Source organism: Boleophthalmus pectinirostris, unplaced genomic scaffold (genome assembly GCF_026225935.1).
Source record: "Boleophthalmus pectinirostris isolate CB_2022bp ecotype Guang Dong unplaced genomic scaffold, ASM2622593v1 HiC_scaffold_6, whole genome shotgun sequence".
In the NCBI taxonomy this organism is placed as follows: Eukaryota; Metazoa; Chordata; class Actinopteri; order Gobiiformes; family Gobiidae; genus Boleophthalmus; species Boleophthalmus pectinirostris.
The window spans coordinates 18,596,938-18,668,546 of NW_026571447.1; the positions used below are offsets into that span (position 1 = coordinate 18,596,938).

Genomic DNA, 71,609 nt, shown 5'->3' on the forward strand with positions numbered 1-71,609 from the left:
ATATACCTGTCATTAAAAGGCCTGAGCTGCAACAAATAATTAGCAGATTGAAACTATAATTGGCCATAAAAGTTAATTATTCAAACCTCTACAACTCATTACAACAAAAATCTCCCCATTATTGCAAAGAAAAAGTCCCTGCGATAAATACTGAAACCCAAAATATTATATAGTTCCAGCTTTCACATATTGAACCATAAGTCAATATAGTTAAAAATTATTATCATGACAGGTCTAACCAAGACATTTCTGGACAATTGTGGAATGGGAAAGAGCTAGAGTAACTGTACTGGTATCTTAGCTCTTAATACACTCTCCATTTATTTCTCATCTTTACTGTACAGTCCATTCTTCTCTGAGTCATTAGAAAATCTAGTGTCTTTTACACAATAGTGCAAATCCAGTCTAACTCGATCATAAAAATACATAATACGTAAAAATTAGCGGCTACAGTTGCTCCCCAGTTGGACTAAAATCACTGACAGTTATCAGAGGAAATCTTTCCATTAGTTTTGGCTCCGCTCTGAGAGATACAATGTTATACCAACATGCCTATAATGATTGGTCCATTTATGAAAACTGAACTCATACTTATGGCCGGAGATGGCGTGAACTGCAATCTACCCTGGGTTTTAGACAGTCTTTGGACTGTCTGAAAAGTCCTCTTCATCATCAGCCTCTTCATACTCATCTCTGAAGCTATACTCCTGCTTTTGCTGCTCTTCCTGAAAAAAAATACAAAAAAAGTTTACTTAATTCCACTACTCTAATAATAGTTTTATAATAATAAAATAACTTTTAGCCAGGACAGTATTTTCAATGTTACTTCACGTGTCAGAAATCCAAAATTCATAGATTCATGAGAAGCGGTCTGGATCAGATCAAACTTTCATGAAATGACTGTGCATCTTAGTTTTACGCTGAACAACTCCCATAAGTGAGTGGAAATATAATGTTTTTTCTATACAGAAGAAATACTGTTGTACTCTTAAGAACACATAAAAGAGTAGGAGAGATTCCATACATACGAGCCTCAAATAAAAAATAATCAACAAAAGTTTACTTTATCTACAGTATTTTAAAGAAAAGATTTAAGAAGGTGATTTAACACTGGACTCAGAAGACAATAGGTCCTTATGTTTGTCCTCCTGCTTTTCCTCCTCCTCCCCCCTGCCCTAACCTGTACCCTCCTCCTTCGTCTTCCTCCTCACCTGTCGCCTCCTCTCCTCCTTTTCCTCCTCTCTGCATTTCGGTCATCTCACTCTGGCTCTGTACTTCAGTCTTTACTTCTCAAGCAGTTGCAGCAGCTGTTCTTCTCGAAAACTGCTCCTGAGATTCTCAAACTTGGCGCCAAAACCTCAATAGCTCACTAAACACTGACATCTGCAGACAAAAAAAAACATCCATCAAAACCTGGCCCATTATTATTAAAGAAAAACTTGAAGGGGTATTTAGTGCATCTAAAGAAATTACTTTCTCTTTGCATAATATGACCATAACCAAATCACAGACACATGTGTTTAGTTAATACTTGCTCTCTACAGCTTTGCTGATGAATTGGTGGTTTTTGGTGGTTAAGAATTTATGCTCTTATCAGTGCCCTACTCTCCTCTCTTCCCTCAGCAGTGTCCTCCTCTCCTCTTTCTCCTCTTTCAGGTGAAGTACCACCTAATATCATGTTTGGCTTTAATAGTACTATCAGATAGGCCCAGTCTGTATCAGGCCTAAGTTAGGGCAAAACCAAGTTTAGAATTAGACTAAATCATGCTTTGAACCTGAACAAGGACTAAATAATAATTAACCTAAGGGAGGACAAAACATGAATAAATTAAACCAGGTTAAAGCAATACGGTTACATGTTATGGCACAATCCAAGCAGAATTTTAAAAAAAAATAAAAATTTTACTTCATTTTCAATCTGCAGAAGTCCTTACATACCACCAAAGTCAGCCCATACTGGTTCAGGACCTGCAATTTTGGGCATTTTTTAAAATTCATAACAGAGTGAATTTGAAGTGTGACCTGAGCCTCTCTAAAGATGTATGGTCCCAACTTGTGGCGGTTCTCCAGGAGAGTCTGAGCCTGGTCAGGTGGGATGTCGATCTGCAGAGCTGGAAAAACAGAGGAGTTGATAAAGACATGGATAATGGTGGAGATCTTCTTGATGGTGGCCTCATCACTGTGAGAGTGACACAAGTCCTGGACACAGACACAGAGGGCAGACAGAGGATCAGACTTTTCAGTGAACAATATGATGAAAAATTACAAATTATAACACAACAACGCACACTCAAAATCTGGTTATTATCACTTCTGGTGTTAAAAAATAAAAAAAATTAAGTATGTCATGATAAATACTGTGTCAACTTATTCAGTATATGATAGATGAGACAGTATTTTGTCAGTATTTGTCGTGGTACTTTTTTCTGTGTACTAGTCTTTTTATTACATTTTTGTACTGAGGTAAGTTTTCAGCTGTACACAGTTGAATACATAACTTTTATGACTCATAAAAGATACAAACTAAAGTGCCTCATTTTGCTATTTATTTATTGCAATCTGTGTTTAACTTTTTGTACATTTAGAATAATTTTTGGGGGATAATTCTACATTTTTGTGTCAGTGGCATTTCGATATTATGTACTTAATTATTTTTCTGTCATGACAAACATGACAGCAAAATCATGTAATTTCTTTCTGATAATGGTCCCACTGAGTGCTCTTCAGATTTTGCAATTCTCAAGTCATTCAAATCATCAAAAAAGCCCAAATGAGATTATAACCATGTAACATCAGCCAGTGTGCCTTTAAAATGAATAAATCTTATGTTACAAAGAAGTGTTTTTCAAAAGGTGTTTGTAAGTTAAATGTAAAAGTTATAACTCAAAACTTTAAAAAAGATCTTTATTTAGTCTTTTTACATATGGCTTTCACATTTCTTTTATTATAAACAGGTTGTAAAAAAGATTGACTTTTTGAACCAACCAGTGGATGACAATGGGACAATTACTGTACTGTAGGATCACTAGGTCTTCCCAGGCCATGAAACAGTCACCAATTAACAAAAAGAAGGTAATACAACCAAACTGGACAAATATTCTCCAGTACACTTACTCACAGATAAAGATGTCAAGACGTAATCAATTGCAGTTATGTTTCAATATAGTATGATTTCTAAAAGTTTTGTTTTAACATTAGACAGCATGGGGAAAAAAAGCAAATTATAGACTTCACAACTTTTATTCATGTTTGATCGTTAAAGCATGATGTTTCTTCTCACAACAGTAACATTAAAATTTTAAATTGTGTTGTGACATTCCTAATTCCAAATCTCCCGTTCCCTTTACAGTGTACAGCTTGTGTGTTCAGTGCATTAACATAAATGTTAATTTGTGATATCACCAGAAAAGCCCCTGGTAACCTTTGTACCATTCAGTTAACAAAAATAAAACTGCCAATAAGTTGTGCCCAAATGGATTCATCCTGATAGCAAACATTGTGAGTTACCATTTGACACCGCAACATAATCTAGACAAGATCATACATACTACTACAATACAACTCCTTCAATCAGCACTTTTTGATTAGATGGTGGAATCAAGAGTATCAAAGTCATATTTAAAAATCAGCAACACAGCATTAAGTTAGATTGCACTGCATCTAGGTTCAGTTTAGGAACATCCGGTGGCTGATTGATCAATCAACAAGTCGAAAAAAAAAAAATAATCCAGACAAATGTCAAGTCTGTAAGTTCAAAATTTGTCACAAAAGGAGTTGCATAAACAGGATATTGAGTCTGTTGTAGAGTGTGTCCTGTCTCATGTCTCCCGTCTGGCCTTCTTCTTCTTAGCTGGTTTGGGCGCTTGGCTCTCCTCAGGTTTTTCTGTGGCAAAGAAAAATATAACAGAATAATATATAATACTTGCAGCAATCCAAAGTTATTCCTCACTTTCCTAAAGCATTCTTGGCATCTAATTATTCAACACAATGAATTTATAAGTGTTTTGCACAACTTTCAAAGACCAGAGCAGCCAGACGCTAGCAGCACTTATTTTAGCCCTATGACAGATTTCCATTCTCAGACATTTTCCTGGTGCATTTTCACTCTATAAATAGCTAAATTAACCTGAAATATGAGTCCCTGATTGCCCCTCTCCTCCTCAGCTCTCTCCATCTCTCTTGCCTGTTCTTTGCAGCACAGAGGATGAGTCAGTCTCCTATCAGCAACTGGTGCTTTATGAAAAAAAAAAACACTGCGGTAAAGAAGAAGAAGAGGAAGGCTGTGCCACTCCTCTGCTGTGCTTTCGTATGAAGAGATTAACCCCTTACTGACGCTGGGGGATTGTGTGATGACTAACGCCCCCTCTGTCATGTCTCTGGACTCCCACAAAGAAGCCCTGAAATGTATGGTAAAATAGAGCCTACTTTGGAATGTGTGATACATCCCATAATCTCTTTGTTGGTCAATATGTAAATATTTTACTTACTTTGTTGTGTTGAAGCAGGGTTGCTCTTGGCAGTGGGCTCCATGTCTGCTGGCTTTTGTGGCACTTGTGTGACTGGAGGTTTCTGAACTACATTCTCCTTCAAATTTTGCTCAGCTTTCACCTGAATAAAAGACAAGGTTTAAGAGCTCAAATAAAGTTAACATGACAAATTTCTTCACAACAATCAAAGACAAAACAGAATGCATAAAAATGACATTTTGGCTGTTGTCCGTATATCTGTTGGCCGTTTAGTTGGAAATGGAAAATCCAAAATTGGAAAACAAACCATAAGTCCCAATCTAAAAATGTTGATTTTTTTTTTTTATCTATTACAAAGGCCAGGGGACAGTGTAGCAAGAGTTGTATTTTTGCTTCATTATGGACATAAACCAATTTTTTATTTATTTATTTTTTTTACACATTTAATGTAAATACTAAAGCAGTTATGACTTAACTGATTTAACTAACTAGAGCTTGAAAAAACACTCAAGCATTTGGTCTCAGTCTGGAGCTAATTTTGTTGAAAACTTTCAGAACCTTCATATTTTCAGTCAATATAGTTTGCTAAAATTATTCATATGAATACGTTCACACTCACCTCAGTAGCAGTAACTTTAACCGTCTGGACTGAGGCTTGAATCTCCTGAACCAGAGGTGGCTGTTTCATTGAGGACACAGGGGCATCCTTTTCAGGCTCTTCACTCTTCACAAACATTTGACAGACAAATTATTGAGACAAATTATCGGAGAATAATGTGCAAATGTCCCTTTGACAATATATTTTATGACATAATGCATCTAATGCATGTTTATAATACCTGTCCAGAGGTGGCACCCTCTTCAGCTGCCTTCTTCTTCTTTTTCTTCTTCCTTTTACTTTTAGCTGCTCCATCGCCAGTAATGTCTTCTTTTTCCTTCTCATTATCATCATTCTAACAGAAAATAAATGTATTTAAAGGCAGCTAACACACAAACAATATATCTAGTAAATTCTACTAGCAGCTGGTATAAGCAAAACAATTGTATTGCTGCCATTAAAGGCAATCGTCATGGAAAAACATTTAAACTCATGAGGGGCACTGTGTTTGTATTGTTGACACGGACCATGCCATAAAAGTTATTTTGTGTCAAACTGATGTGAGTGGTCATTAATAACTATGGGGTTAAAATGTTAGGCCAAATATTCCTGCTGCCTGTTGTATCTGTATGTGTGTACTGCTGCTGCAAAGTGCCCCTTGGGGGTAATAGAGTCCCTGAACTATTCATTTCAGAGAATTGGAAGAGTTAGTGTGAACTTACAGCTGCTTCGATGAGTAAGTTGTTCTTGTCTGGTTCTGGGACTGGGGGCTCCTGCACTGGGACAGGATCAGGGGAAGCAGGCTCTTCATAGTTACCCCAAACCTCAGAGGGAGCATTCCAGTCAGAGTTATAATCAATACCGCCACCATCTGATAAAGATGATTGAGTAAGAATTAGGGACAATCTGAAAATAGAGAAAATAAACTATACAAAATTTCAATCTCCTACTTACTGATGCCAGACCACTCATCATCCACAGCTGGTTGATTCAACCATGGCAGCTGACTCATGGGCTTGGACTCTACAAAAACAAAAATGCATGTTTAAGTAGATAACTTCATCAATAATATATATATATTTTTTAATCCAAAATGCAATCTTGCCAGTAGAGGGCACCCCAAGTGCAGTGAAGGTCCCAAGACTGCTGCGATCAATAACAGTCCACGATCCTAAAGAAAAAAGGAGATCATTAATAAAAAAATAAATAAAAATTTAAACCAAGTATGTGCATGTGTCACATGTTTCATAATATACAGGACATGCAAGTGGAATGGTGTGAATATTCATCAATCCCAAGAAAACAGTTATTTTTTATTCATTTTATGCATTTATTTTGGGCAAGTAAAGATTAAAAAGTTAACAGTTAAAAAAATTATTTCACAGCTAAGTTAAAAGCTAATAACAATGAAAACCTTTCGATTAGCTCTTGTGCCCACTAAACAGTCACAGTTTAAACTTTAAAACAAAAAACCTACCATCAATTTCCGAGCTCCACAATGAAGCAGGCTCCCGATTAGTCGTCCAGTTTACAGTCTTTGGAGCCACAGTCTGAGGAGGGACTTTTGTCATCACTGCTATGGGGACATGGGCAGCAGTTGGGTCAGCCTTCACAGGAGCTGAGAAAAGGAAACAGGATACATATTATATAAAATATTTATTTATTTTTTAATATTTTTAGTAATTTTAAATACCTTTGGGCACTTCAGCCTCAATCTTCTCTGATTTAACTTCTCCTGCAAAGAAACAAGGAAAAAGTCAATGAATCAACAACAGAATTATTTGCCAATTTTGCACTTAACAACTGGCTTCCAGGGCCTATACCTCCTTTCTTCTTCTTTTGGTTTGCAGGTAACACAGCAGGAGAGGTCTTCGGCTGCTCTGTGGCAATGCTAACTCGAGAATCAACCCCTCCTGGACTAGAGGAGCCATCACTGGAGCCTTTGTCCTTTTTACGCTGCTCACGCTTTTCCTTGTTACTAACCTTAGTCTCCCATGTGCCTGAAAAGTACGTTAATAAGTATGTGTAGCATTAGTGCTTAATTCTACAAAGTGTTTTATAATGAGATTAGTCTTAGGTGCAGAATGGGAAACAAGAATGAAAAACATGAAGTGAGCAACACTGCTATAGAGGAAAACTTCAATCAGCCTCACAATATGTCAGTTAAAATCTAGACCTGTCCCAAACTCTGGTCAGATTCAAGTAAAAAAAACAAAAACAAAAACACACACACAAAAGAACTTCCACAAGACATTTAGCATAACAAATAATTTATAGTTCATTTAATAAAAGGTTTACAAATCACACTCACCTTCTTCTGGTTCTTTACTATCTGTGACAATTGTAGCTGGCTCCTTGACTGCTTGTTTGGCCTTCTTCTTAGATTTCTTTACCTACAAGTAAAACAACTCAGTTAGTCGTTGGGGAAAGGGGGAGTGATAGGAATACCAGTCCAAAAAAGCAACCGTGGAAGGGAATACTGCACCTTTTCAATCATGGACACCTAATTAAATCATCATACAAAAAACTGCGACTATTTATAAATGCAACTACATGCATTTTTGTCACTAATTTTGTGTCATGACATTTTTTTTCCCCCAATTAGAAATAATAAAAATTATATCCAATTCATAAGTATAACCACTGCGTGGCCTTCACAAGGGTGCCTCGTTGAGGACACTGCAGCTTGTGCATGTTTTAAACTGATACATTACACGGGTTAGACATTACAGTGGTTGCGTCACGGTTATGTGACAGTGAGGAAGTAGGAAATTTTCATTCATACCACTAGATTCTAAACTACATGAACGTAAAATGTCCGATAGGATGTTTTCGTGGCTTTTTACAGTAGTAATGACACAACAAATATCTGGTGCTGTTTAACATTGTGTGTTATAAAACGTGGTCATAGATTGACTTGCCTCTGCTGCCTTCTCGGTCTTGCCTTGTGAAGGGGGCGGCTCATGGTGATGTGGCACTATCTCCTCTGGCACTAATGCTTCTTCCTCCTGAGGTTCAACCGCAGCTCTCCCGTTGGGCTGAGATTTCTGGAAAGAACAAACAAAAACATATTCTCAATCAAGTTATTCATACTCTTAGACAAATACATAGGACGCCATAAACTGTTATAATCAGAGAAGTCCTCTAAAGTTGTGTACTATAGCATAGCAGCAGATGTAGCTGTCACTTAGCCTGAGTGCTAGTTAGCTTCGACCTGATCGCACTTTTACCTTCTCTGATTTCTTCTTCTTTTTCTTCGGCTCATCTTTGACTGGTTTTGCCGTTCGCTTTACGCCAGTGACATAATCCTCCGCGGCTTTGCTGACGGGTTGTTTCTTGAACGCAGCACGACACAGTGAGGCCCACAGAATCACCATCAGTACCAACCCGGTGCATGCGGCTAAGAGAATCACCCATGGCGGAATGAGCTCGGGATTCAGCCCTAGATCCACACCGAGCTCGGTCTTTATCCAAAGCTGACCCCGGGACAGTAGCTCAGTGAGTCGGGTAGTGATTAGCTCGAGCTGATGGGAGACCACATCCTGCCACTGCTCCATTTGAATACTTTGCTGGCGATAACAGACCGATTAGACACGCGTTGCTGACTGCTGTTAGCGGGCTAGCCTAGCCTCTCTGTGCTAGCTAGAAATAACGGTGCGGCTTCGACGACATCGTGCATAACAAAAAACTCCGTCCGCCACTCCACAAGCAACATCGATTTACTGCCGCCCTCAGCCACCCGGCTAAATCTAGCACCGCAGATGGGATAAAATAACCCAGCTAAAAGGCAACCAGGCTATCGGTTAGCTGATATTTTGGTCCGATGACAAGGCCCCGTTAGCTGTTCCACAATGCACAGACTGCACTGGTGTAAAGCAGCAGGTTCACCTCATATGGCTCCATTTGACTGGAGGAACTGCAGCGCTTTCACGACTCCTCGAAAAATCTGGCGCACAATACATCAAGACTTCCCACTTTTCTCTTTGCAAATCTTAGCGTTTATAAACGTCCATACATGAATATATGTTCCTAATTCTACAAGGATACATTATGACATATTTTACATGTCGAACTTTAAAAGCGTTAGATGAATTTGAATTTATAGTAAATGAATGTGATGTTCCTTTTCACTACTTTATTGCTACACGTGAAGGTATCATTGTATTTTAAAAATCAATAAGATGTATTCGAACAAAACGCTTCATTTGGAGTTTTTTTTTTCTTAAATAGTTATGAGAAATTGAGAATTTTCTGCCGTTTTACCGAGCCACCCTTATATTTTGGGGTGATTTCCCTGTTGTGACAAATTGAGAATATATTAAAGATAGACCTGCGCTAGAAGAGTAGATCTAGGTCAGGTTTAATATTCTACAGTAACAATTAATTTGAAGAAATCCAATCACAAGTTAAAATAACTAATTGAGTCTAAACACAGGTATTTGCATCCAAGTTTATTTTGAAATTCCCTACTCCCCCTGTACAAGAAAAAAGGACTTTTCCACAAAGGCAGCAGTGATCTGTCAGTCAGTGATAGTACTTCTCTAGGGAAGGAGAAAAAGAAAAACTCATAATTATCACAGTGTGTCTTTCTATTCTTTTAAATAATTTGTCAACTGCTGTCATCTTTGGCTGGGTTTTTGGTATGACAAATTTACTGTCAAACCAAATTCCTGGGAAGCAAAAGTTTAAGCTGATAGCAGAGCGGGGGTCTTTTTACAGTGCCAATACAGGAATGTTCTGGACCTCTTCTTTATGAACACACACAAAAAAACAATAAAAATAGAAATAAAAATAATATTACCGCTCCGGGAGAAAGCGACAGTATATTGAATTTCATAAAACTGTATAGACAAAAAATAAATCTACAAAATGGAGCTAATTTTACACAACAGTAAACATGTTATTCTTTTTTCCTTTTTTAAACTCTTCAGTCTACACAAAACCAAAGTTCTTGGTCTTAATGGCTAGGAGCAGTTTTTGTTTGAGGATCTGCTTTGAGGAGTAGAGTGGCACGTAGAGACGGGAGATACAGGTGTTGGCTGTGGGCAGGTGCTGGTCGTCCGGGGGTCGTATCGTGATGGAGGGCATCGGTTGGAAACCCTCCTCACTCGCCGGTAGAGATGGACTGGAGGTCCAAAAATACACCTAAGGCAAGAGAATAACTTAACTAAATCAAAGATTCTACAATATATAAAGGTGGAGCATGATAGCACAGACACAACACTAACCAAATCTTGTCTCTCTGTCATGCTCATCTTCTCAACTATGGACCAGAACCAGCGTTTGAACTGCAGTAGTTTGTCTGCATTTTCCCCTGCAGAATGGAATACAGTCATTAGTTCTCCCCAGTACCCAAAAGTACTTACATTTATTTAAGAAAATGTTAAATTATAAACCTTTAAGGTATTTCATACCAGACTCATCATTGAAGGAGGTAAAGCTGATGAGCATTTGGACATTGACTTCTCCACAGCCATTCACCAGGAGCCTGAAGTCCTCAGCAGTCAAATCTTCAAGAGCATTTTTGGGGATCACATCAAGCAAACCTTTTCTCATTGCCTAAAAAAATACAGTTTTATAAATTACATTCAACTTTCAACAAGGTATGTGAAAATGAAAAATTCAAGCAATATAGTTTCAAGACCTTATGACAAAAGTTTTTTTGTTTTTTTTTCTCAAAAAGTCATAATACCACAAACCTAAAAATATCACAATACCGTAACAGGTAATTACCATGGAAATACTATGCCATTATTAAAAAAAATAAAAGTAATTGTACATAAACATTTTCTGTCACCCAAATATTTTGATGGAAATGGATCTTACATGAAGAGGTTGCTCGGCAACCACCAACATTCTGTGCTCTGCATACTTCCTCACATATTCATAAACGTTTAGGGGAGTTACTGGCATGTTCACTCCTCCAGACAAGAGCTCCACCTAAAGGATGGACAAGGTATTAGTTGGAAGAAAAATGACAATGGGCTCTATTCACGCTTATATCACAAACTAGGAAGACGTTTGGAAAGATGCAGTTACTGTATTTTCTGGACTATTTAGCGCACCCGAATATAAGCCACATCAACAAAATTTTAACAAAATTTAAAAACTGTACATATATAGGCTGCACCTGAAGATAAGCCACAGGTGTCCACGTCTTCAAGAACATTTTCAAGTTCGGGCCAACTGTTTTTAATCGCCTCTGAAACCTTTTGTCGTCTTTTTGCATTGAGTCAGTCATGCTGCCATCGCCAAAACCTCACCATCGACACACTGATGCCGAGCTCACATGCAGTAGCTCTCCGTTTCCTTCTTCCACAGCCACATCAATTGCTGTTAACTTAAAAGCTGCATCATCTGCATTTCTTTATGTATTTTCCCTAAGGAGAGTGTGTATGAAGCGCAAACTGTTCAAAACACAATCAAACGAGCATCAATCCTCAGCACATCACCCCTGTCTCTCCCTGCACTCTACGGCGCCTGTCTCCTGCGAGAGCCACTGTCCTGTCTGTATCATGTCAGTGTCTTGTTGGATTTCAGCAGATTTCAGGCTCTCCCGGGAACAGGGCTAGTTCAATCAGGTACAAGTGGATGTACGGCTACTGAAGTTTGAGACATTTCTTCCCATCATTTGCACATACGGGTAAGACGTATCCCCTTCACTAATGTTAATTTAGCGTCATAACTTTATTTTATCTCACAGTGATAAACCAACTAACAATATCACTAGCTAGTGTAGCAACTTCACATTAACCCTAGTTCCATGTGTTTTTCACACTCAGGCTGTGCTGATCCGCTGTGTTGCCAAACCATAGACCGTATATATGAATGGAGAATGTGCAAAACATATAATCAGTCTATATATTAGCCGCATCTTTTTATTAGCCGCAGGGCTCAAGGTGTGAGAAAAAAGTAGCGACTTATTGTCCAGAAATTATGGAACAACCTCCGGTGTAGCTACAGACAATGGGCTGATCTAACATGGATCTATTAAAACAGACAGTGATAAAATGTGTGATCAGCAGTAAAATGAAAACTGCATGCAGGTGCAGGTTTGGAATAATCTTGAATTTGGCGCCCTAAACTCTTCTAACTGCATGTAACCAGTGCGCTCGAAGTTGTGCGTCAATGGGGAAATGATGAAAACTGAGGTATGGTTGGTTAAACGTCTTCCTGGTTTGTGACGCAAGTGTGAATAGAGCCTATTGGGCCTTATTAATTTAGAACGATCTGTGCCAGGTTTAAGCAACTTTAAACTATGAGGTCATGCCAGCTTTATAAAACATTACCTGTCCAGCCCCCTCTTCTTTGCAGAGATCTATGGCAAAAGCCAGGTCCATCGCAGCAAACACAGCCTCTGCTTCACCAGTGAGAATGGCGAATAAGCTGCCTTAGGCTCTCATACATTACAGGGTCAAAGAAAGCAAAGTCGTGCCAGTTCACCTACAGTATGAGAAAGACTGTCAGGGTAAAAGCATCCTTTTCATCAGATAAACGTACAATAATTTAAAGTATATTACCTTTCTTCCCAGCAGCACTTTGATGACATGTCTATTTAACGTGATTGGACAGAGTTCATTCTGTAGTAGACATAACCCCAGTATTCTGCAAAGAAAAATATATTAAAATTAAAATGATTGCTCAATTCAAATAACAACAGAGTGGTTGGCTGCTTTTGTGGCTACCTGGCTCTCACAGTGAGCCGTTTCTGACAGCATATCATGGAATTTTAACCCCCTAAAAAGTGCAGCATGTGCAGCTCAAAGGACACAATTAAGAGACTGTTGGATTTTGTGAAATTAGCTTTTTTGTTTTTGTTTTGTTCGTTTTTCTCGTATCCATGGAGACTGTACAAGAGGCTAGCTAAGGAGCTAGCTGTGGACATTTGTGACGGTCTTTTTACACCATATGTGGCAGCAAATGACAAGATCATTTAATCAACAGAAAATCCAACAGTGTAACAGACACTGGTCAATAACAGACAGATTAACATTCGTGAAAAACTAATATATGGATAACTCTCCCAGAAAAAATTAACATTCTAAAAAAAAAACTTCTCACCTCCCAATGTTTCTGAAACAGTTGAGCCTGGCCTCTGTGTTTTTGCCTGGTCTTGGAGAGTAAAATCCACGTTTTCCCGGCTGATAGAAGAGAGGAGCATTATCGTCGCCATCGTCTGGATCATCGAGCTCCATGTCAACAACACTGCGTGTTGAGCCATGGCGCTTTCGGTTCTCTTGCTGCTGAAGTCACACACAAACAAAGAGCAAAATTATCCCAGGTTCTCAAACCTTAGACCCACGCATTTCTGGGTGCCTGTGTAAGGCGCTCTGACCTCCATGACCAGGTAAAATTCCAATCCTTTAGCCCTTATTCATGAAAATATCCAAATTCCTAAATCACTTTCTCTTTTTAGTGCTTCTATCTGACTGCGAGCCCGGCACCGCTTCACTCTCGCAACACACTGAGCATTCTCGTGCGCCCTAGTCTTTGGCGACAGGTAATGAATGTCTACTGCTCCTGTCCATTCACAAAAATGTCCAAATTGTAACACAATCCAGTTTTTCGTAGTTTCTGTTTGGTCATATCATTACGCCTTGAGCCAAGTGCGCGTCACTGCGTGCCTCCATCTGCAGTGACAGGTAACGCACTGTAATCTTCATTCATAAAAATTCCAAATTCTTACGCATCTGTCCCTTGTAGCCAAGCTGCTCGGCACAAGGTGTAATGATACGGCCAAGCAGAGAAACTACAAAAAAACTGGATTGTGAGACAATTTGGACATTTTTGTGAATGGACGGGAGCAGTAGACATGTTGCCAAAGACGAGAGCGCACGAGAATGCACTGTGAAGCTCAGCGTGTTGCGAGAGTGAAGCGCAGTCAGATAGCGGCACTAAAAGGATCTATGATTTAGGAATTTGGGTATTTTCATGAATATGGGCTAAAGGACTGGAATTTTACCTGGTCATGGAGGACCGAGCGCCTTACACAAGGACCCAGAAATGTGTGGGCCTCTTATAAACTCATAAAAGTTTATAAAAAGGCGGCTGCAGAGCCCCTTCTCCTCATGCGCGCACTTAAAGATGCAGACTTTTACACACTCTTTAACCTGGCATCTCCACCACGCTCTCACCTGCAGGGAGGTCAGGCGTATGCTGCCCCTCTCGTGACAACAGAGCAGCGTGCATAAAGCTCTAATGGTGAGAGGCGGCCGCAGAGGGAGCCAATGACAATTATGATTTACTGTGAATACGCCAACAATTTAGCGGTCTCAGACAGTATTTTTTTTTTTACGTGTTACAATTGAACAAAGTTGAGACTTATTGTGAACGCGTTAAATAAACTTTGACTGACTTATCTAACTGTTGTGTTTCATTTAATGCGCCTTATAGTCCAGTGCGTTTTAAATGCGAAAAAGCTTTGAAAACAGACCATTCAATGACGGTGCGCCTTATAATCCAGAGCGCCTTAAAGTGCGGAAAAAATATATTTGTCCTGTAGGTTAGACCTGGTTTAGTTCTAGTTTATAGACACTTACTAAGTGGTTCCAAGTTGTCATCATCAATCATGCTAAAGCAGAACTTACTTGTGCTTTTTCTGGGGTTTCCAAAAGACCAAGGTCCAGTATACTGTCAGCCCCATTTTCCCTGAGGATCACACAGTTTTGCATGTTATATATATACACATTATAAAGCGCATCACAGTAATAATTGTGTTTGTACAATTAAAGATATTATGTACCTTCCATGTGCTATAAGGAGTTCCATGGCCTCCTCTACTCTGGCTCTGAGGGAGTCCTCGCTGGCAAGAAGCAACAGCAGTTGAGCCGGAGACAGTTCCAGCAGCATCCCTGTGATTTTACTGGCAAAGGCCTATAGACAGCAACCATTAACATTATACATTGGTTCAGATGCACAGTCGAAAATAACATAAGCAAAGAGAAGCCCTTACTGGCTGCATTGCATGAACCCGTGGATACAGCCTCTCCCCTAGAGCCTGTCTGTGCGCCGGCAGTGGGTCGGGCTCGTCACTGGGGTTGCCCTCAGATGAAGGCCTGAAAGGTCTGGTGTCAATAGACAGCTGTCTCCTGGAGTCTCTGCAAAATGGGGACAATGGTTGGTCCAATGTCACAATTAATAAAGAGGGCAGATAAAATACTGAACAGGGTGAACTCAAAACATAAGGAAAAAGAAAAACATTTTAGTCATCTGAAACCAAGCAAAAAAATATAAAGTTTACCTGTCTCTGTCTCTCCTGGATCCTGCTCTCAGGCCTCCACTTCTCCGTTCTCTTTCTCGGTCTCTATTTCTCAGGCGCTGCATTAGATCTACAGGCACACACAAAACACACACAGCATATTTTCATTTAATTTCACTGCAAATAACTTATTTCTTGTATTCAGAATATTAATATTGATTTAAGATTCTTGTTCCTCAAGAGTAAGGGTATCTATTAGTGTTTCAAACATTAGTATAATCTAATAGCGGTGCCCCAAGAGGAGGTTGGGAGCTCAGAGCCAATTGTATATTATAGAAAATAAAATCAATCAAATCAATACAATGAACCTAAATGTTCTGAAACATAAAATTAAGAAATTTTATTAAGCAATGGGGTCCCAGATGTTTGCATTAAGGTTTTGGAGGTCCTGGCCCCTTGGGAGCCCATCATATTTCAATTGCAATTTTCTTACCTCACAAATACAGTTGATAGTGCTAAAATATCCAGCATTAATATTCTGAAATGCAATTTCAACGTATAAAAAGACATTCCATTTCAGCAGTGTTTGTATTTTCTATGTATAGGGCATACTTGAATTGTAATCGTGATGACACGTACTGCTGGCCTGCATGCCCTTGCTGACACTCTGTACACAGTCCAAGTTGGGCAGCTTGTCGTTCGACAGGAGGGCAAGGGCGATGGCAGTGTAGAAGCTCCGGGCCACTCCACTACCCTCTCCAGGTTCATCCTTAAAGGTCACTTTGACTCTGTGCACGGCCATGGGGGTGGTGGTACAGCGGCGGCCAAAGTGCGTGTTGAGCTGCCGCATGGTCTGTTGAATGAGCTGGTCCCGATCTCGGTCCACCTCCAGTGCCAGGTCCCGAGACTGAAGGTTTCTGAGCTTCTCCATTTCTCTGCGAAACTTTGACTCCTTTACCTCAAATCCACCCAGCTCAGTAAGAATCTGGAATAGAAAAAAAAATTCTGAATATGGACATTTTTATAATTGTAATTTTACTGCCATGTATCAGATTTTATTTTCCACATACCGATCCAGGCTCAGCTCCCACATCCTCCATAAAGACACGACCGAACAGTTCAAGTGAGAGACGCCAACGACCCAGCAGCATGTCATGTGAAATCATCATCCCCATGAAACTGCAGTGGGGCCTAAAACCATGAGAACAGTTTTGAAAACAAACTGGATATATTAACGTAATAATATTAGGCATTCACAATGTGTCTCTAATACATGTTGAGTTTAATTAATAAACTATAGAGCCACTAATAAACACATGTATGTACATGTACCTGAAGGATGGTAGTGGTGGTCCGTCACTCTCCGTTAGTCCGATTTCAGCCAGCAGGCTGCTCTTGAGCTGCGCTGCCAGGTCATGTGGTGAAGGTCCTGGTTTGGATGGTTCCAGCTCCTGATCCCCGAGTGTCTGGGCTTCAGGGCCTCTTTGACTTGTTTCCATACTCATCACATTCTTCAAGTTGGCCGAATAAGACATCTTGGTTGGCAGAATCTGACAAGGCAATGCAAACAAGTATTAAAAAGAGAAAACAACAATAACAGGATAAATGATGTTAGTGTATATAATACAAATAACTGAAATATTGTCCTGTCATATTAATGAAGTAAATCTAAAATATTATCTGAAGGGCATTGTACATTACACAAAACATGTACTTAAACTTACAACAAATGTATATTCTGTGTGGCAGATGTGTGCATATGAGCAGCATGTTTGTCAAGTGTAGACTGCAGAGGGGGAGAAGTACCTGAGAGGGGTTTACCTCCAGGCAGTTCCGGTCCACACTCGCCTCGGTCAGCCCTTTAGTTGCCATGTATGACGAGGAGGAGGAAGAGGAGTACAAGCCCTGTGAGGGGCGGCCAAACAGATCCTCCTTCCTGGCATTAGGCTGAAAGACAAGAGGGCAAAATGGTGATTTTTTTTTTTTTTTAAGTTATGGTTCTAGGCAATAGAAAAGTAGATACTAATAGATTTATATCATACAAAACTAAACTAATAATGATGTAAATATACAACTTCAAGATTAAATGCGGACATCAGTTGACAATTCACTTCATTCAGTCCATGGACATTTCTGTTGCTCTAACCTGCAGAAGATGGGGCTGGTCTGCGAGTGGTATGGCCTCAGCCAGTGGGACATCGAAGGGGTTTGGTGGGATACAGCCAAGAAACGTCATGGAGTCAGAGCGACGGAAAAAAGGGTGGTTTTGACCTGTTTCAGCAGGGACTGGGTCCTCATCTTTGTCTTGGAGAGTTGACCCTGCCATACCTTCAAAAGATGGAATATTTTAATAAAGGAGGAACCACAGCAGAACGTACTATGTTCATAAACTCACTTTGATTTGTGTCTTCATCGTTCTCGTGCTCCGAGTCCTCATTGTCCAAACCCAGCTCTAAAATTTCACGATTTCTATAAACAAAAAACACTCAGTGTTTAACTAGAAACAGTGCTTTGTCATGCTTTGCCCTGTTTCAGTAGAGTAACCTCGGGCCCATTTAGACAACCATTCCATCGTTTCCATTGCCATCATAGTGGCACTAGCAGCCCTAAATTGGCCCTTACTTTATGATTAACACTATTAAAGCATTTATACCTTTTTCTATCTAGCTGAGGGGTATCCAATGTGGTTTGCTGGTTCATTGCCTTGATCCAGTAAATGAGGGCTTGAAAAACATAGGCCACATGTTTCAAGGAGCAGACATCCAGCACAGGAAGTACGTCTGAATGCTCATCGTTATGGGACCGCATCAGGGACAAGGCGTAGTTTAGGAAGTCTCCTCGAGCCGACATCATTCCCTGCCGAGCGGTCAGCAGAGTGGCTGCCCTCCTAAAATTGAACCAGAAACTTTGTATAAAATGCACTTAAACAAAAATATTCAAAACACAACCCCACCACCAACACACGGGGAACCTTGCTTCAAATTTTGAGAGCACAAGTGCAGCAAATCACCTGCGTCCTTCCAGGGTGCGCAAGCTGGCCTCCTCCCTCGCCGTCATGCGCTCCCGGCGGGCTGAGTGCTGAGAAGCATGGAGTGGATGACTGGGGTGCCCTGGGTCTCCAGCAGAGGACAGCGCAGAGCCATACCTCAGCTGGGCCTCAGTCGAATCCATTATAGACACCATCCAGTTCCATGTGGGAATCAGCTTCTCCTCAACATAGTTCTGATCCAACATAAAAACAAAAGATTGTGATGAATGTGTGCATTCTTTGGTGAACAAACAGATAAACAACCGAAGCATTAATGACAAAAATGCAACAGCTGTCAGGATCTCACCTGTAGACTGACTGCATCTTGGTAGGTGAGCTTCACAGCAGCAGGGTACTGGGAGTAGACAAGGTGATTGTATTTGGGGATTAGGCTCATAAGGTCTGAGATCTGCCTGATGACGATGCTGTAAGCACGGGCCAAGCTACTGGCTGATGTCAGGTAACTGCTGGAGTTTGTGGCCTCCAGAGCGGCTGCTGCCGCTGCCGCACTGGAGCTGATGGCGCTGGAGCGGCGTAGGTTTGTGGGGTCAATGTAGATCAGGCCTGTGGAGCTCGCTGTAACACATAAAACATAAAAAAAAATTTTTATTAAACTTCCTAAAAGGCTAGATATAAAACCAGTACTGTAATCAGAAATGCTGTGATATCTCCAAGTAAAAAAAAAAACTGTTCTAAATTCACACATCCCAACTACATCAAAGTTTCACTTCATTCTGACCTGCGGGTGTGGAAGAGCTAGAAGGCGCGCTGCCTGTAGTCCGTTGGCTTGGAGCGTTCCTCACAGCCCACTGCATGGAGCGTGGGGCCTGGGCTGCACTGTTCGCATGAGAAGCACTGCTGGTTCTCTCCAGAGGCTCATCAAACAGGAAGGTCTCCTGATCCACATCATCACTCTGACTGCTGCTGCTGTCCGAGTCACTGGAGTCATTGGACTGAGAGTCATCCTCTGAGAAGAAAGCTGGAACACTGCTGGCACCTACAGGTGAAAATAAATAAATACAAGATTTATTGTATTTAATAAAACACTTTTATTCACCGTTTTGAACAATAGATCTAAACAGGCAAGGTGAGTGTTAGTTAGTTAACCACACCACTGCAACATCAACCACAAAATACACTGAGCCACCAAGTCTAAACTCTTCCTAAAGTGCAAACAGCCCTTGTCAACTCCTTGCCGATGAGAAACAAGAATACAATTGAAAAGCAATGAGATGCTGCAAAATGTGTTCAATTTGTGCTTTTTATATAATTTTGTCTAAAAATAATTTGACTTTTGGAATAAACACAGAGTATAAATGCACAACTAAAAATAAAGAAAGAAATTATATAACTGCTACAGGGAAACATCACACCATTCAGAAGTGCAATTACTTTATTAGTATGTACATTTAAAGTGAACCAAACGCACGACAGAAATATTAAGCATTAAAAAAAAAAAAAAAATGCACTTTGCAAATTCACCCTTTCCCTAACTTATGCATAGTTTAATATAATATTTTGGAAAGCAAAGAGGATCTCCTACCAAAATAAGGAAATGCCAACGACACCCTACTGCCTGCAAATAAAATACATGCAGTATTAAGCCAGTTATAAATTAATTATAAATTAGTCAGCTCATCTTTCCAAATACTCATAATTAAAATGTGTTCTCATTAAATCTGATATGAACGGCTAAACTTTGGGGGTAAATTACATTAAAGAGGAGAACACATCAAGGTGCCATAAACTGTTTAGTTTAACCACCAAGGAGTCTGGTTAAAGTTTCAACAGTTATGGGTTAAGAGTTAATTTGCTAAGTAGCACTGACATGTCAAATTTATGTACTTGTCCCTATTAAATACAATAGAATAAGTGGCCATAAAAACAGCACATTACATTAATATTAGGGAGGTAAATTTAGGTATAGGAGTAATTGTTTTAATGTGTTTCTGACTAACCTGCTTCAGAACCTGCCGTTGCCGCGGTGACAACACTTCTGCGTCCGCTGGCGTTGTCCTGGTTGCTGTGGTTACTCTCACTGTCACTCTCAGTTTCGGCGGCTGCCAACAGATCCAGCTCCATGTCGCTTCCTGTTTTGACAAATTTCAAAACTTGATCAAGTTTTACGTTTTAAAATCTTGTGAAGTTTTTTATGTTATTGTTATATTTCAAAAGATTAGGACTACAAACAAGCAGTAATTTCCTTGCTTGATCAGCCAGTCCCTTCTAAATTCTGTCCTAATCCAGAAGGGTCTAGAACCAGACCACAGAGCGTCAAAAACCTAACTCGGTAGAGTCCAACCACAGCCTCTAATTTGTATCACGTGCCCTCAAATGCAGAAGACATCATCTTCTGAAAATTCTGGCATCATTTTGAAAAAATAAATTAGATAAATAACAGTTTAGAGCTTTGACTGTTGATTCTGCAGAGATCAGCACTGTTTCTCAGTCCCCCGCCTCCCTTTTTAAAATGTAAGCCACCATGTTCTCTAATTGGTTGATCCACCTGTCAATCATGCCCTCTGGAATCAGGGAGATAGGCTAAGGATCCAGACTCATGTGCCTTTGTAATGTTTTGGCTAGGGCTCAACCGATATATCAGTTGGCCGATATCATTGGCCGATATGGGCTCTTGAAGACATATCGGCTATCAGCCTAAATCTTGCAATATGGGCTGATAGTCCACGTGGGCATGTTATACCTCATTATAAAGCTTAGACTCTATATTATGTACATTTAATCCAATTTACAGACAAATAAAAGTCCTAATATGTGGGTGCTGCATCAATATTTATGTGCAGAGTAATTTGTGTGTGTGACGCCATACTGCCGCAGCCATAGTTCCATGTGCACAACACTGAGACGCTGGCTTATATGCTCTTGTGGTATAATCCACGATACTAACTGACTAAATAAAAGTGAATTTGAGCTCAGTTTAGGCCAGCAACAAAACTGCTTGTTTTTATAAAAATTTTTAGTGAACACTTCTGATCTGAGAGGTGCCTGTATGAGCAGTGAGTGTTACAAATGTGTTGGTTTTGAAGCTACTTTTTGTTCTTCCTCATTGGTTAGCGCTTAGTTGTTGTAGCTCTCACACATAAACAGCCTGTTTTCTCTTACATTGTCCTACAGTAACATGACTGTAGTGGCTGGACACACATTTCTGGACCTGCATTGATAAGTAAATGAGTGAATTGTCCGCATTTACACATATAATTAATTACCGTGGCGTGCGCGCATTTATCGCTGAAGGCTAATAGCAGCAGTTTACTTAATTTCTTTACTGGCTAGAATGTCACACAAAAATGCCATTAGGCTGACCTACTGTCTTTAAATATGACTGTAAAGAGGCAGAATAACAATAAATGTAGCCTAAACAAACCAAATTTTAAATCCAGTAGAGCCAGACCTAAGTTTTATAATCAGCTAAAGATGTACTTTGAATTTTTACACCACTAAATATATCGGCTTTTATATCGACTATTGGCACCTCCAACTTCCATTTTATTGGTATCATATCAGTTGCAAAAAACTCCATATTGGTCAAGCCCTAGTTTTGGCAATGTGTGTGGTTGTGGCTGGCCAGCTAAGCAATTTGCTACACCAAATGTATTTTGTCAGTTCAGACATTTACAGCATGTTTAGTTTTGTTGTAGAATATTGCCGTTGACAACATCACTGCTTACCATCTTCATCGTGTTCATCATGTTGGCCCTCTGCTTCAGCATTTTCTTCTCCCTGTTCTTCCTGGTCATCGTGATGGTCTTCTTCACCTGCAACACCTTCAACCACCTCAACCTAATACACACAGAAACATATCACATTTAAGACATATTACTGGCAATACAGCAAACTGTTGCTGGTGCCTTTACATAAAAAGGCATTTAATATTCCCCAAAACACATACACTGCTTAAAAGTAAGAATAGAATAAGAATATAATGTGGTTAATATTGTAGTAAAACTGTTTACTACCCTATTATCAAATATAGAGTACTCTTAATTTTAAGTCTACCATCTCCATAATCCCACCATCTCACTGAATGACTTGCTAAACTGTATTACAATTTAAATGGTTTATAATGAGGACCCCCACCTCTTCCACATCTGCAGATACAATGTCGTCTTGTTCCTCGTCTCTCCCTCTGACCGGCTGTGACTGACTGCTGCGTCGAGGCTGTGGGTTTCTGATGATGTAGGAGGCTGCCGTCTGGTTAGAACTGCAATGGAGATATAAGTAAAAGTAAAAAAAAAAATTTTTAAATACTGGATTATAAAAGCATATATAGAACCAGTATTTCTTCTGAGGTGGTAGTAGTAACTATGATCTAATACTAAAGGACAAAGTGCTAAATAAAAATTAAAAAAAACGTACACCCTCAAAGTTCTCTTGGTTGTTACTTTTTATTTCAGGAAAAATAAAAACTGCAAACCTATTGGATTGGTCGGGAGAAGGTCTTGGAGGCAGTGGTTCTACAGAGAAGAGCTCTTCACTTCCCTGAACTGCATCAATGCTTGTGCTCGCCAAAGTGAAGGGGGCCGTGGGTCGAGCAATTCCCATCCGAACAGGGACTATCAATGACTCCGCCACATTACACAGCTCCTCCACGGCATAGGGCAACAATGCCTGAAAAACCCTACGGCATTTTCCAATGGGCTGGGGGATGAAGTTACTACAAAAAGAGAATGACAGACAAGATGAGACAAAAACCTAATGTTTGCACCCGCACCTGATGTCATCAACATCTTCACTTGAAATTCCTGAACCTATATTTAGAAATCGTATTCAAGTTCTTGGCAACCATGCTTAAAATCCATCTACCCCTTGACAGAATTAAGAAACATTTACTTTTGATTTTGTGTTATCGAAGGGTGAATTGGGACTGACAGCATAAATGTGTATATGAGGATGAAAAATCTGCTCAAACACAGGTGCCAAATGTTACTGACTTTTTCTTCTTTGATGATGCCATCTCCACACTGAGGATGACAAATACTCTTGCCACAGAGCGCAGAAACCTCCTGGTAACAGTGATGGCCTCTTCTCTCCGTCCAGGAGTGTATTTATTCTGTAGCTCCTTCACTAATGTACCCAGTAAAGTGTCGATGAACTACAAAAAAAGAAAATAAGCACACATTTATCCGAAATAGTAGATATACTCCCTATGCATGGTTGAACTGAACTTACCGTGATGTCGGGAGCACACTTGACGATGAGGCAGTGTGTGAAACAGTCAAGGCGAATGGTACCACTCTGCTGATTTAAGTAAACCTGCTCCTCAGGCAATAGGTGTGCAATCCTGCTGCTGGCACTAAGTCTAAAATACAAGTAAACTAGGTTAGTATTTCTTAAAGTTTGCCTAATCCACACTGCCTGGTTTAGTCACAATTCTATAGTTATGCTTACGGGTCTTTGTTTTCCTGAGAACCAAACATGATCATGGATTTGAGGGCATTCCAGTCTTGAAGGACCCTCTCTAAAGCCAGCTGTGCAAAACGGGGAGGCTCCAGATCATGGTCAGGCATATCCGAATCTGAAATACAAATCAAGTTTATTTAAACTGTAGCTAGAAGTACAAGTGGAACGATGCATCAAGACATAAAAATACATTTCAGAATATACCTTCAGCATTTGCGGTCTTACGATTCCGGTCTTCTCGGATGCGTGGGGGCCTGTACTGACAATGCTCCACACTCTGCCTGGCTACAGTTTGTACCAAGAAAAGCAAGATGTGCTCTCCTCTACACAAAGAAAAAAAAACACAAACATCAAAATATCTTATTGGTTGTATATATCCCGTTTACACAAAATAAAAGTAAATTGTATTTATAGAGTAATTACCTGCTGTTTGGTGTGGTGACCAGATTGGTGGTAGTGAGCAGCCTGTAGAGTAGATCCAGACGAGCAGCTTTTTGACCAGCAATTAGCGTTTTACATTTGCATTTCTCCCAGCAATCACAGTAGGCTGTTGGAGAGGTCCTCTTGAGCCTATGAGATAATTGTTTTAATGTTTTAATCACTTAATTTCCTGTTTCAAAATAAGGCTAGTGCTGTATAGGCTAGTCTCAAGAATACATTTTTAAATCATATTGCTATAAGATAGAAAACTGAAGACCATATTACATACTTGCAGTCGTGTCCTTTGTGACAAACTCTGGCACACTCAGTGCAGCAACAGAGCGACTCGAGTAGTCCACAAGTTCGACACTCAAATATATCCTACAAACATAACAGTAAAGTTAGCATGGTAATATTCAAGCTTCTTTACTATACAATATATATACACACACACTATAATACATTACATACTACATTTTCTTATATAAAAATGTTTGTTTTGTTTAGCCAAATGTAATGTAATAAAAGTAGTATTATTACTTTCAAAAACTCAAGTAATCTAACCAATGAGAAGAACCTGCCCCAGAAACATTATCCTACTCCTCTGACCTGGTTTATGTGCTCCGCTCCGGTCCAAGTGAAGCTGCAGGTATCATTACAGCACAGTACATAGAGTGGAGAGTCATCAGGGTTTGTTCCCGTGGGGCAAATCATCTCCATGAAAACGGAGTCTGCATCCTCTTTCTCTGGGACGCCTGGGTCACCGGCTGTAAAGACAAAGAGGAGATTAATAATCATTTTTTTAGGTAGCCACTGTAATCAGGGCAGAGAAATGGGACAGAATCATGCAACCTACTAATGCCAGTTACCTAACCTGTATTTTGTAAATGTGTGTACTATATGCAGCCAATATGAATAATGCATTTTTAAAAAGACACACAAATACCTTTAGCTATTTTCTGCGCAGCTTCCAGAACAGTAATGGCAGCAGGGTATGCTCTCCCACTGACAGCCAGCATGAAGGGGGTCATCCCACGGGCATCCCTGTTTCAACACACACAAAGAAACACAAGAAATAAATGAATTAAGAAGTGTGTTAAAATGATGCAATGAATATATAGATGGTCAGCTTGCTTACTTTGCAGAGAGCAGCTCCCTCAGATGTGGCCTCAAAACAACACTGTCACACATTAACTTGAGGATCAAATGTGCATTGGCTTTTCGGTCTTTTGATTCAACCACGGATTGTTCTGTGGATGGCCCTGCTAACAAAGAAGAACTCAGCAACATGCAATTTATTTAAAGTTAAGTATAGACAATGTTGGGAAGAAGAATATATAAAAAATAAATTTTAATGCAGGTATTCAGTTGCATGGTAAATTACATGGTGCAATAAGTACTGTATAATATATTAATCTTATTATTCAGAATAGCATAAAACCACTATTTAGAATTAACAGCTTTATGTTAGTTGATAGATAAATGTATAATAAAGAGTGCTCTTTACAGAGAAAGAAAAAAGACATGGACACATTTTTCTATTACATTTTTTCAATGTTTCTTACTAATAATATCATGCCATTTAAAGCCTAAATTTGCACGCTCAGAAACAGCAATGTATTTCTATGTCAATGTAAATTTAGGAAAGTAAAAGTCAACTGCACCGGAAAACACAGTTACTCGAAATAAATATTCTGAATACGTATATCAATACATTTATTTTGTTTGTTCCCAACACTGAAGATAGACCATTTAATTTCAGTTGTTCTACTAATAGAACAGAACAGTTGAACAGTAGTACCAGGTATGGTGGAAGTGCTAGGTCCCTGACTGTTCCCAGAGGAGGCAGTGGTGAGTGAGCCAACAGCTGGTGCCAAGATAAAGTCAATGTCACCATCTGTGGATCAAACATACAGTATTTTAATAAATATTATGACAGAGGAATCGCCTAACAATGTACAGTTACAATAAATACAGTCAGTTTCACAGTTGGGTTCCAGATGTCATTAACTATAATGTCATATTGGGCTTACGGCAGATACAATTACAATAGTATTTTGTATTGTTTGAAGAAAAGTCAAAGAGTAAAGGACTTATCACAAAAAGGTCAGTGTAAATATTTTTTTCCTTTTGGATATTTTTTGTGGAAAATACTATTTATCGGATATAGGATTACATACTAATCTCTTTCTAAAATCCTACAAACCGCAATACTGACCAGGGTCCATAGGTGGAGGATCAGGGACCCAGCTCGGGGGAGCAATGGGAGGAGAAACTGGGTCCTGATGATCACTGGAGGATGGGCCTGACTCATGTCGACCAAGACCAGCTGCTCTCAGTGACCTGCGCATCATCTCCCTCAGACGAAGACTACACAGGAGAAGTAATTACAGCATTCAATTCAAATTGCAGTGGGTCAGTGCAAAAAAATATTAGTTGTAATAACAATAAATATATATACCCTCTGCTGCTGGAGGAACCAGTCCTGTTTCCAGAACTGTTGCTTGACACCACCGAGATGGCATTTGCAATCGCCTCCACAGCAGACAGACGCTCTGCAAAAGTGTTCCTTTCTGATCGTTCAGCTTCTAAAATATGAAAACATATTGAATTAGTAAGCTCAAACAGAAAAACAAAAAACAACCTTCTCAGTAGTATACTTGGTATATCATGTGTTATTTGAACAATAGGTTACCTTCTTCTTCTTTGGTTTCCTTGTTGCTCACAGGAAAGCAGACAGACACAGCGGCGTGGAGGATGTTGCGGTTGCCATCACAGCGATGTCCCAGAAGAGCTCCCAGAGCCTGACTGCCTTGGTCTAGGAGGAAGGCTTGCTCCAGGTTTACCAGATACTGTCGACATGCCTCATAGTCACAGCGCAAAACGTGCTGCATCAGGGTCTGTTTCTAAAAGAGATCATTAAATGATTATTGATGGTATACACAGCGAACGAAATGTAGTTTGACTAAGATTATAAACCTATAGGCTTACCTCCACAGCCATAATAATAATAGCAGCTTTCTTTTTAATTGTTGAGTTGGAGGGAATATTGGCCAATGAGTGAACACCCATTCCCAAGCTGTTTATAGGTGGCAAGTCAAGCCAGTCTGGATCTCTGATTCCTCCCATGCAGTCTTTGGCCATAGGGTAGATTGTGCCGTTTCCATCCCGAAGGATGATGGGTGATTCCTGAGTAATAATTTAATTTTAAAATATCTGAAAATCTAAAAAAGTAGTATATCTTTTGTGCATAAACTCACCTGCCCAGCAGTAAAGATGGCGACGTTTCTCTCACTTTGTCCTAGAAAGGCTAGGTTACTGGTGGGGAAGTTATTTTCCTGCTCTGCTTTGCCTGTCGCCAGGTCAAAGATACAGTATCTTACCCAGTTACCAGTTTTCAGTACTGCGTGAACTCCTAGAAAAGAATATTTCATTGTTGCTAGAGTAAGATAAAAGGTTTAAAATAAAGTTATCTAAAAAGTAACCTCAATAACACATCCTGTACCTTTGGAGTCAACATTCACAGCTAGAATTTCAGCCTTTTCAGGAATGCTGAGTTTTTTAGGCGTTCGCTGGAAACAGTCTGGAACTTTAGGAGTCCCACCAGTTTTAACCACCTGCACAATACAAAAATATAAAAATTCTGTCAATGTACAGTCCATAAGTAAGCCCTCCATATGGTTGCCTGCTCTCAGACCTGCAACTCATCTATTCTTAGAAGCCTACAGTCCTGCAGCAGAGAGGAGGGGTCAGAGTCCAGAGGAGCAGTCGTGTTTTGGTTGCTCATGCTGCTCGATGTCCCTGGAAACTTCACTGCAACATACGCACCATCTACTTTCAGCACCTGGGGACAAGACACATGCATTGTTACCTTTACTATGGCTTTGGCTTTGACTATGACAGATCCTACACCTGCCCACCTTTCCTACAGGGACATTTTTTATGTCCTCCACAAACACCACTTCTCTGAGAGACCATTGCTCTTCATTCACTTTCTCTTCTTCTTTGGGAGCTGGAGTGGAACGTCTTCGTTCTGCAAGTAATATAGGTAAATTAATACTAAAATATTCCAACAATTAACACACAAACACATCATTCAAGTAATTAGCTCACACATGGTAATAAGGAAGTCATGCAAGCCTTATGGTCCCTTTTATGAAATAATGATGAAACAAATTGTGAGAAAACCATTTTGGGGTTTTTTTTACCAGTAAATCAGATATATTATTTAACAGTGGCAGCAACCCTTGTTTCCATTTATGAGGTAATACAACAGGCAGTATACTGCAAGATGTCTCCGTCCACAGTAAGAAAAAAGGCTGATTAAAAGGCCTGCACTATCTGTTTCATAGTCATAGGGCTAACGCTAGGGACAAGCACAGAATTAATTGGTTCTGTGCTTGAGATAGCAAGAAGGAAAGAGCCACTGCTTGTTCTGTAGAAAAGCTACAGGTCATCAGAACTGCCAGAAGTATAGACTTACTGTAGGGCAGAGAGGCACTGCTCGCAATGGAAGAGGTATCACTGCAGGTGGAGGCAGGGGATGGAGGGGGACCCATCTCAGTCTTCACTAGTTCAGGCTTGCTCTCAGTCCTGTCATAATACATTGTTTTAGTTATTATAGCACACTTGCAATCTATAAGGAATAAATGGAAACATCCTAAAAACAAAATGGCAAGGTCTGTTCTTGCATCTTTCACACTTTGTCAGTGTGATGTGAACTCTGGTGCATTTGGTGGAGATGTGAATGCCCCAAAGTGCACTCTTGTCCACTAGAAAGTGGAGGTTTGAGAGCAGCAGCCACTTACAGCTGTACTGGAGCCCTCCCGGAGTACTCCAGAGCACACACACCAAAGTAAAGATTAACGGTGGGAAAAGGCTAAAAAGCTTCAAGTTTGAAATGGCATAAAAATACAATATGCATGCACCTTGTTTTTACTTGCTAATGCTCAATATATTTTAAGGCTTTGATTTATTAACTGATTGGCAGATAAGCACATGGCTGTCAAATTAAGTGTGCTGCACAACTTAGTGCATTTCTTGTTTTGAAAAATTGTAAATCATTAAGTGATTAACTGATTGTGGCCCTGTTTATATAATCATATACATGCAGACACTGACTTAATCTCTTGTGTCTTGGTTGTCTTCTCCATGTTCTTGAGGCTCTCTGGTGAGCGCAGCTGGAACCGGCAGCTGTCATTCATGTTCCAGACAGACTCCAGGAGAACACCCACTTTAGGGATCCCAGCACTGACAGAAAAGGCGACTGCACCAGCATGATACAGAGGGTTACTCCTCAAGCACACCTGTGAAAAAAGAACATCTCTGAATATCTGTTTTTACATGTAAGTAGAAATTAAACAGTTCATTTTATACCTGTGTTCCCACAGTTATGTTCGGTATCGAGGAGATGCCAGCACTAGACTTTGGCTTTTTGTTCTTGGCTCTGGCCTTTTCAAGCATCTTCTTTCTCTGACTAAAAGGCACAACACCCCTACATACCAAAAATAGGACAGTCAAATACAAAAGCAATAACCAGCCATCATCATATTTCAGTCTAAATAATTAAAATGAAACGTACCACCAGTAGAGGCTATTCTCTAGCTGTGCACATGTGTAGAGAGCACAACAGTGCAGTGACACCATGCGTTCCCCCTGCAGCTCTGGAAATGCCTGGGCACTGTGCTCCAGTTTAGAGGCCACAGTGCTAAGTGTATCATCCACCCAAGTCGCCACCTGTTAACACATCAAAAGCAAAGTATTAATTTTCAAGATGCATCTTACTATTTAAGAATAATGAACATCCAAAGAATACCTTGTTTGTTTCTGTGGCTACAGTGGCTCTGATGCTGTTGGCTGACAATAAGGTGATCTTCTCATTGACAAGGCCCAGGAAGGGGACACGTGGGTGATGAATGGATGGATTCTGTAAGAAAGACTTCATAATTAGTATAGAAATCAGAGTTGAGAAGTAGTCATGGTAATAGATCATATCAGAAATGCAAGTAATTTTTGAATAAAAATCTTCACCTGTGCATTCCTATAGGGTTCCGGGTCTGACCACTTCCACTGGTACAACTCCCCTTTGGTGCTTACAGCTACCATCTCTGAGAACAATGCTCCAATGCTCACAAACTTCACACCATCCTAAGAGGATATCAAACATTGGTTAAAAATACACAGTCAACTCCTCATTGTAAATGTAAGATTTGTACCTTGTCAGGCCACCACTGCAGCTCTTCTCCCAGGGACACAGGGCTCTGGACAGGGATGCTCTTCTTGTCCAGGCTGGGTTCTCCGTCACGGCTGGTGGAGCCTCGCTCTGTGTCGAACGAGGCACCATCGAGCCAACGACGCTCACGCAGCCTCAGCACAGACTCCCGCTCCCGCAGCAGCTCAGAGTCTCTCTCTAAAGGCAGAAGGAGAACTGGTATGCAATAAGGTCACACCAGTGGGACAGAAATAAGCCACTCTCTGGGAAAGACCCATTAACAGTGTTGAGAATAGAGAAATCTAGAGAAGCTAATTTTAAAGAAAATTGACTGAGTGTCTAAGGGTGACGGGGGTTTGTGCACTCATGCAAGAGGAAGTGGACAGAGAAATGCATGCACTGGTGCTAAATGTGGGCTGTGTGTTTTAAAAGAAGAGACTGCTCTAAAGACATGTGAACACAAGTGGGCAAACAGAGGGGGGCCAAGTGGGCCTTTCTCAGAGAGCTCTTGACCAAAGTTTTAAGTTCACCTCTTAAAGCTACACAACCAAGCAAAGTTTATTTTCTCCTTATTACTCTTTTAAATTAAAAGAAGCTAATCCCCCAAAACAAACCATCACCAGAGCGTCCTACACCCTCCATTTCCATTCTCTAGTTAATGACGTGAGAAAGAGTTACCTCTAGAGGAACCTAGGCGGGACAGGGACGAGCGCCTGAACGATGGGTAGCCAAAATAGCTGATGTCCTCAGAGAACATGGCATCAGCATCAATAATGACGCTGGGATGAGCCGAATGAATATCTGCATCCAACAGGGACATCAGGTCCTCTGTGTGAAAAGAGAATGGAGAAGGGAATATATCAGTTCTTTATCCTGTTAACTGGCACACAACCATGTTCTTGATTATCAAATTTGAAAAATGTATTCCAAGTGTACAACAGATGAAAGCAAAAATTTACTGGCAAAAGGTAAACTTTTCCAGTAAAAAAAAAAAAGCTGTTTCATTATAAAAGTTAATAGTAAATGGGTTTAGGCTAGTCTAGTCTAGTCTAAATCTGAAATATCAACTTATTGCTGGTTATAAGTATATGTAATAAGCCAACAAACCCCCAGGGAGGTAGGACTCGCTGGCTGTGTCATCACCATCATCTCCATCTTCATCGTCTCTGCTCAAAAGATTGTTAACAGCGAGGTTGACATCTAAATTGGTCCTCTGCAGCTCTCGAATGATGACACTCCTGGACTTGCCCTGCAGAACTACTTGAGCCTGTGGAAGTAACGTGAATACAATAATGCAAAACTGCAACCAGAGCATAATATAAAAAAAAAAACTTTCATGGTGAATCAGTAGTCATATTAACTCTAATGGTCATTTTTAAACATAAATTTGAAGCAAAAGCAAAAAAATTAAAAATCTGCAAAGAATATTTTGATATTAATTTATCATGCCTGTATTTGCATTGTGTCATCTTGATATTATTATAATTATCCATCTGAAACATCTATATAATCATTAAGTCGATTCATTGTGATAATCTAGGACTAGTAGGGTGTAAATAGAGCTTTATTTTATATTCCAGTTATTTTTTTATCTGTATTGAGCAGCACTGTGGAAATGTAAAGTACACAGTAGAACCTAATAAACATTGTACCTGAGAAATAAGCTCTTCAGGGATCACAGATGCAGGTATGACAGGCTGGGGTTGGCTGCCTAAGAGCCCTGAACCACGCTCCCGCCCGGTGCGTATCACTCTGGTTTGGCGTCTCGAGTCTCTGGCAGCGGTGGATGACCTACCAGAGGTGCCCCCACTGCCCCCACCTCCAGCCCCTCCTCCAGCTCCTCCACTGCTGCCTCCGCCCGCTCCACTGCCCCCCGATCCTCCTGAACCTCCACCTCCTCCACCTCCGCCATTCACTCCAGAGCTCCAACGACTCCTTTTAAACACACAGCACAAGGCAAGGTCAGGGATGGTTGCCAAATAAACACATGATCAGGGTAGACGTGGGGGGGCATATTATTTGTAGAAAAAAAAATAAAAATCATGTTAGTAATTATGATTTGAATTATGAATGCCCTCTGTATGAACTGTTTGAAGCATAAGATCAAATTCAGGTCAGGTCAAGATGTACTGGAAGTGATTGTGACCCATTTTTTATATTAGGAATATAGCATACTCTAAATCACTATTGTGCAATGTAAACGAAGAATCAACACATACATTTAACTTAACAGTAGGTGCAAGACGAGACATTATTTACGTCAATATTGCCCTACCACTACCAAATAAAAACTCAGGTAGAGTCTACAGTGTTCTCTGTCTGCATACGTGAGCTACAAGTGTCTATGTGGAGGGGTATTTTAGCCAGAGCTGCTCAAAGATACGCAACTTTCCAAAGTCTGAGCAAAGCGTAACCCTTTCAGGATTGTGCCAAATGTAAACAGAGGATCAAATCTCGTGAAATGGTTTTCCCATGTGACCACAATTTGATCTCACAAGATCTCGTCCCATCCCTACGAAAAATAATTTATGTTTTGCATATCCCAGTTTGAAAATATGCAATATTTGTTAATTTATTAAAAATGAATGACAATTATAAAAGGGCAGGTAATGTTTTGGCATTTATTTATAGAAAACCTACACTTATAATACCTCAGCCTAATATTTTTCAAAATGTTTTATTGGTTTAACTGGGTAATAATGGCTTGTACATTTAGAAATATATTGATAATCTGAGTACATGTTATTAAATGTTAACCACCGCAGCAAAACAGAATATGCACGTAGTAGTTTGAGAGAAAAATCTCTTGGACATTTTATAAAACAAGTTTCTCTTTGGGGTGAGTGACACTGCGGTCTTCGGGTGCAAACACCTCCAGTACACAGCCGCGTCAATGCCGAACTCAATAAAAGCAGCTTTCACAGGACCGTTTGTCTCTGTCATCCCTGCCAGAACTTACCCAAGGGTGTTGCCTGCCAGTCTGCCCAAAGTGTCTGAACCAGACAGGAACCAGGGCGGATCACTAGTCCTGCCTGGCCTGGAGCTCCTTCCTGTCCCTGAACCACTGCTCAACTTTGAACTGGAAACAAAAGATGGGAGATAGGTTACAAACCTACAGATGTCCCAAATAAGGACCATTAGACCTGGGCACATGACAACTACTATTATTAACCCAGTTTTTTGTCAAATGTGTCTGCATTACATTGAGAAACATAAGGGTTAATTTGGAGACTAGCATGGCAACACCCTTGGGAATGTGAATTGGCTGCAACTCATTCCACTTTTTCCATTTAAATAGTTCTTGGGGTTTTGGGGCTGCGGCTGCTTGCTCCTATTTTAAGGGTTTCTTATTAAGGGATGCCTTGAACAAAAACTGCTTTTCCATATTAATCCAATAAAATAGTATTAATTTTGCTTTTGGCAACACAAAAATTAAAAGCTTTTCACATATTCTGACAATAATTATGGTCATAAATTTTGAAATGGCATTCCACAAACAACTTGAGTTCATCACAAAGAGCAAAATAGGATGAAATATACAGCATTTTTTAAAGATGTACAATCAATGCAACAGACTTGAAGATATATTCTTACATTTCAACCGTCATGCCAAAAAGAGCCTTTTGCTAAATTGAAATGTATAATCATTTAATATTGAGGAAACAAACCCTAATGGGAAATTATTTGGTCTCTTTTACCATTTCAACAGTTGCAAGAACCATTTCAAATATGGGTGACAATAAAAATGCATTATTTTTAATAGACAAATAATAATTCAAAAGGGGCCTATAGCCACAAGACTTTGTGCAGAACAACTATAAAAACTGACATGCTCCAAACTGGCTGCCCTCTGAAGAGTCACCTCTTTTAAAAAGCAATGTAAAAGGTAAAAACTATTTCTGGGGCAGGCTGCATTTGAATTTGAAGTCTCACCCATCGCTGCCATCCGGTTTGCTAAGCTCCAGGCGATCGGGCTGGACTGCAAAGCTAATTCTACAAACTCGACCATCCTGAAAAAGAGGCAATAAACATATGAATTCTGACCATAAAAAAAAAACATAATCTTACTGTGTTGGATTTACAATGTTACCTCAAGGAGAAATCCTGCATGGTTTGGGCCCACAACACATTGTTTTAGGGAAGCCTGCTCAAGCAGACTGAGGTGTGGGTGACTGCAGGAGAATACAAGTATAATTAGGAGTAAGTTCTTTATTTTGCTACCACAATTGTACCCCCCTCTGCTGTATATATTTTGATTGTGTACAAGCTATCACACTTCACAATATCACTTTCTATCCTTAATATTTTCAGACTTTTTGTACTTTTGCACTTGTACCTATATGTATAATATGTATACCAGTAATATGAAGTTGACATCATTTAAAATATGTAAATAGTAGTCACTGATCCAGTATATTGGTATAAAATAGTACAACTTACCTGTTAAAACTGTATTTGTTGAGTTTCTCAGAAACTTCACGAAGTCTGCAAAAACAGAAAAAACGCAAACATTAAAATGGCTGGTATTTATGAAAAATGTTATCTGATGATCTAATCTGCTTTGCTTTTAGCATAACTACTCATTGTAAATTCAGTGCAAAACAAAATGCATGGCTATCTCATGCCCCTAGCACCAAGGGCATTGTACAGAGCTTATGCAAGGAGATAAACAGTAAAGAGGGCTGCAAACTTAGAAGGAATGGTTAAATATATTGTGTTGACTGAGCAAGTTCAGCTATTTAAAAACATGTCATTCTGAGCACTATTGCCGTGATGTCAGAAAAAACAAACTAATAACCACCATGATAAACTATAAGGCAAATTATTGGCCTTCAGCTCAAATACAGCTTGCACTCTACTGTCTAATACAATAAGTAGGACAATTAAGGAGAATGACATAAATTTCAATATCATGTTAATGAGGCATTAATACAACCAATTATCTCATGCGTCCCATTTTTGTCCACTTATCTCTCATAGATTTAATTTCAACAAGGAGCAAAACAATATAAGACCACTAATATCTAAGGATTAATTATGACAGCACATAACAGGACAGTACTACTTTTCTGAAAATATTTGTGTGAAGTCTGCTTCACTCAGCCTAAAACCCACTTGACAGAGTTATTGTACCTGACAAGTGCCAGAATCAATCAAGACCATTTGTTATTTCAGACAGCAGTACAGCTTTGACAAGTACAAGTCCTTCACAGAGAAGAGACTGAAGGGGGGGTGGCAGCACATGGTGACTGTAGCAGGCGCAGGCATGCATGTCCAAGGATGATACTGTCAAGACCTCCTTCAAATGGAGATGATCTATATTAAACAGATGTCTAAGTGGATTGTACAACAAGCATTTTTTGTCAACTAAACAAGTATTTTCTAGATATGTACAACCACAGCATAATTTCAAGGTCATTGTAAAACACTATGACTTTTCAACCTCTTTGTATTTATGTGGAGCACTTCATCAATCTGATCTATCCTAGTGGGGGATAAAAATAGGTTTATTACAAATCACTTGACCTAAGTAAATACAGCTCACACTCTGTCTCGCCGGTTCAGGCTCCTTTTTAAAGACATTTATTCATCGAGATATGACCAAACCAATACAGCCACCACCCACTAATGGAAGGCAAATCATTGGGGAATTTGGTCTCACTTATGAAGTCAGACTAAGCAGGCACGTCTTACGGTCAGTTTCAAATAGTGATCAATATAGCTTCTTTCTGACGCTCGATTGATGTGATAAGAGCTAACTGGATCATCATACAAAAACACTAAGGTTATGTCGAGTTGCGCATCTCTTTCAGTGCAACTTGTCATAAAATATAAACATTTATATTTCTGTGAGGATAACATTGTCCTTAAGGATCCAAAATACACTACAGCTACAAAGGCCAAAACAACACACATTTGTCAACAGCGTGGTATGTTGGAAACGCTCTCTTCTTAGCATTAGCACGCAGCTAACACTGGGCTGACGTTAGCCAAGCCTACTCATTGATCGTGAAAATAAATAGGTCACCCTCAAAGGAACCACAGTTATGTGAAATTACAGTACATTTCAATTGAACAGTAAAGAGCCCTATTCCTAGTGTAATGGTGTTTCACGACGTTTATTCTTTTTTACCCCATCCCCCAACCCGCATTGTCTATCTCAACTTTGACTGTGAGCCAACCCTGTACGGTCCCAGTGCTAGCACTGTAGCCTGTAGCCAGTTAGCGGCTAACAAATGCTGTACCGACTGTTTGGGTAGCGGCAAGCTAACGAGGATTGTTCAACATACCGGGCCTTTTAGCGACCCTTTCTTCGGTTTAATGCGTGTAAATCCCCGTGCTAACATGTGACATTACCAAGACCATTGGGACAAATTAGGTGGAATATATGTTAGCGCATAATGAACAGAAATATTCTTTTTTTTTTTTTATTTCTTGACTACTACAAATACCTGTCATTGAGCTGATCCTCGGTCCCGGGGAGCGGGTGAACCACAAAGTGTATAGATGTCATATGGCCAGTTCAAAATCACCCACTTATTCGTGAACGATATAAGAAACAGTTCTTCTTTCCAACACAGTATTTATATGAATTCATATGAGTCGTTAAATGGCGATCGAGAGTAGTTTTCCCCAGCCTCTTCAGCCACATGCCGCCATCTTAACTCCACCAGGCTGCTCCCTGCTCCTCTGTGTTGATGAGCGCACATGCAGCCTTCTGCCACTGGACTCCAGCACAAACAGGAAATGTGTTAAATTGGCCCAGGGAAGAAAGGCATCTTCAGTCTTAGACAAAGCTAGCTCAGGCCTTATGTGGTCTTCAGTAACTTGGATACAGAAGCTTGCAACTATCCCGTCAGGTTGAAACCTTATTAAGCCTACACTGTTTTCTCTTTAAAGACAGCAACATTCCCAATTTGTCTGCAATTTTAATAACAAGTGAAACAGTTATAATCACAAAATTTAGAAAAGATTCTGCATAAAGCACAGCCTACTATTGTGCGTATGCTTTAGTTAGTAAAACAATTGACAGAGGTTGAAGCTTCCAAGTCGCCTACAGTTTTATGTAGACAAATAAACCCAATTGTCTATTTTAAATCTATTTTATAATTATAATGTATTTTAAACTTTGTCCTTGAAAAAATAAAAATCTACTCATGGTTCGAAGTGATTCTTCACAGATAGAATATTATATTCTGTTACCAGCAGATGGCAGAATTTACATGTGACCTACACATGACAGAAGTGCAGAAAGAATACAGAAGATTTGGGGAATCATAACCGTAGGGCTTACTCTTTATTGGTATTTATCATTGCTGCTACAGGTAGGTATAGAGGTATAGGCTATGCTTACTTTATAGTTTTATAGGTTTCCGGTTTATGTTGTTACATTTCAGTGACTTTTTTCAGGTTTATCTTATTATTTTTCAATTACTTTTGGTGCCTTTTCTGCGCCTGCTGTTTCTGTATTGTTTACTTAATTTTGTTCTGTATTTCCTGTTTTGTCTGTATTTTTCTTCACTTTAGCCTAATTCTAATTCTATTACTACTTTTTGCTCTTTATTGACAAATGAGTTTCTCCACTGAGATCAATAAAGTCGAATTTTATGTATGCTATTTATTTATTTATTTTATTTATTTATTTATTTTTCGTGAAATACAGCTGTATACCCAATATTAGTATCATGAACAGTATGTTACTTGGTCTTCAATGCCATAGACCACAGGGCTGATAATTCTTCGACGTAATGTGAGCACCACTTCAGGAGAGAGTAGAACTTTAAAATAACTCCTCTCAACTTTAGCTGCGAACACTGCTCTGCCCAGTGTCCATTTCTATCCGGTCAGCTCACACCTGGCCCCCGCTCTATGGATGACAAAACAAGCACCTTATGGGTAAATGCAATAATCTATTTTCAACCATGTATAAACATTTCTCTCAAGTCATTGCAAAAGCCTACAACTTTGAGGTTTTTCCAGTACAGAATTAAAAATTCCAGTACAGAATTATGGTAGTGCAGGAATTGCCATAAGACTCTGATATTCAAGATGACTTTACAGAGATACCATAGATTAAACTAAAACAGTGCAATCCATGTAACTTTTCAGGGTACAATATATGAAAGTAAAAATTTATAAAATCCAGCTTTCTTCATACAATTTAAAGGTGCACGGTCTATGAATATATAGGTTTTCTGTGGAGGTTCTGCACCTGCTTCATGAAAATTGCATGGCTTTGTATGGGAAAATATTTTTCACCTCTTGTACAGATTGCTAAATGATGTGCAAATTTGTGGATTATTCCATGCAAACAGGTTTCAGACCCTCTATTTTAAAACTTACCTTTTAAGGTTAATTAAATCATTTTACACAGTATTTTTCTTTTTTCTGGCTCTGCTTTAGAGGAAGATCCCTGCATAGGAGGTAGAGAGACAGTGACAGATCTCTGTGAGTAAAGGTATTGCCTCCACAGCTGCCCTTTTGTTCCAGATCTGTGTTGCTTTAAGTCTAGACACACCAAATTCTTCTAATCTGCTGTACTACCTCTGTCCCACATGACAACTGCACTATAGTTTAAGCAAATAAATTAACTGATTATAACATTAAACTATATCTTTTTATTTTGATCTCTTTTGTGGATAGCTCTTTTGCACTACACTACACTCTCATCAACAGTTGTTCTATAAAGCATATATTTGTTATTTGTAAATTGTTGTGGGCTAACAAATTATGATTAAACTCATGAATTATTATTTGTATAAAAATCAAAAATAGACAAAAGGGTTTATTTGGACTGCTCAATTGAGCTTTTTTTTGTTGTTGTTACGTTGTTACATCAGCTTGCATGTTTATATTTGCTTTCACTATTTTAACACACTGTCTGCGGTCTGGTCATGAATAAACAAGTGTAGTTAAGTGTAGTTTTGTCAAGTGTTTATTATTATTTATTACAAGCAACAGCTTCAGTAACAGCCAATGCTCTAATTATTAAATATGCCCATTGACACAAATCTTATTATACATGTACTAACACACAACATTTAACAAATATAAATAACCAACAATACAACAGCAAAAGGGAGCTTGAGGTTAATGTTTGGTTCATGACACATCAAACACTTTTTCCTGTCTACATCACTGAATACACTGAAAACATACTGAATAATATAGCTTACTTTGTCTAGGCCTAGCAGCAGTTCAATAGTGAACCCTTAACACTGCTTCATAATTCACACCCAAGCAGACAGGAATATTTTATCAGAATTAACAACTCTATGCTTTGATTATTATCACATTAATTTCCATTACTGCACTAAATACAGAATGCATAATGTATTATGTAAATTGTATGCTACAACTGAAATAAGTCTCTTGCAAAAATTCTCCAACACCTATTTTAATAAAATGTTGTTTTTTTTAAGTTGAAAGTCTGCACATCAGTTGCATTCAGTCCAATTGTGTAACTGTCAACATTATCATAACACTATGTAATCTTAAATCAAAATACTACAATCATAATATGAGTTGTATGAAGTTATTGAGGTTCACATTGTAGCCTAACACACAAAAAACAATATAAATTATAAAAACAACAAGTGATATACAGCACTTCATGTAAATGGACAAAACTGCAAACAGCAAAGGAAATAAATAACTGTAGCTCATAATATAATCTATTGAAGATATTAACTGTAATGAGGACTGCTTATAATGTAAGTTCTCAGTTTTGTTACAAGCTTTTTGCTCAACATTTAATTTCCAAACAAGCGCAAAATACAGAAATGAATGTACATTTATTGTGACATTCACAGCAAGCTCTACCTGCTGGTTTTTCACAAAAAAGTGGAATGTGGGCCAGAGAAAGCAGACTGACACCAGTCAAAGTTTAGAGCCTCAATGTAGGGCAACTGCTAAGCTGGAACAGAGAATGCAGCGGCTGTTTGGCAGGAATTCAAAAAGTAAGGGATTAAGGAGAAGTTCTTCAGAGAAGTCTCTTGGGTGACACCAGTGTCCTGCATTTCAAACCTGGAAAGAGATCAAATGAAATGTATTTATTATTGAATAATACTGAAATCAATACTGAACAGAACCTTTTCTGTCAACTAAAACATTCACAACAAAACTGTGTTTTGGATTCACAAGCTAACAAGATCCAGAAAGCCCAAAAACCATCAGTCCAAACGAAAATACTAGTTGTTAAAAGTAATTGGCCTACATATCATCTTACCACTCTCTTGAGCAGATGACATAAAACACAGGAGGGGTCGAGGAGTCATGCGGTTCTGTGCAAACTGGCTGACCCAAGCCGTATGCACCAGCATTATTGAATAAGAGCCAGTCTCCGACATTAAGCTCTGGCAAGAGGCAGTGCTCCACGATCTGGTCCATGTCATCCCCCGAGGGACCCCACAGGCTGCTGCAAAACACTGGGGCATCCACAGATGTGCTCTGAAAAGAGCAGATAACTTAGTATGTTTAGATATATCAGTAATAGAGTCCATAAATACTCAATGTAGTTATTACATATTCATTAGTGGTACCTTGTGGACAGATGGTGTGGTGATCAATGTTTCAGTGAGTTTGCCAGCAAATGATCCATAGACACCATCATTCATATAATACTTGAAAGCTTGCTCATCATTTGGAGAAGGGTCATCTGTGGAGGTGACAGAGAATTTCTTAATGTCAATAAGCAATTTCAAAAGGCCTAACATTTAATAGAATGCAACTGACCATGGTCTTGCTGGTCCCGAGCCACCATCTCCCTTGAAATTATATTGACGGCCAGGGTGAAAGCAGAGGATACAAAATAGCTGCCAGGTTCAGCAATGAGAGAAACTCCAGAAGAAGGAGGAAAGTAGAGCTCCACCATAGCCATGACTGTACTTTTGATCTGAAAAAGCATATTATCTTGGTAACACAGCTTGATTTGATTTTCCAGCTTCATTCAATTTTAGTGTGAGGGCATTAACTATGCACTAACTTTATTAAGTTGAACTGAGCAGACACCCCCAATATCCAAGATCTTCATATTAAATCCAATATCCTCCTGTAAAAAAAGAAAGAGGCCTATTACACCAAATATCTATTGAATATTGGTTTTTGGATTATATTAAAATATTATAGCTTTCTTAACTTGAAGGATTTGTGAAATGATTGCATAAATAGAGTGGGATAAATTATCTGGTACCTAAATACCTCTGCATGTGAATTTTTCTTTAGAATATTTATTATTAAAAAGTTATTACAGAGGTACTGGCCATCAGAAAAATTATGGGTCAAAACATAATAGAATGTACAGTATATTACTTACTCCCATATCAAATACACAACGGGCATCTGAAATGGCATGAATGTACACATCATCATCTAAGGAGCTGGAAATGTGACATCTGAGGGATAAACAGAATAACTGAGAATAAGCACACACACCCATTCAAATATATAAAGATATAGGACATGATCAGTTTTACCTGACTCCAACCACCTGCACACCTAGCTCTTTGGCACTTTCCAGCAGATGCCTACAATCTTTGAGGGAACAGCCAAAAGCCATGCTCATTTCATCTGGATAAGAGGTTTCTGATGATACTTGAAGTAACAACCTGCACAAAAACCAAAAAATACTGCACTAACAACCACAATACATATTTCAAGTGTATCAAGTCATATTAACAGCTGAGACAAAAAGATAAATACATACTTTGCATTGGGATGGGAACGAGCAATTTTTCGTAGTTCTACTTCACTGTCACACATAAGAAGGTCAATGCCATTCTTAGCAGCGTACTTTAGCTGGGAAACCTGTTTGCAAACACCGCTGTAGATAATATCTTCAGGCGGGATGCCTCGGCTCTGCACCAGCTCCAGTTCAGACTGAAAGACAAAGAAAGTTACCAGCTGGTAGGTTTCAGATGAAATCACAACAGGCCTGTAATGTAGAAAGTAGTATAGTACCTTATTAGCACACAGGAAGCCAGTGCCGAGAGCAGCTAGGACCTCAATAATTGCTGGACTACTGTTGCACCTGACAGGGTAAAAAGGACGAATCTGCGTCATGTGAGTTCGCCAGAGGACATGCTGTCTAACTAAAACTCCCAGGTCAGCTACAAAGAAAGCATTCTTCTTGGACTGTGAGAAAAAAACGGACTAGTTTTATACAGTAATACCAATTTTCAAACACCAGTTTTCAAATATCAGCCTTACCAGAGATTGCTCATAAATATGATTGTCGATCACATCACACAGAGCTGTGCCTCCCTCCAAGAGGCCAATAGAGTACTGTGGTTCATCAGCAATTCCTTTCATCCTCTCAGCCGTTTTCTTCTAATCCGACAGGCATAAAGAATATGATTGGTACAAAGTAGTCACGCTTACTCCTTGTCGAGCCCCTGGGTCCTTGGCCGATGCGTTAAACTATCAAAGTAAATCAGACATATAACTGTTAATACTTCACAACAATTGAAACTTGTGTAATTTTCATGCATAATAAAAAAAGTTCTTTTTAAACAAAGCTTGACTTTTTATCTTTTACTTAAATGCAACTCGTTGTTCGACCTCTGGACATTTCAGCACTAGCACTAATCCTGCTACATTTATGCATCGCATCCATCTGATCTGAAACTATGTGCACACTTCAAAAGTCATTTTCCAATCAGAGGGCAGAGATGCTTCAACGTTATGGGAGAGCTTTGTGGAAGAGGCTATTCTTCTGAAAAGCCTATGCAAACACATAGTCTGGGCCACCGGGTTCAAACAGTTTGCCATCAATTACAGCCAACAATCACCAGTACTCCATAGCTGCTGACCCGTGATCATTCTTTTTCGTCCTAGCATTAGTCAAGGTACAATAGTGGCGGCACTAGTGTCATAACCTAACTCCCAGTAACGTTGCTGCATGCGTCATCAAGCTGTACAAGCTGTAGGTGAGACTACAGTTAACCTAGAGGTTAAATGAGGAGAGTACAGAAGAGAGAGTTTGTTCCACTAGCCAGTGGTTCTCACGGTGTGGTAAAGAAATTTCTTCTTGTGGCAATTAGGAGTACTGCTCATCTCCATGAAGATTAAGGGTGCAAGAAAAAAATCAGTTAATTGATATACTGCAATACTTCATTGCGTGGCTCATATTGATTCAAAATGTGTCAGAATCTATTTTTTGAAGTCTTGTGCATGAAAAATTCATAAGTTCCACTTACAATTCTCAAGATTTAAAAATCAAATACTTTATTTTTCATCCAGTATCCAAGTTCTTGTGAAAGTGTATTTGACCACAATATTATACAGAATTATTGATAAATCACAATATACCATCCTTTGGTTTAATATCAGGATATATCATGATATATTGAATCATGACATTGTGATATGTATTATATCTGTTAAAATGATCTATCTCCATGGAGACAAGCATTTATTGCCACCAGGCCAAGTTACAGGTCAGATCTAGTGCTGTAGCTGTCTAAAGAAATTCTTGGTCGGCTAAAAACATACCCTGTTGATTGATTAGTTGACTAAAAAGGGGACTTGGAAAAAGCTCTCAAAACTATTACACATCTCTATATATCTGAAATAAATTGCATGCAGAAGACAACAACTGCACAACAGTTCATCAAAAAAAACTATTTAAACAGAATAGTACTAGGAAATACTGTATGTATATAAAAAAAGACAGATGAAACTCATGATTCACTTCCAAATCTTCAGTTACCCGTTCTGTTGTTGTGCATATAAATCCTCCATATAAAACTCAAAATAAAGTAATTAGTTGACTAAAGGCCGCCACACACTACGAATTTTCGGTCTTAAGCGATTTTTAAACATGTGGCAAAAAGCGCACATCACAGACACAAGGAGAATCTAATGAGATTTAAAATCTCTGATCGCAAAGACTACAGTGGGATATGGCTGCATACCACAAGCTACACAGTTGTGAGCGCACCTCGTGTCAGCTGTTTCCTGTCTACAGTAAAACCACTTGCTTTGAGACTCTGTTGTGTGTTCAAAAGATCAGAGCACTGCACTAGTTTAGATACAAGCCAAAACTGAGTTATTATTATTTGTGAAATGTGGTGGAATACTTCAGATACATGATACACAGGAAGCAGAGTCACTATCTGCAGCTTCACCTCGATCTGTGCGCGGTGTGAATGTAAACAGACACATGTGAGGAACTACTCTTGCCTTTTTACTTTTAAAGAAATCTTCAAATTGGATTCACAGCACTGTTTTGTGGACTGGGTGTTATTATTTGTAGAGGACAAATTCTATGGACAATGTGGATGAGATGCTGAATTTTATATTTACAGTGTTTCACTATTTCCTGTTTGTATGTTGTGCCTCTGTGTCCATCACTCCTCTGCCCTGACACTCTGTTTTATTCGCTGTTAACGTAGCGTAGCTGACGTTTAGTTACGATATATGTTAGAGCAGCTCAGAATCACAATGACACCACACACGAAGACACAAAGTCGGGTCATGCCTCTCTGAACTTGGGGAGAAGCAACTGGCAGCCAACATAAGGCAAATTCTTCTGTAGTGTGTAGCCTTAAGACAAAGTTTGGTAGACAACTCCATCAGCCGATTAACTGACTAAGAGACTGAAGGACTACAGCCCTAGTCATGTCTGTATAAAGGCATTTTATAAGCAATAAAACACCTGTAAGCAAAGCAATAAAATCTCCATGGAGACAAGCAGGTGGCAAACCCATCACTACAAAAGCATACCACTTTTGTCGTGTAAATAGTGCATCTGTAATGATTTAGACTGAGATATTAATAGCCAATACAAATGTTGTCAAGAAAGTATGACAATCATTTTAATAGAATCTCTGAAAATAGATCTGATTTGTGCAGCATCTGAAGTACAAGCCATTTCTGACTTAACTAGGCCACTGCTCTTGGCAATTTTATCAATTTATTCCTCTTGATGTTTTTTTTTATTTTAATTTTGTTTTTTGTGACGTATGAGGAGATGTTTTATTTGTATACTAGAAGCAACTGCACTTACATTAATTGTTTAACATAATTAACCTTCAGCTCAGTAACAGTAACATTAGCTGACTCACATGGATGAGTCCGGGGAAGAACTCGTCCACTATCAGCTAGGATCCCAAGGCGGCTCGGCGTTGAAGTCAAACAGTTCTCTGTAAAGAGCTGCCCCTAGGTCCTCGGGATAGTTGTTGTACACCTGTAGAACAGGAAACTGGTTAATTTAGATAACTGTTATTATGTATTTATTGTTCAATACAGTTAATATAGTAGAAGACATTAATGTCCCTTTCTCAAGTCAAAATTTTTACAAAAAAACAACAACAAAAAAGAAATGTATTGCAAAGGTTTGTACACTGGACATACAAGTTTGATTATGAACTGTTTGATGCAGCTTCTTTATTTGACAAAATGAAAAAAAAAAACTTACATAAAGTTAAAAGCGTTAAAAATATTGTTATAATACGATTTTTATATAGTAGCAGCTTTAAGTGGTTTAATGAAGGTGACATGATGCTGCATATCATCATCACGTTAGCTGGCAAGGCAAATAACCTAACGACACAAATAACATATAGTTACATATAGTTTTAGAAATAAAATAAAAAATACCGTCAAAAAATGTTGTCAACAACATGATGGATGATGCTCTATGGATGAGGCTAACCACACGCTAAGCTAAGCATACGGTACTTACATCTGCAGTAAACCCGCAAAACGGGACAGAACGCTTTTTTCTTTTGGGCGGAATTTTTAAAGAGTTATGTGAAGACCAAGGAGAAAACTGAAGCTGCCATGAACGTGATGGACGGGTTCGTTTCAAGGGTTTTGATGGTCGCAGATCGCAGGGAGCGCAGGACACCGACAGCGAACGGACCGAGCGCGACACGACTGACGGACACCAGGGCAACCGTAGTCAAGGCAACACGGGGAAACAGCAATATCCGGCCAATAAACACATTTCACAATAAAGGGCTACTAACTTTGGATTTCATAAAACTAATAATAAAGCCTACCAATTTATCATCATACACCAGTGCATTCATTATTTATTTGTACATATACAGACAGTGGTGTATAGTCTCAGAAGTGCGAAACGAGCGAATTTAGAGCAAAGAGCTTAGAATTATCACCCAAATCAATCCAAATAATGGATTTGTCAACTCCTACCGTCTGCCCTGTGACTCCATTTTTCTTTCCAATGTCATCTTAAGTTTCCAAAATATTGTGTCTTCATTCCTAGCTCCATGCTACTGTGGTCTGTAAGTTGGGTCTGAGTAAAAGTGCAATGTTGCTTGCTGTTGCCTAAATCTAGAGTCATTTGGATTTTTCAGACGTTGTCTCTGCCTTTTAAAAAGCAGTGCCCAAGCAGCTTTTTTTTTTTTTTTTTTTTTCCCTCAGGACGATAAATTTGCATGTCTCCCTCCTCAATGGTGAAGGAGGGCGCAACTACATGCAGCCACTCTGAGCTGGGTAGGGGACTCACTGTTTAACTCCACATCAACAAATATGTACTCATAGAAATTAATAATAGTCTGGAGTATGTGCAATATTATATAGTAATAATAATTAATTATAGCAATATCTTTTAACACCAAGTAATAGAGTGACACTTTGCACAATTTATTTTATTTTATTGTTTAATGGTTTTTTTTATGTTTTTATTTTGTGTCGGTTTTAATATGAAGCACTCTCGTCACCTTGAGTGTTGTAAACAGCTCTATAAATAAAGTTTGATTGATTGATAAATAATAATAATAATAATAATAATAATAATAATAATAATAATAATAATAATAATAATAATAATAATAATAATAAAAGTATGCAATTAAAAGTTGTAAGAAATATATTGTTAGACATATAATTTTAGTAGCTGCCACAAAATAGGCCTAACAGCATCCATAAAGGCCAACTAAGAGAGGGAGGTGAAACACATGCAAAGACCTCATGCAGAGTATAGGGACTTTTTTTTTTTTTTTGCTCCTGCTCTGGAGCAGATTTCAGTCAGACCAGGAACTTTTTGGTAGTAGAAACCTAAAAATAAAAATAAAAATAATAAAAACCCTTTTGTTTACTGCTACTTAAAGGTCATATATTACGCAAAACTGACACATGGCAGCTCTTAGTTGTAATATAATGCTTTACCTCCTCAAAAACACCCCTGGAGTTGTGTTTTGTTTCATTCACACAAGTTTGAGTAATCCTGGATTATTAGTCTGCACCTTGTTCCACCTTGTAATGTCATTTAGTGGTAGTTTTAATGTTAACAGATATTTGTCTAATCATAATTATTGTGTAATTTTGTTTTCATTTTGTTTAGTTTTGGCCCTTATTAAGGATGCAGTTATGAAATTTCATTACAGTGCATGCAGTTATGAAATTACCTGTATGCACTGTAAGTGTAAGTAAAATGATATAATTGTCAAAATAGAAAAAAATATAGGCAAGATTTGTCAAATCTGAAACATAATGATCTTCACAAAGTTTTAGTGAAATGAGTAGTCTAGCATGCCATATGCACTTAGTAATACAAAATTTGATCATGTTCACACACCTTCAGCCCCTGCTGCTGTGTGAACACAACCCAGGGGGAATAGGTGGTTCCTCTCCGACTAAATAGGCTATAGGGCCTGTGGCATGCTGTATACTTTTTGTTATGGGTGCCTATGCATCAAAGTGAAATAGGAAGAAGATGATATAATGCTAATCTACAAATTTAAGAAATGGGATTCTAGCCTATGTCCTTAGTGTTTAATCAACATAAATATGTTGTGGAGAACTGTAAGTACACCTTGGGGAAGGGACCACAATAACAGTAATAATAAAACTATTTAGCCCATTGTAGAGGCTTGCACATGGTCCATATTACAAAAGCTGTTCCGTGTTTTGTGTGTGCTTTCACCGTCACAAACAGGCTATGTACTATGTTTAATCACACATAGCATCTAAAGTGGCTTCCAGTAAAGCACAATGTTTGATTTCCATTGTTTGTCCCAGTCACTACATCTACTGGGTATGCGAGTCTGCCACATGAGTACCACCCACCACAGTTGAAGCAAATACTCCAGTGGCTGCATTGTACACCAGGAATTCCTATTTGCAAACACTGCAAACAGATTACATCACTGCTACCTAATGAAAAAGACCAGAGATTAACCCTGAATGACCAAAGGGGAAGCTTGCATTTCATATGTTTTTGTAAATAAACGTCCATTGGTCCACTTGTTATTTGTACCCATACTGTTTGTTCTTTTTTGGGATAAACTGAGAGGGTTATGTCAAGAAAGAATGCATTTGCTCAATAGGAGCTTTATCTAAAAGTAATGTCTACACCTTAACCCAACCCACTTCTTAGCAATTTCCTCAGGCCCATGTGGTGATAACCTAAGCAATAACGTAGCTTGCCCTCGTGCTCTCTTTGTTATCCATTGGACATAAATCCTGATTTTATGAAAGGCATTTCGTTTACGTGTCTTCTGAGTGGAATTCACCATTTCCATAAAATGTGTTCTGAAGGATGTAGACTTTTGCTCTTCTGCTTACTTGAATGAAAATACAGTTCATGAACATAAACACACAATCAAGTCTCATTCTGCAGCACTTAAAAGGTGCATTATTTTTTCTGGTGAAGGGTGCGCTACTGGTTTGTCAACATGGAGATTTTATTGTTTTGCCTGGAATATACAACTGTATGGTAACCCTAACCCTAACATAACTTGTTTTTATTTTAGGTGCTCTTATCACTAAAGAAATACCTTGGAAAAATTCAGTCTTACTGTGAATGAGATCACCTCTCCACAGATCTCTCCACACTGATCTGATCTGTAATTTGGCCTGGTACCAGCACCTGCTTGTCTCCATGGAGATAAATAAGTTTAATGGTATATCGTAACAGGTTTAGTTTAGCTTATTTAATGAGACAGGGACAGTGCACAATATACATTAACCGTAACAGGAGAGGTGCATTGTACCAGGTTGTAGCACCAGTGCAAATTTCCACTTGTAGTCCCTGGGCAGGTTAACTATAGGTAAAATAATAACATCATGGGTACAAACAGCTGGCAGGCAGACCATCCTCCAGACAGGGCTACTGGACCAACATGGGACAAGGTGTGTGAATGAGCCATAAAAAGAACGTGCTAAAAAAGATAAATTAATTAATTGATGTGTGATGACCTAAAGTTTTAATTATTTTATAATTATCATATTTATGTCAGAATTTCTAATCAATTTATTGTTTAATCTTTGTTTTGTGTGTGTGCCACGGCCCCTGCAGTGGGCCAAAGGCTCCAGACTGATTACAGTGCGTCTGTCCTGAACGATAACATCCACAGACTGGCCGCGCTCCAGATAGGGGCAAACTCACCCTGTGTTTGATGTCAAGGGTTGGCTCCAGGCGGCTCAACCATTGTGTCCCAAACAATGCACCCCAGACCCACTGAACTATAAACATGTCCCATTGGGGGCGTTTTCCTCAAATTCTGAACAGGAGACACCCAAAGTCAGGAAACCTGACCCAGCTTTTCCAAATTTAGGTACTCCTAAGTGTGCACAGCTCTTGGATAATGCCCCAGAGTTATGCCAAAGGAATGTGGACAGAAATGACTGATTAATGGTTTCATTCGCAATATATCCATTGTGTCATTATAATGTCATCAAGCATTTTTTATTAAAATGTCTAAGGACACACTATACCAAAATAAATTAATTAGAATGTTACCTGTTTGTCCAAATTGTTATTTATGTATCTTCAGTTGCCCTTGATCCATTATATAAGTGGCAGTAATAAACTTTGTAGCATGTCTGTGCTGTAAAGTGAAAGGCTGATAATGCTTTGATTGCTTGGCTTCTCAAAGTGTTATTATTCATCATTCACGTTCTAGACTTGAATCTTCTTCTGTGACTGCCCTGAGGCTGAACATCAAAACTCCAAGCCAATTTGCGGTTTTGGCCTCACTGACCATCATCTATTCACGCGCCATATTCAACCGCGTGGGTGTCTTGCTACGAAAGAAAATCAGCTAACCCTGCTGTTTTAAGACAACCGCTGTAACATCTGAGTTACTGTTCCCCAAAGAAGCACAAATTGATCAATCCAATCAATAACTTTATATGTCTTTTTTACTATTCTTCTGTAGTACCCGTTGTTTAGCAGCAGGGGCGCCGTTATTTCCGTAGGCAGTGCAGTGACTGAGGCCTTCCGGTTCCTCTTTGCAGCAGGATCAGCTGACTCTGATGCTGCTGTCAGGAGACCACACGAACTGTCTTCACTTGGCACTATGATCAATTCTCAGGCATTTACCGCATAAAAAGAGCCGAATATTAACTGGATATTTTGGCATAAAGAGGTGAGTAATATTTGTGAGTAAAACCAACAAATCACAAGCCTTACTGATAGCAGAAAGATGTCGCAAAAGATGGCTAATATAAGCTAGGTTTGCTTGACCTTAACAATCATTATTGTCAACATTTCGTGCCTTAAATGTCATTACAGCTTTGCTTAATCGCAATTGCACAGAAATAGACAGGTTGGAATATATAAATAGTTGATTTTATGGTAACCATTATACAATTACCTACATTGTATAAAGGAAAACAGTGCCAAGATGAAAAACCCTGAACAGCGTTAAAACCTAAAAAAAAAACAACACTAAAATAAACTACTATCCTAAAGTAACGTACTTTTACTTGTATTTTCATACTTGCTAAGCAACATAAGCACTTCCCAATTTCAAGTCTAACAAGTCATATGTTTCAGTTCATACAAGCTCCACCGGTGTAAAAAACATGACTGAGTTTTGGCTGATCTCTGCTCCTGGAGAGAAGACTTGCCAGCAAACATGGGATAAAATGATGGCAGCCACTACTCGACCCAATGTTCTGTCTACCAACCACAAGTTCAGTATTCCCGACCTGAAGGTAAATCATCTAGACCAAATCATTACTGATGCACAGGCAAACTACATAAAAACAAGTATGATTGTTGCATGACAATGTTTTTGTGGAATCTGGACTTTAGCTCTGATCTATTGCATAAAACACAACACCAAAATCGTTGTACACTTCAGCATACCTTATGCATCCTTTCTACAAGAACCTAATTTTGCATGATGAAGATATCTTAATACATGTTCATACTATTTCTATCAATGGAAATTGTAGGACGATTTATGCATTGCATGAAATATTACAAAAATATTGCATTCATTTTATGGCTGTGATCAGAGCGGAGAAGTGTCAAAAAAAAAAGATTTAAAATAATGCCTTAGATTTAGCACATTTTGACAATCATCTCTCAGAACAAATGTGGTTAATTAAAAGTAGCAGATAAAACAGATTGGTAGCATGTACTAATAATATAAAATCTTACAATTCTAAACATTATAATATTGAATGGGCTTACCTTATGCATCCGCTGTCAAGAATAAGTCACATAGTTGTTTAGAAAGCTGTTTTTTTGGACATCTACTGCCTGCATGTTGGAAGATTTTTGAAGGCTTGGTCCAAAAGCGTAGCCAGACCAATCTTGCTGCAGTCCTTTCTGCACTGGTGGCCAAGTGACCCGCCTGACCTTGGTACTAGCCACACTCTAGGAACATTTATTGATGCATGAGTGGCTATGGACAAAAAGGCGCCATCCTAATCATATTGGGCCCCTGTATCTGAAGTTGGTGTTCACTGAGCGATCCCCAACCCGTCAACCCAACTGAAAAAACACCTCTGAAGTCAAGTCTTAATCTGCTGACATTTGGCTTTTGTCCTTTTTGTCCCAAACTAGGTGGGGACTCTAGACGTTCTGGTGGGACTCTCAGATGAGCTGGCCAAACTAGACTCCTTTGTGGAAGGGTATGCTTTCTCTTTTTTCAAACTTTCACACAATTATCATGCTGCAGTTTGCTGTCTGAATAACTGCAGAATTAATTTAGAGTTAGATAAACTGTATTGATGCATAAGGGACATTTTTCATCTGCAGTCCCTGGACAGGGAAAATAGCCTTCCTGGCTAATTTTGGTACATTTACAGAAATGTTGATTAATGTACACTGTCCCTACTAAATAAACTAAAATAAATTGATAACATAAATTATTTGAGCACAGTAGTTCACACAGTATAATAACAAAGAGCAAAAATATAAATGATAATAATAAATTCAAAGTAAATAGCAAAAATAACTGTCATTAGGATGCGTTTCATATGATTTGATAATATACTTATTTATAATTAATTTTGTTGTATGTTTTGTAGTATTGTATGTTGTTGAATACAGAGTGTGTTCCTGTTCAGAGGTTTTATGATGTAGTCGCTTACCATTCCCTAATCCTTAGTAACAATGTGGAATTTCACAGCACCTTGAAGCCAGCAGAGTTTTCAGGCTAAACTTGGTCATTTACAGTTGGGTGATACTCCAGCCACTCTTTCTTTAGTTGTATTTATTCTCACTGACATTTTCGCCGTCTTTTTGTAGAGGTGTAATTTATAGTCTTTTGGAAAAATTGACATCAGAAAGTAACACGGAGGTGTAACATAGAGACCGCACTTCCTTTGTAGATGTCTCCAAAGCTGTGAGAAAGGTTAGACTTGTTTAACTAACTTAATTCAAAGTGTTTCTGATATTGTATGTCTAGTTTCTGCAAGTAAAATCCTCTATAGTACATACAGTGTTGCAAAGGCAACTTTTTATCCTTGACAGTATTTGCTTGTTGATCAAGTAATTATTATATAATAAACATCCAACTCATCCTTATATTGTGAAGAATTGTTCATTATTATGCATAGTTAAAGATCCTAAATTACACAGAATTAATTATTGTGAGTTTTATGCCATGTTAGAATGCTGTTACCTCCTCAAAAACATCTCCAAAGATCAAAATAGTCTGTTCCACCTTGTGATGTCATGAAGTGGTAGTTTTCCGGTTAACCAGTTTACAATGGAGCACTTCCTGCATTACCACATGACATCACAAGCTGGAACAGTGTGTTTTCTGTTTGAGAGAAGAACTCCTAAATCTGTGTGTTATGTGTGAATGAAACAAAACACAATGCTGGGTATGTTTTTGATGAGGAAGAAACATTATAACAGAGATCAGGAAATAGCCTAATATGGGCTCCTTAACACTTCTGTACAAGGCTTTGCATGAATATTTTCTCTTCTCCTTTTGAAGTTATTGTACACATCCTTGAACTCAGTGTCTACCATGTTATAAATCTCCCTGTCATAGCATTAGTTCTGCAGAAAAATGTGAAGGTGTTTGATGTGCTCCAGTGTTTGTGTTACACCTGGAGAATGAGGTCAGAATGGCTGTGTGAATGTGAGGTTTCCATCATTTCGGCGGGTACAGCTTATGTTGGCGAGCTGCGTTTTGATGTCTGCTGCTTGTTCACAGTGTGGTGAAGAAGGTGGCTCAGTACATGGCCGACGTGCTGGAGGACAGTCGAGACAAAGTCCAAGAGAATCTGTTGGCCAATGGAGGTTAAGAGGAACATTTTTACATCTCTGTTTAACTGGTTATAAAATAGTAGGAACATCACAGTCTTGGCAGTATTGTAAGAACACAATATTAAAGATTCCCTAATATTACTCAGTTTATCATAGTGGTTTTGTTCGAGCTTAACTCCATAGTCCATGATTGTTTGCTCATTGTTTCTTCTTCTTTTATTAACATAAATAAATTACTTTATTAATATTTAATTGGTCTGTTTTGTGCAATGTATAATTATAATTATAATTATTATGGCAATATTTTTTCAGTGGATCTTGTGACCTACATTACACGATTTCAATGGGACATGGCAAAGTACCCTATTAAACAATCACTCAAAAACATCTCTGAAATAATCTCAAAGGTAAGATTAAAGATTTGTAACTGCTACTTTCTTTTCTTGACTATATGTTTGTAATGTCACTATTTGTTCTTTTCAGCAAGTTACTCAAATTGACAATGACCTAAAGACCAGAGCCTCAGCGTACAATAATCTGAAAGGAAACCTGCAAAACCTGGAAAGAAAGAATGCGTAAGTAGATACTGGGTTTGCTTTTTTTTCCCCTGAAAAATAAAAATCCATATTATCACATAAAACCCTCAACACTGGGAAGTCCTAGACCTAGATAATGGGAACAATATATAATAATTATCATATAAAATTTTGGACACCCAATAGTACTCCACTGGGTGGTTTAAGGACAGCAACAATACCCACTGGGGCGGGAATCAATCCGCCAACCTTTGGGTTGGTTGTCAAGTGCTCTGGATAGTGATAGCCAAAGGATATTATACAGTTATTACTATAATTTATTCACAGCAAACTTTTAACATGTACATGTGTTTTGCCTATCATGATCTATTTGCTGTTCACTCAAAGAAGTTACTCTGATAATTAACGTTTTGTTTGCAATTTCTCTTCTCTTCCACCAGAGGGAGCCTGCTCACCAGAAGCCTGGCTGACATTGTGAAGAAAGATGATTTTGTACTTGATTCAGAGTACTTGATCACTATGCTGGTGGTTGTACCAAAGTATGTTTATATTGTTCTTTGTTAAATAAATAATAATATTAAGTGATTTTAACTTGTAATAATGATTTCAGGACTGCTTACCCTGAGTGGCAGAAAACATATGAAACTCTCGCAGAGATGGTAGTGCCTCGATCATCGAAGTAAGAAATCAAAATGAATTCTGGAGGTTTATATAGGTCTATATACTCTGTATGTATGCTTTTACCTATTTTACTTAATTTTGTTTAGTTAATTATAAATGTTTCTTCTTTACAGTTTGTTATTTGAAGACTATGACAGTGGATTGTTCAGTGTCACTCTGTTTAGAAAAGCCATAGATGACTTCAAGCACAAAGCCAGAGAGAATAAGTAAGATGTGTAAATACATAATGCTAGACTAAACTATATCAATCTAAATAGATGAATGTCTGTGAAATGGTTTAAACAGCTTTTTGATGTGTTTTGTCACTAATGCCGGTGAAATCTTATCATTATTACAATTCTTAATTCTTAATGAAACTGATATCCACAGATAATAAACTTAATCTTAATTTTAGATTCACAGTCAGAGAGTTTCAATACAATGAAGAGGAGATGAAGGCAGACAAAGAGGAGATGACTCGGCTGTCCACCGATAAAAAGAAACAATTTGTGAGTAGCCATAACATCGCCATGACGATGTTCAGTCTCATCTGATTTATAAAGCTAAGCAGGGTTGTGTCTGGTTAGTACTTGGATGGGAGACTGCTAGGAATACCAGAGTATAAAGTAGTAGTAGTAGTAGTAGTGTTTTTCAATCCTCTGAGTTATTATTATTTTTTTTTTCACCCGGTTTGTTTTGACAATAACAGACCATGCAGTTCTCTTGATCCACCAGAGTGACCCAAGCATTTTTGTTAAGTATTCTAAAAGCGTTTTAACCACCTAACCTTTTCAGATATGGAGCAAAGCAAGAGCAGTTGTGATTTTTAATCATTACAATTTCTAAATAAAATATTGTGACAGTTAAGAAGTAACAATAACTCCCTTCAATTCACATTATGTAACACAATACTTAATTTCTGCATCACACTGTTGATCTTTTTTTTTCTTCTTTTTTTTCTTAACTTACTTTGCTCTTTGCAGGGACCACTTGTGCGATGGCTCAAAGTTAACTTCAGTGAGGCGTTCATTGCCTGGATTCACATTAAAGCACTAAGGGTATTTGTGGAGTCTGTTCTCAGGTATAATAATGAATTGTAACTTCTACTCCCGTGTTTTAAATATCTAAACGATAAAGATAATCAATATGTTTTCATGAATACAAAAAAATACACACTTAATGTCATATTTTTTTAATAGGTATGGGCTTCCAGTGAACTTCCAGGCCATGCTTCTTCAGCCAAACAAGAAGAACATGAAGAAACTGAGAGAAGTGCTCAATGATCTTTACAAACATCTGGACAGCAGTGCAGCAGCTATAATTGATGTGAGTATATTTGTTTCCACTTTTTTATCAGTTATTAACAGACATTGTGCAACATTATATTTCACTTTTTAATAGATAAGATTGAGGAGTAAGGCTTTTTCTAAAGCTTTACTGCTGTGCCCTCTTCTGTTTAAATGCCCTTATTACAACTTCAATCACCACAGCTAACTTGGCAAAAGTCATATGGATACACACTATGTAGCAGTCTGAGGTCAACACATTGTCAGTCTGGGATGACTCCTGGGAGTCAATCAAGACTGATTCTCATAAATTTGTGAACTGACAAATTAGTATTATTATTATTTTATGTGCAGGTCAGTCACATAGACCAGCAGTTATGATTGGGGATTTTTTTTTTTTTTTTTAGAAAAGTCTAACAATAATTACCTAGTCAGATGTTGATGCATTTGGCTGGAATACATCATAAATAATCAATAAATTATTGTTATTAATTTGTTTCTCAGTCTGCAATGGACATCCCGGGACTGAACCTGAGCCAGCAGGAATATTACCCTTACGTCTACTATAAGATTGACTGCAACCTACTGGACTTCAAACCCTAAAGCCCAAAACGACAACCGTTTTTCACGGTTTCTTAATTTATGTTTTTGGTTACACCCTCTCCCACCGTCATGTTATTGTCCATAGGCCTCATTGTCACCACTGCACATTGAGCTGCTGAAATCACATCGCTGCATGCCCTCACCTAGTGGTGAACTGGTTGAGGTTTCTAAAGGGACAAAACTATTTTAAATATTGTTTTTGTTTACAAACCAAATCATTGATGTGAAGTGAGCGTTTATCATTCCATTTGTGTTTGTGTGTATAGCTGTTTCAATAGTGTATCACCAGGTTTACAAATCAAAAGCCACTGTATCCATTTCAGCTGTGGTTTGTGAGTACACTGTATAGCATAAAGTTGTTTTATGAGTGCGTGTCGTCTTATGTTGTGAATATTTGCTGTTCAGAAGAGCTCTCTGTAGATGTATTGTGTCATTCAATTATTGAATAAAATTATTGGTGGCTAAGTGATTATGAATAATAAAAAATATTGGAACTCTTCACAACTTCAGTAATATTTCAGATTATTGATTTGTTTTTCTCTTTTAATAATTAAAAACGTATTAACATAATAATAATAATTAATAATTAAAAATGTAAATAATTTAATAATTTTAAACTTAATAACTTAAAATAGTACACGCATTAGAGGTAAAAGAGCATCAATTTATGATTAACCAATCTAGAGCATAGGACTGGCGTTAGAAGTTGCAGTTGCAGTAGAAGTAATAGACCTAATAGTATTAGAAGTAAAAAAATTCACTTAAAAATGTGTGAATCATTATAATAACCTAAATAAATTGTGGAGGGAGATCATCCTAGTATGAGTCATTGTAACTGATAAAGCTTGGTACAGGGGTACGAGGACAGGAAAAATGTGATACAGAAAGTAAAGCAGAAAAACAGAAAGAGTTGCTCCGAGAGTAAATCCTTGTGACGCATGATCAGCTGCAGTGCCACTGGCTGTTTAGAGGAATTTAAGCTTTGCTTGAATAGAGAGAGACTTCCAAGTTACATTGCTTTAAGAATAGACTAGCCTACTTTGTAGGTTAAGCCTATATTCATAAATTATATACCCTAATGTAAAAATAAATCAGTTTCAACGCAATGCAGGAAATAGAAAATCTTACATAGGCTTAGATATATTTAGTTCACTATACACCTAACCAGAGGTGGGACCAAGTCATTGTTCAGCAAGTCTCAAGTAAGTCTAAGTCTTTGGCCTCAAGTCCAAGTCAAGTCCGAAGTCAAAGACAGGCAAGTCCATGTCCAGTCCCAAGTCAGTGGTCCACAAGTTTAAGTTGAGTCCAAGTCCTATACTTAGATTTTCAAGTCTTTTTAAGTCTTCAGACACAAATACATTAAAAGGTTAGGCTAAATAAGCCATGTTTGCATATATTTTATACTATGAATTTATTAAACCATTGTACAGCATATGTCCTAGTTAAAATAAATATAAATCAAATGTATTTTTTTCTAGATCATCACAAGGGGTTTCTCCATTTTTTATTCATATGAATTGCATTCTGTTAAATTAATCTAACATACCTAAGAGAATTTAAGTTAAAGTAAACTAATATTAAGTCCAACTGGGAACATGGCAGAAGAAAACTGATCAATCAGAAGAATCAACCAGTAATTAATGAGAATAAACAAATTAAGAGCCTCAGGGTCTTATTCTGTGCAATAGCTGCAAATCGTGTAGTTTAGACCTCTACAAACATGCTCGGAAATGGCTCTGTGTGTCAGATGCCCTCCCCGTGTCCATGGGGTCTTATTCTGTGTAATAGCTGGAAACCCCAGGAAAAAACCAAGGGAGCGGGACATGAGCCGCTCAGAACAAAATAGGCCTATGACGAACCAGACCAGATCCACATTTCTGTCCGGATGCTTTGCTCCACCTTGGAACTAGTGACCAGTGGCAGCTGGTATCATTTTTTGGAGGGGCATCTAGGCCAAAATTCTAGATATGAATAATAAATATATGTAATATGTATAGGCTATATAGAATTAATGAATGCCAGAAACAGACATTCATTTTTGTCACTATTGGCTGGCTGAAATATACCTGTGTTTCATTCACACATGTTTAACATGGTGGTCGGAGGGGCCGATGGCGCAGACTGGCAGCCTTGCTTCCCTCAGTCTGCCCCGGGGCAGCTGTGGCTACATTAGTAGCTTATTACCATCGGAGTGAATGAATAATGCTCTGTAATGCGTCTTTGAGTGTCCAGAAAAGCGCTATATAAAACTTATGGGAAAAAATAAAAATAAAATTAAACCGATTGGCATACAAAGGCAGGACATACCATATAGATAAAATTATCTTACAACAGTTGGATCTCATGCTCATTTTACAGGTAAGATTGAGAGTTTAGACTGGTGGTTGTTATAATTTTAGACGCAAGTAATGCTTTTCCCCCGAAACTGCTGCATTGCATATATGCATATATTTACATTTGACACTTCTTCAGAAACCAAGGGCCAATTGAGAAAAGTGCATGTTAAAGTATATTCAAACTATTTAGCAATATTTAAGTGAACACTTTATAAATCAGGAGAGCGGGGAAGACAATAGAGGCAACTAATGTATGTTGGGAGCGCTTTCTATACTGCATATAAAAATAAATAACATAAGCATATCGGAGTGCCTCGGAGCTCTTCTTCCACCTGGTGAGTTTATCTGCCCATTCGTGATCTCCGAGGAGCGCCTGATGGCTGTTTGAGTTCGCTGCGATCCCAAATCTAACTCAGTCAGGCTCGGTGGTTATTAACTAAAGCTAAATGAAACTGAGCCACGATAATCTTGACGGCATTATCGCTCTGGACTGGAGGGATGGAGAGTGAGTGGTAGGAGCAAAGCGGGAGGAGGGTCATGTGATGAGGGAGACAAATGAGGCTCTCAGCTTCCAGAAACACACGCCACACACGGACACCCACACTCAGAACCAACCGTGTTTTACACCGGAGCGATCATCCTCCACCACCGCGACTACTGCACGGACAGGCGGGGAAAGCATGCATGTGTTGGGGTTAGCTTTGGTCTAGCCTCGGCCTGGATCCGCTGGTTTGATGGATGCTGCGGCGGCGCTCAGTCCCACGGAGGAGCTGTCTTTGGAGGAGATACTGAGGCTCTATAACCAGCCCATCAATGAGGAGCAGGCATGGGCGGTGTGCTTCCAGTGCTGCCGGACCATGGCGAAGGGATACCGGGCCTCCAGGAGGAGCTCTACCGGGACCGGAGCATCCTCAGCCCCGTCCCCGGGAAAGATATCAGGGCCAGGGGATGTTATGATACTCAAAGACGGATCTGTACGCGTGGAGCACCAAACATGTGAAGGTAACAGCCTAAGCACATAGCTAGGTACACACATTTGTTATGAGATTAAAGTTGGGGTGGGCCAAGGGATTTTTAGTCCACTTAGAAGTAGCCTTTTAATTCAGCCTGTAATTGAGGAAGGCTACTGTTTGAACATTTATCTTATGCAGCATCTTATTGCAAGCCTTTGCCCGAGCATAAAAGAAATGCCGGACCTACTTTTTAAATAATATTTAACAATATGCCATACAATATGCCATTATGTCTCTTTTTAAATCATGCAATCAAAATTATGAAATTGTCAATGATAGGCCATTTGATTAGGCCTGTTTGGCCCATTGCTGCATGGTAGCCATATGGTCACATAATAATCATGGTCTAATATTATGCACTCACTATACAGCCCTAAGGTTTTGAAAATAATGCTACGCTGGTTTAAAATATATAGAAATATGGGCTATGAACATTTAAAATTGTTAATTATATCACTATAAGATTCAATCTACTGTCCATTTGGCTTTATATCGAAACTTGTGACTTACAGTAAGCTTTTAGGTTAATTGCAGTCTTTATGCTTTTCTATAATATTCAGTTTTGTTTAACCTGCTTTTAGAACACAAACCAGGAGGTAAGTCTGCATCTTTCCCAAAGTCAAAGCTACATTATACTTGACCATAAACAAAGAGCTGTGTGCTCCTCCATGACCATGCCACCCCCGCTCTCCCCCTGCTGCTGTTTTTGTGACAGCGTTTACAGTGTTTGACAACTAGGTTATTTTTCACCATATCTCCATAATTGAAAGTACATGCGCTGGTCTTGTGTCATGTGTTTTTCCATCTTTAATTCAGATTTTGATAGCATCCATGAGATCAGTGTCTCATCTGTTTAATCTGGTTATAATAACAGCTTTGGTATGTGGCAACTGACATAATTATTCACGAGTAGAGCTGGAAGTTTTGGGGAGGACAGCGAATGAAAGATAGCAATATTGCGTGTGATATTTTTGTTTTTATTTAACATGGATCCATTTCAGTTTTATTGACTAATCAAAGTTTATTAATATATTAATATATATTAACAGATTTTTCTTCTGGAGGTCCATGCTCAAGTGAAGTCAAAGAGCTATTAATCATTTATTGTGGATATATTAGTTAGTTTTGATTACTACTACTGATTACCCTTTAGATAGAACACTAAAACATATTCCAGTATTTTCTGGAACCATACTTTACTGCTTGAAAATTTTCTTCCATATTTCTAAGCTTTTTACCACCAAGCGCATTTTTATTACAATATAAGCCCCTTTTTTGCGTTAATACACACCCAATTCATACAATCGACTTATGCAAACAAAGTCTGCCCTTATTTATACTATCCTGCTAATAGGCTAAAAACACAAACATATTTCCCATCATAGTTATGCTGCCATAACTTAAACATGTATTTAATAAGCCAGATACATTACATTACAGTGTGTTAAACTAAATCCAGTGGGTTGCAGTGATCGGGTTTGCAGCCTAGACATTCATGCACTCTCATCCATCTTCCCCTGTCTGTAATGGACTACCTATGGGCCTCAGAGACATGCATTTATTCACAGCTACAAACTCAAGTGCTGCACACTCAGATTTAAATCCAATAAATGGGCCGATTGTTCTGTTTAATCATCTTTTAAACTCTCTCTTACAGAGCACAGCTGTGATGGTGACGCTGTTAGTCGCCTGTAGCTTACACTGTGTATGTCTTGAATGAATGGGCTATTTTTAGGTGCATGGATGCTACCATTGGAGACTAAAGGGGTGACTTTTTTTTCCAAGCAACGTCATAGATAAATAATGCAACAAATGTAAATGAAATCACAAAAGCAAAATTGTAAAATAATGAGAATGTGAAAGGAACCTAGTAGCCCTACACTGTGGAAGAAAAGCATGATGGACATTGCTGCATGTGAAAAAATGTGACTGATGAATGCAAGGGAAAGAGCAACAACGCAGCAGTGGAAGAGTTTTTGTTTGTTTGTGTTTGTGCATTGGTTTAAATGATAGATATGTGTATTTAGTGAAGGAAAAACATAGTATCTTCTTTTAACTGGTACTAAACTGTGGCATAGTATTAGGCAGAGTGAGAACATACTGAAATGTTTACTCACGTTTGACCAGATTGTGATGGTTTGTACAGGGAAGAGCTAATGAATATAGGGAGAAGGATGCTGAAGTTAGATCTGCACAGAAGGAGACTAAAGAGAAGACAAATTCTAGTAGTAGTGTAGCATTCAATACTAGGTAAAGCCAAAGGGGTTGCAATTAGCGGACTGTAAATATTGTATTCAGTCATGTTTACTTTATTTTTTTTTTACTATTTCCCTAAAGGTGCACTGAGTAACTTTTCCATGGTGATGTTATTCCTTTGCCTGGGATGTTCCACAGTCTGATATCAAAAAATATTGTATTTGTTCAATTACAGGTGTTTTTATTTCTCAAAAGTACGACAAAAACATGCATTATTATTGTGAGCAGGTTCACTTCTCTGTAAATCTGACTTGTAACTTGGTCTGCTAATTTGGCCTGCTTGTCACCATGGAGATATTTAAATGAAATACTGTAGATAATTTAAAGAAAGAAGCAACATGGAGTCGAAGTGAAGTGTTGGACTCTCCACCAGAAAAGTTGCACAGTGCACCTTTAAACCCTTCTCTTGCTTTATTCTCTAGGTTTATGACTTACCTAGACAGTGGCAAATTAATTTTTCCCTGGTTTGATATTATGAAACACATTGATGTTCTGTTGTCTTTAAAATCTGCTGAGGCAAGCCCAGGTCATGCAGTGATGTCAAAGCATGTATGTTACTACAAAAACTCATTTGTTAATTGGGTCAGCTGTTTCTGTTGTAATGAGTGGAGGCATTCGTAGACACTGCCTGGAGATATGTGCCCTCTCCTTTGTTGAAGTCAGGGCTTTCTTTTCACTTGTCGTCATTGATCACATGCTATACTGTGTACTTCTATTACTATGGTTCCAGTTTCAGGATTTTTAAAGTGAAACTGGAACTTGGAGGCTGAAAACATTGTCTTTTGCTTTAATGCTAACAAGGAGTTTGTATGAATAAGAAACAAATATTTTACACATACAATAACAATGATTAGGGGTGGGAGAAATATCGAAAAATGTATAATATTGTAATCGCTGTTTTGGAGTTCACAATCAGGAAGGTATATCAGGCTGACCAAATAAATACCATACCATGTCAAGTTGCTGCCAGGGATTCAAATGATCTGAATGTTAATACTTAATGCATGTATTGACTTTAAAATACTGTTTTCTGTTTCTCTGTAGGCAAATTCAGCCCTTGCACAACAGCAGAGGTGAGTAACTTTGCTTTTATTTATTATGAGTGTGGGTGCACTGCAAAATAGGGTGTTATGATATGCCTGGGTATTTAAAAAGAATTGCTTGTTATAATCTGGTTATAATGAAATATAATTTTGTTCACACATATCCAAATGGATTTCTGTTGCAAACAGAGTGAAATCATTCTATTCAAAATTACCCATTCACTAATCAATATAAATAAATATGACAAGATCAGAGTAATTGTGTTTCAGATTTATTTTAATATTATGGGATAGGATTAGACCAAATGAATTTCTGTTAAAATTTTTGGCCAACAAATGAGTTCTGAAAAGGGTGTAGTTATAACTCACATGACATGAGATTAGTAGCTGCAGGATTAGCTCAGACACACTGTGGTTATTTCTGTTTTAATATATGATGTTTACCAAAAACTTTTTTGAGGTTGTGATTTGTCCATACTACATTTCTAGTTTGAACAAAACATAGACCACACAGTATGTGCCAAAATGTAAAATGCAAGCAAATTGTTAATATATTTCTTCTCAACCATCCTACTCTTTGTTTAGATTTTGATTATATAAATTAGTTTATTTAGTCCTCTTTTTTTCTACGCCTTTCTAGGGCTTTCACAGCTGTAGACCTCAGTTGGTTTCCTCCTGGTTATTAACTGTCCAAATGTCACCCAGTGTGAGCGCTCATCTGACGACATAATAAAGGGCTATTTAAGTAGCTTTGCCTCCTCTCTGTGTGCCACGACCACTACTATAACTAAGAGCATCACAAGTCCAAACCGTGGAAAAGATAGACTTATCCAGATTAAATAAATAATTATAAGCAAACAAATCATCGTTCTATAGAAAAAATAAAGCTTTTCTTTTAAAAGATTTTAGGCAAGGCATGGCAAGTTTATTTGTATAGGACAATTCATACACAAGGTAATTTAAAGTGCTTTACAGAATAAGAAAGACCTTAAAATCACAATACGAACAAAGCAACACATAATTAATCACCATAAAATTTACATTAAAAGAGAAAAGTGCTGAATAAGAACCTTTCAGTCAAATGCACAGATAAACAGAACTGTTCTAAGCCTGGATTCAAACATTGTCAAAGTAGAGGCCTGTCTCACGTTTTCAGGAAGAATGTTCCAGGTTTTTACCACCTTTAAACTGTTTTATTTTGGCTCTGCCTTTATCAGCAGAAGTTGTAACCAGTTTAAGTTAGCACATAGCATATTTGTGTTGAATAGACCTGTGATAATAACAGATGGATAGTTACGTCGGTGTAGACTTTGGGAATGTGAAATTCCATAGACAAATCCCTCTTAAGCAGCTTTCATTGAGTTCCTATGCACTGGCTGACAAAACTGCTCTTTGATTCTCGAGTTTAGCACCGTGAAGATTGAAGGAAATATTTGGCATGGAATTAGCCATAGATCGGTGGACAGCGACAGACACGTGTGGGCCCAGAGCTGACAAATGAAATCCTCTTGGTTTTGAAAGAGCGTGAACCATGAGAAATGATGCAGTCAGGAGAGTCAGATGATGTTTTCTTCCCCACCAATGACTCAGGTTCATTTGAGCACAGCATGTCTCCAGATTTATTAACTGTGAGGCATCAGAGCTAAAAACAAATGATCGTAAATGCCAAAATGTTACATATGTTCTTTTAATTTTAGACCTAATGTATCCACTCATCATTCATTAGATGATAGATATGAAGGTCTTATAATAAGTAAAACTGTGAGTTACGTTATAATGTTGTTAGCTCCTTAAAAACGTACCTGGAGTTGTGTTTTGTTTCATTCACACTTGTTTGAGTAGTCCTGGTTTATTATTCTGTCTACATCCCAAAAGCTCAAACTGCTCTGTTCCTCCTTTGATGTAATGAAGCAGTTGTTATTAAGGCAGCAGCTTCCTTTGACTTTTTGTTAAGTAGAGATGGGAAATTCCAGAGCTGAAATTATCAAATGATTCTAGTGAAGAAGGGGAGCACTTACTGTGTTACGTATTCCCGCATGACATCACAAGGTGGAACAGAACTAAATAAATATGCAGGATGTGTTAAAAACATGTAACTCAAACAAAACACAACTCTGGTTATGTTTGTGATGAGGAAACATTATAACATAATCAGAATATAGCATAATATAGGCCCTTTAATCATGTTTATCTGTGCTGTAGATTTATGGGGAACATATATATTTTTCTAGTATGATACGATTTGACCTTTAGAAAGCCATAAAATAAATTCTATGAGCAATCAATCACATTTCAAAATGTCTTATTGTGACAGCCCTATTTACAGTTGCCGCATGCATCATAAAGAAGTTGTCTGTAATTTAGATTTTGTAATTAATTCTCAATTTAAAAATGCAATAATAAGCAATTGTCATAGTGAGTGCAGTTTTGATCTTGGAGCTGTCTCATGGTGCATGTAAATTATGTTTTCATCACATTCCTCCTTCACTTTCATGGCTGCTTGGGTTTGCTTCTCCTATTACCTCAAGACTTTGAAGTCTGGGAAAGGATTACACTCAATCGGACATTTTAGTGTTTAGTAAGCTTAAGCAACCTTCTTGTCCAGATTACATTTGGAAACACCAACCCTTTAAATAGAAAAGCAGAAAATTGTAGGGAGTGCTCCACTGTGTTTTTAAATTACATGCACCTTCTTTAGAATCATTTGATTTATTTCAGACCTGGAATTTTCAATCTCTACTAAACAAAAGGTAAAAGGTAGCTGTTAACATTTTGAGTGAATGAAACAAAATACCACCTTTTATTTTATATATAACTTTCTTCATATATAACATTCTAACATGGCTTAAAGCTCACAAGAGTAAAATTTGCTTATTTGGATCTTTAAACAAATGACATCCATCAGATTAGCATTGAGACTTTACGTATTACCAAATATTTACCATGCACTTTTAAACAGAACTGAGAACCTAACATGCACATGTTGTCCTTGGCCTTGTAACAGTTAAAGGTGGAAGAAAATATTTTTTGTGTAATGTCCTCATTGGCCACAGTATTCATCATATGACATTCAGAGGTCAAAGATCAAAGAGCATAAAGTGCTTTTGAAATGGAGAAATGGTGGCATTTGTTTCAGCTGTTTGTGTCACAATGGATCCCATGAGAATGATAGACTGTACGTCATTATAATGTATAGACTTATTTATACAGTCTATGGTCAGAATATAAGACCTGTTTGTCAACATGAGAATGAAAATTAGTCATTGATTAATGTTTCTGGTTGACATGATAACCTGGCAGCAAACGTATTTAAACAACAAATGTTTCATAATTGTGAATTTACTGTAATATCTCACACAAACATTTATTTATGGTTTAAACATACAAAAGGTTTAGTATATACATCTTATATGATATAATACCAGTAGGTATAAAACTGTGTTAACTAAACCTAATCAGTTTCATGAGTTTCAAACCTAATCACTTTCCCCTCCTTGCATAAAAAACTGCTAATGGATATTGTTGTTAGTCTGATAACTCTACAAAAAAGATATGAACATAATCTATGTCCGACCATATTTCTGGCAATGGGAAACAAAGTAAAGAAATGACCATTCTGACCTTGTCCAAAAGTGAGCTATGAAATTCTCATTCTTTGAGTAATCTTATCACACATGCCCTGTTATTACTTTACCTTGACTAAAACTCTTTATACTAGTTGGCACCAAACAACAAACTTCACTTTCCATTATATCTTGAGACATATAGTATATCCTCTCACGAGCATCAGGTTTTGTTGCTATTGTTTGTATTGGCCTTTTTATGTGTACTTATGTTACTGTTTATGAAATCCAACCTATTGTACAGATTGTGAACATAGTGAACTATTTAGTAGTGTTTAATATTTTCTGTTGGTTGGTTTCTCTGTTTTGGCTCTTAAACGACTTAAACTGCTATGTAATTGCCAAACTTCATTCTTTTTTCAGACTTTGTTTTTGTAACAGATTGGATGGATTTTCCTTGTTCTTATCATTCAATAATTCAATATACTCTGCTTCTGCTGACCCATGAACAAAGATTTAAGCATTTCCTGAAAGCATATTATGAATAGACCATTGATGGTGCACAATGCATAAAATCTGAGTTACAGAGTCAGAATCAGAACAGTGCTTGCTTATAAACTGTAATAACATCTGTCTAATTAGTTAGAGTTACTGGATTATAGTGGGATGTACTGACATTAAATACAATTGAGAATCACAGTGATACATTTAAATCGAGCAGCATACAGCACAAAGCTTATGGGGTGTATGACTGTTGATAAACTAATAAATTGGATCGGTAAGCATGACTGTCTGGTGTAACGAGAGGCAGACAGTGAAGAGATGAAAGGGGTGAGGAATGAGTGAGCAAAGCAATTACAGACCCAATCCCAGCTGCATAATGTCATATAGGAAAAGCAAGCGGTCAAAGGTGCACTATTAAGAGAAATACTGTCACATGGGACCAGGGGGTGCATTTGGATCAAGGGGTATATCAATTCACATTTGGAGAATGTGGGGGATGGGTCATGTGAAGTGATGTGTCCTCCCTTGTGACAATAGCAGTAAGGTTTTGAGGAGGATATGGCTGAGAGGACCTTTTTGTCTGAGCAGTCATTGATATATGATATCAGAAAATCATGGAGGTCTTCTCAATGAATAGACTGGGACATATCATTAACACTTTAAACACATTATGTTTCAATCTACAGTTTTTCCAAGAGTACCGCGTTTATCTCAGATGAATTACTTACTGAGCATTCTCCTCACTTCTGTCTAAATCAGTTGGTTTTCTTAAGAGATAAAATGTGATCATGAACCATGCTTTACTTTGATGCCATCGATTATAGAAAAATGCAGAAAAGCCTCTATTGCAATAAAAAACAGATACAGTCTTCACACTCTTATGTAAGTCTAAATGAATTGTTAGGCATAAAACATGCTGCTATTAGCCTTTGAAAATCCAACCACTCAAATGGTTCCCAGGCCTGAGAGCATCGGAGCAGAAAGACTAAATGGACAGAGTAAGTGAAGAGATGTGTGAGCTGTGAAGTGTAGCAGTGGTCATCATCCCAAACAGACAACACAGCGCAAAATCAGGCACAGGTCAGCTTTACTGTCACCAGCCGGAGAAATTAGATGGTTACTGTGTGGATATGGTGGATATATTTTGACCAGAATCCTGAATGAGCATAAGAACAATTTAACCTGTTTTACCTCTGCCATTCTGCCTTGTAACTTGGAAAATACAGATAAACGTTAAAGCAAAAAAAGCAATATTAGCAGTAATACATGTCTAATCAATGACTGTTTGACTGAATTCTCCAGGTTTTGATTGAAGGATCTCTTTTGATTTGAATGGACATTGAATTACCTACACATATACACTAAATATGATCTTTGAAATGAATTGTGTTTGGGACATTTTTACATAGTTTGTGTCTTTTATAGGTGATTGAGTCTCTTGGGATCATGATCTATAAAGCGCTGGACTTTGGGCTGAAGGACAATGAAGAGCGAGAGCTGAGCCCACCTCTGGAGCAGCTCATCGACCTCATGACCAACATGGCCGACTCTGACCCCTGTCCTGACGAAGGATATGAGGCAACAGAGGAAGAGGAGGAGGCAGACGAAGACTCTGACGGGGTCCACAGTGTCCATGGATACAGAGACATACTCAAGGTACATATGTTGTTGCACTAAAATGTATATCTTGCATTTATTGGATTACTGATGTTTTTTATGACACAGAAGAAAACAGGCATTCTTGCTGGACGCCAGTTTACACATCTGACCAGAAACTTGGTGTCACCTGCTTGTTTCCATGAATATATTAGAAGAGTTTAATGCCATAATGTGGAACATACCAGGCAATGTAATAACATCTCCATGTCAACAATTAAGATGGCATTCTCTCCTGCAGAAAAGACATGCCCCCTTTGTTATTCTAGTTTTTAGTCAAGTTTCCTTTGTTTAAAAAATGACACTTTTTTTTTGCCTGTAACAGTGAAACTGCAACCACATCCTCTTTCCTGGCTTCTCTCTGTGTTTAATGTAGCAGAGACTCCCTGTCCTGCCTCACATGCTTCTATACTGTTTACATAACTCCCTCATATATATACACACACGCGCACACACAAACGCACATTATTCTCTGGAGGGCTGTGTCAGATCTGCTGCTGACGGCGGGCTCCTGCCTCTTTAAATTGCCGTCTCTGTTCATTCCCTGAGTCACTCACTGTGTGTTCTCACTGCAAACGCCTGCTCTACTGTACTGTAGAACTAACACACAAGAGATATACTATACATTTACATGTCACTCACACCAACAATTCATAGATTTTACCATACAGCTGGTAACCATAGTAGGTCTATTAGAATAAATTGTATATATATATATATATATATATATATATATGTCTAGAACTCAAAAGGCACATATTAGACCATTTTCTAGTCTTTGGTTTAATGTTGTTTCCTCATCACAAACATACATGGAGTTGTGTTTTGTTTCATTCACACATGTTTAATATTCAAATCATGCATATTTAGGCTGTGTTCTTCTCTCAAACAGAAAACACACTGTTCCACTTTGTGATGTCATGTTGTGATACAGGAAATGCTCCACTATGCCTTAAACTCCACACACCTTTACTAGAATCATTTGGATAATTTCAGCCTTAAAATGGCCAATCTCTACTGAACTAAAGGTAAAAGGTTGCTGTTAACTTGAAAACTACTACTTCAAGACATCACAAGGTGGAGCAGAACATTTTGAGCTTTGAAAATGTAGACAGACTAATAATAAAGAATTACTCAAACATGTGCGAATGAAACAAAGCACAACTCTGGGTATGTTTTTTATGAACATAACATTTTAAAATGGCTTATAGCTTGCAATAATCCATTTTGAGTAATATAGGGCCTTTTAAAGAGGGATGATCTCACTATCCTGATTATAGTCTAATAACATTTGAATGGTTTCTGAACTAAGATTATCATATATTTACTCATCACTCAACAGTAATTGATTTACACATTCATACTCACACAATTATCAGTTTGTCAACAAAACTAATCTAATGTATGAATATAATCTAATAAAATTTGCATTTGTTTTTCTTTAGTTGTGTACTGCTCACCTGCCCAGCTTGTCAAATGCCTCCTGTCACTATCAAGCCGTGTGCCGGGCACTTTACACTGAAACAAGGGAGTTACGCACATTTCTGGAGAAGATCAAAAGTGCCAAAGAAGTAAGACAAATTTTACTTGATAATAACAACTTAATGTTGTTTTTATATTGGACTGAAGGATCATTTATTTTGATCTCACAATATTTTAACTTTAATTACACAAAACTGTTCTGTAGTTACTTGAGGGTTAAATAACAGTTACATAACACATTTGGATCAGTTTTGTCTTTTTTATTTTTGTTTAATGGAAATAAATTGTTCTCAGTTTCGGGGTTGATTTCGGTTTTCAACAGATATTTAAAGCTATAGTATCAAAATTGATATTGTAACTGAAAAAGCTGGATCGGTGCATCCTTGGTATAAAGGTTTAGAAAATTATATTTAAAAAAATACAGTTTATGGATATGATAAAGATGATATGCTGATGTATTAAACTTTTTGAATATTTTTTGTATGTTCAACAACCCGTTATATATTTAAACCAAATATCATGCTTAATTATGTTTGCTTGCATGTAATAGCACTTTTTTTTTTTTTTTAACTATAGCCTGCAGACAGTAGTGCAGTCAGCTGATCCTTTGCGGAAATGTTGACGCTCAAAGCAGGAATTCATTAACAAGGAGTTTTTACTTGGTCTTGTGATTGTATATCTTGACGATTAAGTCTCTCCACATTGTAAAGTCATTATGTCTCTATGGTTCTAATGTGTGCATTTAGTGTGCATAACAAGCTGTTCTTAACACTTTAATGATTACACATGAGATACGGGTGGTGATGTCTGTATGTCTGTATGTCTGTCCACTCTCTATGTCTGTAATGTGACAATAAACAGGGGTGGACTGGGACCAAAAAACAGCACTGGACTTTTCCCCCAC

The 71,609-nt window shown here is 38.3% G+C and overlaps 5 protein-coding genes across 5 annotated transcripts in view; 2 read left to right on the plus strand and 3 right to left on the minus strand.

Annotated features, from left to right (window-relative positions):
* Positions 1–2,890: 2,890 nt before the first annotated feature.
* Positions 2,891–8,977, minus strand: LOC110171538 (protein LYRIC-like). The gene is made up of 13 exons (XM_020937258.2): positions 8,295–8,977; positions 7,986–8,111; positions 7,376–7,457; positions 6,888–7,064; positions 6,758–6,799; positions 6,542–6,682; positions 6,170–6,235; positions 6,019–6,087; positions 5,787–5,935; positions 5,306–5,419; positions 5,086–5,190; positions 4,488–4,608; positions 2,891–3,883 (listed from the first exon to the last, which is right to left on the minus strand). The coding sequence occupies exons 1-13, from the start codon at positions 8,619–8,621 to the stop codon at positions 3,819–3,821; spliced, it is 1,584 nt and encodes a 527-aa protein (XP_020792917.1). The 5' UTR covers positions 8,622–8,977; the 3' UTR covers positions 2,891–3,818.
* Positions 8,978–9,500: 523 nt separating this feature from the next.
* On the minus strand, positions 9,501–37,063 carry ubr5 (ubiquitin protein ligase E3 component n-recognin 5). The gene is given in 59 exon segments (XM_055163409.1): positions 9,501–10,209; positions 10,293–10,378; positions 10,479–10,623; positions 10,891–11,004; positions 12,354–12,435; positions 12,437–12,507; positions 12,585–12,669; positions 13,126–13,307; positions 14,652–14,712; positions 14,807–14,937; positions 15,017–15,161; positions 15,305–15,392; positions 15,875–16,247; positions 16,333–16,453; positions 16,595–16,812; positions 17,084–17,209; positions 17,409–17,590; positions 17,658–17,731; positions 17,916–18,149; positions 18,273–18,484; positions 18,598–18,866; positions 19,030–19,287; positions 20,249–20,380; positions 21,977–22,088; positions 22,386–22,509; positions 22,723–22,962; positions 23,240–23,400; positions 23,478–23,607; positions 23,697–23,823; positions 23,913–24,031; positions 24,132–24,278; positions 24,418–24,509; positions 24,738–24,895; positions 25,075–25,172; positions 25,267–25,390; positions 25,930–26,025; positions 26,347–26,498; positions 26,590–26,716; positions 26,824–27,034; positions 27,120–27,317; positions 27,389–27,543; positions 27,634–27,745; positions 27,826–27,972; positions 28,049–28,161; positions 28,612–28,721; positions 29,250–29,434; positions 29,505–29,622; positions 29,710–29,864; positions 29,944–30,054; positions 30,159–30,275; positions 30,344–30,555; positions 31,018–31,167; positions 31,447–31,606; positions 31,992–32,274; positions 33,299–33,418; positions 34,273–34,349; positions 34,430–34,511; positions 34,780–34,824; positions 36,792–37,063. Coding segments are annotated over 59 exon segments (8,532 nt in total). The 5' UTR covers positions 36,854–37,063; the 3' UTR covers positions 9,501–9,996.
* Positions 37,064–39,258: 2,195 nt separating this feature from the next.
* On the minus strand, positions 39,259–46,202 carry LOC110171637 (antizyme inhibitor 1). The gene is made up of 12 exons (XM_020937387.2): positions 45,940–46,202; positions 45,405–45,526; positions 42,547–42,756; positions 42,298–42,471; positions 42,044–42,216; positions 41,814–41,945; positions 41,654–41,732; positions 41,324–41,389; positions 41,074–41,233; positions 40,881–40,996; positions 40,568–40,788; positions 39,259–40,365 (listed from the first exon to the last, which is right to left on the minus strand). Exons 3-12 carry the CDS (start codon positions 42,646–42,648, stop codon positions 40,251–40,253), a joined length of 1,338 nt encoding a protein of 445 aa, XP_020793046.2. The 5' UTR covers positions 42,649–42,756; positions 45,405–45,526; positions 45,940–46,202; the 3' UTR covers positions 39,259–40,250.
* A 4,328-nt stretch (positions 46,203–50,530) lies between these two features.
* On the plus strand, positions 50,531–57,356 carry LOC110171694 (V-type proton ATPase subunit C 1-A). Its single transcript, XM_055163394.1, has 13 exons — positions 50,531–50,678; positions 51,089–51,249; positions 52,109–52,176; positions 53,715–53,800; positions 54,080–54,174; positions 54,251–54,342; positions 54,744–54,842; positions 54,914–54,982; positions 55,098–55,190; positions 55,379–55,472; positions 55,947–56,044; positions 56,163–56,289; positions 56,754–57,356. Exons 2-13 carry the CDS (start codon positions 51,118–51,120, stop codon positions 56,850–56,852), a joined length of 1,152 nt encoding a protein of 383 aa, XP_055019369.1. The 5' UTR covers positions 50,531–50,678; positions 51,089–51,117; the 3' UTR covers positions 56,853–57,356.
* A 2,674-nt stretch (positions 57,357–60,030) lies between these two features.
* The window catches only part of spire1b (spire-type actin nucleation factor 1b), a 24,241-nt gene continuing 12,662 nt past the window's right edge, over positions 60,031–71,609 (plus strand). Inside the window, exons 1-4 of the mRNA XM_055163389.1 lie at positions 60,031–60,190; positions 63,502–63,530; positions 68,993–69,223; positions 70,669–70,794. Of these exons, the coding sequence (XP_055019364.1) occupies positions 60,046–60,190; positions 63,502–63,530; positions 68,993–69,223; positions 70,669–70,794 (531 nt within the window). The 5' untranslated portion in view covers positions 60,031–60,045. The remainder of the gene's footprint in view (positions 60,191–63,501; positions 63,531–68,992; positions 69,224–70,668; positions 70,795–71,609) is intronic.

Bases quoted from the DNA above. Each gene is read 5' to 3' on its own strand.
- LOC110171694 (XM_055163394.1), top strand. From the start codon at position 51,118: ATGACTGAGTTTTGGCTGATCTCTGCTCCTGGAGAGAAGACTTGCCAG. The intron at 54,843-54,913 runs GTATGTTTATAT...TAATGATTTCAG, and splicing joins ATGCTGGTGGTTGTACCAAA to GACTGCTTACCCTGAGTGGC. The intron at 56,045-56,162 runs GTATAATAATGA...TTTTTTTAATAG, and splicing joins TTTGTGGAGTCTGTTCTCAG to GTATGGGCTTCCAGTGAACT.
- LOC110171637 (XM_020937387.2), bottom strand. From the start codon at position 42,648: ATGAAAGGAATTGCTGATGAACCACAGTACTCTATTGGCCTCTTGGAG. The intron at 42,217-42,297 runs GTACTATACTAC...TTTGTCTTTCAG, and splicing joins GCTTCCTGTGTGCTAATAAG to TCTGAACTGGAGCTGGTGCA. The intron at 40,366-40,567 runs GTAAGATGATAT...ATCTCTTTCCAG, and splicing joins GTCATCTGCTCAAGAGAGTG to GTTTGAAATGCAGGACACTG.
- LOC110171538 (XM_020937258.2), bottom strand. From the start codon at position 8,621: ATGGAGCAGTGGCAGGATGTGGTCTCCCATCAGCTCGAGCTAATCACT. The intron at 6,800-6,887 runs GTATAGGCCCTG...GTTTCTTTGCAG, and splicing joins CCAAAAGAAGAAGAAAGGAG to GAGAAGTTAAATCAGAGAAG. The intron at 5,191-5,305 runs GTATTATAAACA...ATGTTTGTGAAG, and splicing joins AGGGTGCCACCTCTGGACAG to AGTGAAGAGCCTGAAAAGGA.